Source organism: Chenopodium quinoa, unplaced genomic scaffold (genome assembly GCF_001683475.1).
Source record: "Chenopodium quinoa cultivar QQ74 unplaced genomic scaffold, ASM168347v1, whole genome shotgun sequence".
In the NCBI taxonomy this organism is placed as follows: domain Eukaryota; kingdom Viridiplantae; phylum Streptophyta; class Magnoliopsida; order Caryophyllales; family Amaranthaceae; genus Chenopodium; species Chenopodium quinoa.
The window spans coordinates 362,142-434,230 of NW_018744113.1; the positions used below are offsets into that span (position 1 = coordinate 362,142).

At 35.0% G+C, this 72,089-nt stretch overlaps 2 protein-coding genes across 2 annotated transcripts; one reads left to right on the forward strand and one right to left on the reverse strand.

The window, feature by feature from the left end:
• The first annotated feature begins 26,489 nt into the window (after nt 1-26,489).
• Nucleotides 26,490-32,695, forward strand: LOC110692461 (probable pectate lyase 8). Its single transcript, XM_021869461.1, has 7 exons — nt 26,490-26,707; nt 27,184-27,237; nt 28,465-28,536; nt 30,073-30,715; nt 30,803-30,906; nt 31,007-31,145; nt 31,283-32,695. The coding sequence occupies exons 1-7, from the start codon at nt 26,622-26,624 to the stop codon at nt 31,502-31,504; spliced, it is 1,320 nt and encodes a 439-aa protein (XP_021725153.1). The 5' UTR covers nt 26,490-26,621; the 3' UTR covers nt 31,505-32,695.
• A 1,803-nt stretch (nt 32,696-34,498) lies between these two features.
• On the reverse strand, nt 34,499-50,889 carry LOC110692462 (inosine triphosphate pyrophosphatase-like). The gene is made up of 8 exons (XM_021869462.1): nt 50,636-50,889; nt 50,480-50,544; nt 50,313-50,376; nt 50,188-50,197; nt 49,522-49,553; nt 49,319-49,431; nt 35,091-35,167; nt 34,499-35,001 (listed from the first exon to the last, which is right to left on the reverse strand). The coding sequence occupies exons 1-8, from the start codon at nt 50,766-50,768 to the stop codon at nt 34,884-34,886; spliced, it is 612 nt and encodes a 203-aa protein (XP_021725154.1). The 5' UTR covers nt 50,769-50,889; the 3' UTR covers nt 34,499-34,883.
• Nucleotides 50,890-72,089: the final 21,200 nt, after the last annotated feature.

A 72,089-nucleotide genomic window follows, 5' to 3' on the forward strand; every position in this document is an offset into this window, starting at 1 on the left:
ATTAATCCTAATTAGTTTAGGAATAGGATTAAACCTTTGGACCCTCCACATGATCATTGGGCCGTAGGTAAGATCCGGTTCGAGCACAGTTTAGTATTTTGGCTATAACTTCCTCATTATTCATCGGAATTGGGCTTATATCGTTGGAAAGGTCTTTTCAATCCCCATCCAACGACACCATTATTGGACCCATATCATGGACCAAACTAAACTGGAATGCACATTTTTCAAAAATAGGGTAAGAAAAGAAATATTTTCAAAAACAGAAAGAAGAAATATTTTAATAAAAACACCCTCATCACTAGACTTTTCACACTTTCGCTTTGTTCGATAATCAAATGACATGAAAGGTATTCATCACCGGGTTTGTTTTTGGGGAGACACATTTGGGTGTCTACAAACATGCATGGATGGAAGAAGGTAGTAAGAATGAAGGTTGTAATATGGAGAAAGCATGTAGAGAATGGAAAGATGATATAGATGGAGAGATATGAAAAAATTAGGAATAGAATGTACCCCCAACTCAAATGACGGAAAACAACTCATGCATGAACCTAAGACATGGTTATGGTGTGAAAAGAGTATGTACAAACTGTGTGCTAAGACTAGTGAGTGTAGGTGACATGTTAAGACTTGTGTCATGACCATGTGGCTAGACTATGTGACTAGACTCAAGCAAAGACTAAGTTAAGACTTCATGTATATGCATTAAACTGGACAGACTGTGGTATTTTAGTCATAACTTTTGATCTATGACTCTGATTGTGATGAAACAACGCCAAATTAAAGATAAAACTCGGGGCTACAGATCCATAGGTTGTAAGACTCGTAGTTCTTCCTATAACTCCGTCTATGACCAAAATAAGTTGACTCTTGTGCAGTATACGGGAATAAAATTTTGGGTTGACTTAAAGGAACTATAACTCGATTTAAGGAATATTTTTTAGCTCAAATTACTTAATTAATTAATTAAGCAAAGTCTTTTAGTCCTTGTTTAGTTTATTAAGACTTATTTACAAACACAAGTCAAACCAAACGGTTAGTTTAGTCACATAATAAGTATGCACAAGTAGTCAAGTAGTCACGATATGATGCAATGAGTTTGCAACCTAACCATGGCTCTAGTTCTCTAAAGTTCGGGATATGGGTTAGTCAAAGAGGGTCCATGGTTATTTTTCCAGATGCACCGCGCGGAAGCCTTACCTTTTGAAGGGTTGGCACGAGTGGATGGGACACCGCGAGTTAAAAACTCGCTTCCATGGTTTGGTGAATTCAACATTCTCGGATGTACCCTTTGTTGCACAGAGCGTTCAATTAGGTAGATGGAGCATGAATTCCCAAAGGGTTATATCCATATGTAGAACACATATGGGTTTTAGAAAAATGAGAAAAACTCAATAAGGAAGTAGAATCGAGCCAACAGTGCTAAAACTGGTCAAAATTAGAACTCATATTTCTGGCTCGATATTGGAAGAACTTGGCGCCAGCGAACAGAGGTCGTCACCGCAATATAGCTCTTTCGCCTGGCGACACGAGTGTCACCTGGCGACAGAGTCATATCATCGGCGACAAACTCTGTTTTCTAGATGCCAGTTGTATGTGTCGTTCGAAGTGCGCCTATGTTAAAAGCATGTGGTGAATATGCTTGGCACTCATAGGAAGTGGGAATTGACATTACGATTAGGGACAAGGAAAGTAGGGAGCCGCTAACAAGTTTTTAAGAAACTTGTAAACCGTTCACGAATCATAAAAGGCAACCACAAATAAGGGACAACGATAGGCAACAACGATTGACCCGTGAAGGTTATACCCCATTCATAATCCATGAGATTACTAACTCCATATGGTTCGGAACCACGAAAGGAGGATCAGGGATGATGGTACGAAGTGAGTCATGGAATCACATTCGCCCGTATTGGCCTCTACTCTATTCTTATAGTGAAAAGTGATCCTGCGATCTCAAAGGCATGCAAAAAAAAATATTCAATTTGCTCCAAACTATTATTAAGCTAAATTGGTTGAATATTAATGCAACATATAATTATAAAATATTAGTGATCACTTGATTAAACAACAAGATTAAAAAGGAACTTAAGCCAGTCATCCAAATTATCTTATTAGGCGTGATTTTTAATTACATATTCCCTTTAAACATGCAATATGCAATGGTGATCATAAAAATAATAGAATAAACATTAACATTGGAAGCAATTCAACAATAATAGCGTTAGTCAAATCAAATATAAATTACCTAATCATGATACTAGCAATATTAAAATAAAATAAGAGTAATTAAATTAATTAATTATTCACATTCCGCACGTTTCTTTAAATTGCTACATCATGAATACACTGTTAGTAACTTCAATAAAAATATAAAGCAAATAAAAATTAAATTAAATAAATATAGATTTGATTTGGTCCAAACCCTCAGTTATTTATACCTTTCACGCCTTGGTTTAAGGACGGAACCTCGGGTTTAGTATAGACTCTTTGGAGTGCTTAAGGGAAGAATGGTGTAATTAGGAATATAGGTTTAAGGCTTAGAATATGAGAGAAAGAGAAGAGAATGATTTTTGGTGTCAAAGAGAGAAAGAGAGAAGGATTTGATGCCAAGCTTGTTGATGATTGAAAAAACAAAAACTTTTGTATGCATTCGGTTTACACTAATATTAGTGTACATCGAGCAGTATAAGGGTAACTTTTAGCTAATTTTAGGGTAACTTTTTGTCTTTTTTGAGTAACTTTAAACATAATACAATTTTTTTTTTATATAAATCAACAACAAGAAAAGTTTTATAAAGGTAATTTAGTTACATTCAATCACTAATAATTGATTTTTAGTCATTTAAAATTTAATTCTTTACTAATAAAGCGTAGATAATTTTTATTTGAATTGGGTTACTTTAACTCATATTGGCAATAACTTTTATTCATTTCAGGGGTAACTTTTAATCACTTTAGGTTATCTTTATAATGGATGTACAATAATTATTGTACACCCGATTTTTTTAAAAGTTTGTGTTGAAAAAAAGGGGAGATATGACCTCTATTTATAGCGAAAAAACAAGATAAGATCCGAATTAAATCGGAATAAAACTCGACAAACTACAGTTTTTGCAGTTTTTGTTTTCATCATATCTTTTGATCCAGAAATCAGAATAAGATAAATAAGATATAGTTGGAAATATATTGAAGTTTAATTTCTAACCCAATTAGAATCAGATTAAAATATTTTGTAGAATAAAAGATATGGCCGAAATAGTGAGACGGTGTCAGTTTTGGATAGAGTTTGATATTTTATTCATATCTTTTCCGTTAAAGCTCGGAATTGATATTATAATATATCATTGGAAAGATAATTTCAAGGGATATACAACCATATAAAATTTGGATAAAAACTATGAGGCACTAAAATAATAACTGACTATCTTTCAACATCTTTCAATTCGGATAGAAATAGGATTTTCAAAAAGAAAAGTTTTATTCAATTTCAAACTCTTTAATCTTATCTTTTCAAAAAGAATAATTAAGATTTTTTTGAAACATATAGAAGCTTCTAATTAATCCTAATTGGTTTAGGAATGGGATTAAATAATTTGGACCCTCCACATGATCATTGGGTCGTAGGTAAGGTGGGCTTAGGTTCGGTTTGGGCTCGGCTTAATATTTTGGTCATAACTTATGAAAATTTTACACTACACCCCGGTGTAGCTTCTGCTACCTACACCCCCCTCCCCAAGTGACGTCATTTTGCACATATAATATTTCAAAAATGAATATATTTTATTAATAGTTGTAAATGAACATACAATTATTTATAATTGAACATTTAATTAAGGAGCATTATTATAGATGAAAAATGTATAAAATTTATAATTTTGTACTTGTTATTGAAAATTTTTGAAGGTAGCACACACTCCTTATTGTAATTGTAAGAATCATTTCCATGAAAACTACAACATAGCACACACTCTTATTGAAATTCCTTATTAAATTTGTTAAAATAACTAATTCATGATATAATTGGGTGATTTAATTAGTAGTATAAAAATGAACTTTTAAGTATATGCACATATTCATTTTAAAATTAATGCATTTACTTGTTGATCATGAATAAGAACGAAAATGAACATTTATCAATACGTAAATTAACATTTATATATAATGAAAATGAACATTTATCAATACGTAAATTAACATTTATCATCTATTAAAATGTGAATGACGTTACACTAACATATAAATGAACATTTAACAAAATGAAAATGAACATTCATAAAAATAAAATAAAAAATTAAAGAAATAATAATAATAATAATAAAAATAACTACGAACTATAATCTTTGTTTCTCTTCTCTGAAACGGTTTCCTTCGCTCTGCAAACAAAACTGAAGAATGTACAGATATAATTTATTAGTTCTTGAATAAAAATTGCTAAGATTATAGTATAATACTTAAATTGATTTACATTACTATATATGTAAATGAACATTATGAATTTCAAATATGATCAAAAGATTTCATAGTATGCATAAGTCAGTTTCTCAACTCACATGAATGAATATTTATGCATTTCATAAATGTGCATAACGTATCATAAAAATGAACATTTTTTATTTTGGCATAGAAAGTCAAATATAAACTCAAATAGATTCAAATATACAAATGAACATTTATAATTCAGCATATGTTCATATATTACCTCGGAATTGTAGAAATGTTAACATCTATACCATAAGTTTTAATATCTTTTAAAAGTTCTTGATCTACAATAGGAGATTTTTACAATGACTATGTAGTAATATATAAATAAATATTTGTATTAATCATTTATTAACATGTGAATGATTGTATACTAATATATAAATGAACATTTATCAAAATGAAAATGAACATTTATAAAAAAAAAATTTAAAAAAAAAAATCAGTACGAACTAATTTAATTAATGCTTACTTTTCTCCAGATTTTTTTTTATGTTCTTCTCTGAACCTATTTCCTTCATATTGCAATAAAAAAAATGAAATACTTCATACTCAAAATTCAAAATATACTTGTTCAAATTACTAGTTTTAAAACTAAAAGTAGTAAATGTTCCTGTAACACAATTGCAACAATAAATTATAAAAATTAGGGTTTATACTCTTTTTCGAATTAAATATGAACAAAATTACTTACTCCTTTGAATTTCAACCTTGATTTGTTGAATTATGTAGCAGTTGAACAACTTTTTGGATAATTTGTCACAAAGTTTGTTGAAAATTTTGGATTAGAAAATGCTGAAAATGGGTGTAGAGAGAGAAAATGCAGAAAATGGGTGAGGAGAGAGAAAGTGAAAAAAAAGATAAATGGTAGTTTGATTTTTACTGTACAATTGCAGAAAGTGGGTATATGAGGGAGATTTTTAAACTCATCATTTAGAGGGGGGGTGTAGGGTGTGGTACCTACACTAGGGTCTAGTGTATACCAATTACATAACTTATTCTTTATAACTCGAATTTGGGCTTATAATATATCGTTGGAAAGCTCTATTAAATCCCCATCCAACTATTCAATCATTGAACACATATAATGGACCAAAACAAACTAGATTAAACGTATTTATAAAAAGGACACGAAATGAATGAATTTAAAGGACACGAAATGAATTATTTTGGATTTAAAGGCACGAAAAGAGGAAAATAAGTTATGGTTTGGGGAAATGGGCTAGAAGTTGGTTTGGTTTATGAAATGAAAATATGGATTTAAGCACTCCAATATTAAATACTCAACCCGGCCAATAATGGCGGTGAAAGGTTGTTCATCGTCGGGTTTGGTTTTGGGGAGACTTTTTAGGTGTCTATAGAAGCCCCCACTTTAACTGAGTTTGTAGAAACGTCAGTTTAGAAAACGATAGTCAAAGTAGTCGATAGGGACGGATAATGATTTAAGACGTTCTGCGATCCTAATTCACTCTGTATACGCTGATACCTGCAAAAAATGTTAATTCCACAGATAAAAGAGTAAAGGGATAGAACACTTATATGACACCAGTGTATCGGTCACAAATGAGTTTGGTATTTTCCTATGCTTGAAGGAATCCACCGGATGACTTTTGTTGAAATGCTTTCCATGCTTGAGGAAAGCCGACAGATGAGTTTGGTAGCTTTCTAAGCCTGAAGAAACCTACCGGATGACACTTTCCATGCTTGAGGAAAGTTGACATATGATTTTGGCGTTTTTCTATGCTTGAAGAAATCCACCGATAATGCTTTCCATACTTGAGGAAAGCCGACAAAGGAATTTGGCGGTTTTCTATGCTTGAAGAAATCCACCGGATAATACTTTCCATGCTTGAGGAAAGTCCACAGATGATGAGATTGCAATTCTCTGTGTATCAAGAACCTTGCGTCATGAAATGATGGTGGTTCGATTGTCCCCGAACGTGGGCTGTAGAAGGTCCGCTTGTCCCCGAACGTGGGATGTAGTTGGTTCGCTTGTCCCCGAATGTGGGTTGTAAATGGTTCGCTTGTCCCCGAACGTGGGCTGTAGATAGTCCGCTTGTCCCCGGACATGGGCTGTAGATGGTCCGCTTGTCCCCGGACGTGGGTTGTAGATGGTCCGCTTGTCCCTGGACGTGAGTTGTAGTTGGTTCGCTTGTCCCCAAACGTGGGCTATAGATGAGACCTGCAAAAATAAATTTGCCAATGGACTCGTATATATTGTGATTGACTTGACCACTGACTTGACCAAATTTGACTTGATGTGACATGACATGTGTATGACTTGTGAGTGTGTGTGTGTGTGTGTGTATGTGTGTGTGCTGACACAAGCAAACAAAGATGCAAAAGCAAAAATTATCCGTCAATTTATGTCATGAGTGGAGGGTACCAACTTTCTTCCGAAAAAGAAAGATGTGAAAATTGAACTTTTATTTTCGAACTTCCCTCGATGAGAAAATTTTGAAAAAGTTAGTATCATGTTAGGGTCAAAGCTTTGTCTTTTATTGTTTAGTGACATGCTAGGGTTTGTTATTAATCTTGTTAGTATCATGCCTAGGATCTTGCTATTATTATGTTTTAACATGATTAATGATTATGATGATGATTATTGTTATGATTATTATGTTGCTTGACATTTTTATTGTTATTGCTAGATCACGCCTTTTATGAATGTTTAAAGGGAATTGGTACTTGTAAGCACGCTTAATAAGATAATTAATAATCTTTTTAGGGTTAATATGATTGCATTAATATTCAACCAACATAGATTAAACAGGTTAAGGGTAAACCTAATGATTGCATGTTAGTCAGAAAGCGCACATGAATACGATCAGAATAAAGTAGAGGCCTATTATTAGGGCAGGTTCAATCTCTTTTAGGTTGGATTTGTACCTTCATCCTCGAACTACCAGTCATGGTTCCAGATCTATTGGAGTTGACGATCTCCTGGATCGTTAAGGGGTGTAACCTTCACCTCGTGAACGGTTTACAAGTTCCTAAAACTTGTTGACGACTCTTTTGCTCTAGCTTCCTTCCCTTTAGACGCCACCATGCTTAAGTGTATGAACCCATGGGAGTTCAAGTTTGGGGTAATGCTTGAAATATTCCCTACAACGACTTTTCTTTGACGGATAATTGTTCCATCTTTTGTTGCAAAGCTAGAGTCGTGGCATTTTTCTTTTCAGCCTTTTCAAGTTTCTTAATTCTTCTTTCCTCGACCTCTTGAGCCTTTTCTTCTATCAAGCGAGCAATCTCTTCTTGGTGTTGCTCAATGGTTGATATTTTTATTGGACTAGGACTAGTTGTCGAGGGAAGGTGGTTTGAAAGGGGTGGATTGTTTGATGGTAAATGTATAATGCGAGCGCCCGGGAGTCTTTGTTCCCAAGCTTTAAAATCGGCCCTAAAAGAAGTACGAAAGGATAAGTAAATCGATGCGCTTGTTTAGGAGACAAAAAGAAGAAGAAATAACGCAAAATATATTCGAATAGATAACATCACCCTTTAACAATTCTTCAATGAAGATATTGTTTGAACGAGACAATTTGTTTTCGCAAAAATCAAAATGGCTCGTAACAGTAGGCGCGCGCAAGTGACTAAGCTGCGCACGGCTGGCGCGCGCATTCGAATCACTTGCAGTGGCTATGGTCGCGCAACTCATTGAGTTGCGCGCGTAACCTGCTCGTAAATTTTTTTTTTGAGCATTTTTTTTATATTTGCCATCATTTTTTTCGATTTTTTTTGTTACCCTTCGAATATGACTCAAAACTACGAAGAGACAACTTCGTAATTGGGAACCTAAACCAAACTAAAGGGAAAAAAAAGAAGCTATCCTAACATGTCGCATATAGTCACGTAATCACATACGCATACCATTAGCCAAGATACACATAATGTCATTCTAAGGTCAAAGGCTTGGGTGTCTAAGGGGATCATATCTTAAGAAACGATGCATAAATCAATCACTCAACGTGTTGACTCATGTCGTCGCTCTCTCAACATTTTGTTGACGATATGGGTGGGATGATTGTTATTGATTTCGGGATAGAAGCCTAGTGTTGGCAACCCCTAGTCAATGAGCCAATCCCCAAAGGTTAAGGTGTGCTATGATTATGCATGATGCAATGTTGCTTGTTTGGTTTTTACTTTTGAGCAAAAGGAAGATATAATGCGTTCAAGTATCGCTCTCTAACTAGAGATTATCCAAGTTAATTCCCGTTACAACCCATAGGCAACCTAGTGTTGGAAACCTTGAACCATAACTAAGAACTAATCATGTAACCTCTAAGTCCCCAGCGGAGTCTCCATTGTAAGGAGGGTGATCCCATCGTAGGGGGTCCTTCCTTAGATGCTCATGGCCATTTAAAATCCTAGGACTTTACACTTGTTAAGGTATATTAGGATTTGAATTCCTGACTGTTTTGGGGACCTTGAATTGGAATTGATTCTATCATCACACTTTTTTGTAAGAAACAAGTAGGAGTCGCCAATGAGTTTTGGGAAAACCTATAAATCTCGTTCATGCCTTTTTCCCATGTAGAGATCACGAGATAATTAGCACAAATCATAAGTTCACCCATGCCCAAATTGGTCTACATAAACCAGAAATGAGTTCGGGAGCGAGGGTAATAAAATAACGTTCTCTGTAAAGGAGAATCGCTATTCTAGCCCTAGTGCGGCCTCTACTAGCTCTTCATTTTTTACAATTTCATCACCAAACAATATATATGCAACGCGATACCTAAAACTAAGTTAGTTGATTTTATTTACAAGAATTAATCACGTAGGAATTACATTGCAAGGTCGTTATTCTTTATTTAATTCAAATTCGTGAAAGGAGCAAAAATAAACAAGATTTGCCTTGGCTTAGGTAATCAATTAATTATTTAATTCTAATCTTATTTAACACAAGATACTATGTGGAATTGATTAATTAAATATCCTTTTAAAGTGGTCAAACAACACGATTTTATTGATTAAAGTTCTTTTAAACGAGAAAATTAAATGTGATTTATCTAAGTGCTCGGGAATTTACCACTTCTCTTTGTTAGATCTCCGTTTAGAACACTTATGGATTCCTTCTTTTCGGGAACCTCCACCGTAGTAACAAAGGTTAAGAGGGGTGAGTGTTTAGGACAAGAGGGTTTGGTAGCACAAGTTCACAAGAGTTTCTGCCAGGATTTTAGGTTAATTTCTGTGTGTTTTAGCCTCATATTAAGCCCCTATTTATAGGGTATGGGTGCAATTAGGGTTTTAAGCAATCTGCCACAGCAGGTGTCGCGCGCATCTGGATGAGTTGCACACGGCATCCTAGCGCAAGTGACTTAGTTACGCTGCCTACTGAATATCTTGCGCGCAGTTTTATGGTAAGATTCAATTCTATATTTTTATAAAATTCTGAATCTTCCGCTAGCGCATCTTTAGAAGTTGCGCGCAACTGAATTAGTTGCGCACACCAGACCAGCGCGACTCATTGAGATGCGCGCGGATTTTTCTGCAGCATCATTAATTTTAACCTAGGCGCCTCTAAATCCATCATTATTGGGTCTTAAGCACGGGCTTAAGCCTAATTATGATCGATTTTATTTAATTGGACCTTGTTTTGTATGCTTTGGGTTAGGCTAGTCTTTTTGTGTCTTTGCGGTTTAGCCAGTTATCCATAAGCATTTTTCACTTCGATCCAACACAAAGATGGTTTAATTTATCGTCATTGCACTTCCTGTCGCAATAGGAGGCCAAAAGTAGATGTCTACATATATATATATGTAGTTATTGTTTTTAGTTAGATGTAAGCAGAAGAAGGAAAAAGAAAAGAAAGAATATTTAAGAGATATTAAGGAGATATAAGAGGAAATTTATATTTTGAAATTATATATATTCAGAAGAAGTTTATTTTATATTCTGGGTTGTAACCCATATTTGTATTTCCTTCATATATCCTTATTATTACTTGAGTTAGCAATTCGTAAATTGTTATAACTCCTACATTTCAAAGCATATAGCGGGGGATATATAAATTGTGTGGGGCGTGTGTTAGGTGTAGTTCAAACTGTCACTCTTCTGCTTTTTGATTGTGATATAGCAAAAGATGTCTAGCTAGAATAATAGCCACTTTTGGTCTATTTTGAATGATTTTCTAAACTCCTCTATTCGATCGCTTAAAGCTTGTAAGGCTTGCAGGTAAACTAGATCGTGAGGATTTTTGTGTGTTATGTGCCATTGCATGGTCCCCTTCCCTTGGTTTTGTAGGAGCAAAATGGTTCATGAAGGTTTGTCTCTAAACGCTTCTCATACAACTATTGTATGTATGCCAAGACAATGTTCTCTGGTCAACCTCAAAGTGCAAGTCTCTCTTTAACAACGTGTAAACGTCATTCAAAAGGCTTTATAAAAGTAAATGTGGGTGCTCACGTAACTAGTTCCTATATGGGGCCTGGGGGTAGTGGCCAGAAACCATTGAGGGAAGCCCTTCTAAGATACGGTTAGAAAAGTTGAGGATGTGTGGGAGGTAGACCTGGAAAATGGGCCGTTCAGGTCGAGTATGGGTCGGGTCAATCAATATTCGGGTCAGGTTCGGGTTGGGTCTGGTCAGTTTTGGGTCAATGGTAATTTAGATCGGGTCAACACTTCGGGTTAAGTTCGAGTTGGGTCAATTCAAGTCGATTAGTCTTTTGGTCCAATTATCGGGTCGGGTTGAGTTCGGATCGGGCCAATTCGAATCAGGTCAATTTTCATCTATGTTATTGTAGAAATTTAACCAATAATACATTATCATTGCCAATAAGTATAAAGTATAACAATTGAATATTAATAATATATTCATTAGACAATTCCAACAGTACTATACACACAAGATTGTATTATTTCATATATATGATCACTATCATTGATTAATTGGTCAAAAATTCAAATTAGATAAAGTGAATAGTGGAAAAAAAAATTCAATGTAACACTTAAAAGAAGAAGCTAAGAGTAATAGTAATAATAACAATCCAATAACAAAAACTAGTGTTCCTAATCAAATGGAACTCTTTATGAATTACGAGTAATAAACTACACGCACATTTCAACGGTAGTATACACACTATATTTTACTGTTTAATTTAGGTTATTTTCTATAAGTGTTTATTCGGGTAAAGTAAGTAAGCCCTAAATCAGCTAAGTCATTTTGAGTATTTGTTAATTTTGGATTAGGTCATTTCGGGTATAGTTCGTGTCGCTTCGGATTTCGGGTCTGTTCGGGTCAATCTATTCGGGTCAAAATCGGGTCTGGTCACTTCGGGTATCGGGTCAATTCGAGTATCAAATCAACTCCACTTCGGGTCGGGTATGGGTCGGTCAGGTTAGCTTTGTGTTTGGGTCAATTTCGGGTTTACGATTTCGGGTCGCGGGTCGGGTCAGTCAGTTCTAGTGGGAGGTAGAGTGTGCAGAGGCAACAACTGCGCGCTTAAGGCTCTTGGTGGCTAGGCGCCTGGGTGTGACGTGGGTATGGATGGAAGGTGATTCTTCTTCTGTGTGTGCTACAATCAATAACGATTCTAGAGGTTGCTTGCTAATTTGGTTAGTTTATAATGATATTAGCATGTTATTTAAGTGTTTTAATGCTTTTATTTCTTCTTATGTTAGAAGGGCAAGTAACACGGTAGCCCACCTTGTAGCAAGATGAGATACTCATGGTTGCCAAAATTTGTTTGCATGGGTCTGTTCCCGCAGAGTCTTATACTTTTAGCGGATTTTGATTTATAATATTCTTGCTTAACGTTTTATTTTAAAAAAAAAAAAGGTATACTAGAACTATATGGTTGGGAAAGATGGAATATATGAATTATACAGATACAATTTGAATAAATATTTGAAAATTCTTTCCTAGTTAGAAACATGTTAAGTTGTTTAGCTAATTATAACGTTTACTCTCCGTAATGTTATAATGTGTTTAAGAACTCTCTTTTATATGAAATCACGTATTCTTCTCTTTTTAATAAGTAATAATTATAATTATTCAAAAAGAGAGATTGATTGAACTACCAAAATTCTAAATCAGTACAAATTATGACCTTAATTCAAGATAAAAATTTGGCCTACGAAATCTTGCTTTCAAATTGTGTAAAAGATGAAATTGAGTGAAAAGTGCAACTAATTACAAAAGTAGTAGTTGTCCCTCTTGGGCCTCATGCCCTCATCTCTCTTTATCTGACCTTTTGGCGTGTATATTAAGGTAGCAAATCGGTTGGTTGATTTAGTTGATAGTTATGTGGGACCCACGTCCTAAAATTATGCTCATAATAATCTTTTAACATTGATTTAACTTTTGTTTAAAAATAAACTAAGTCCGGTTCTCATTGACTGAAGTGAGTTGAGCTGAATTGAATTGAATTGAACTGAACTTATTAGAGCTTAAATGAACTGAACTGAACTAAATATTTTATGAGAGAAGAAAATTAAGAGCTGAACGAGAGAAGGATATTAAGAGCTGAACTGAACTGAACTGTTCTGAATTGAAATAATCTGATGAGAACATGGCCTAAGATTATAATTTCGTTAATTTTTAGTTGTAATTTATGAGTATTATTTATGAAAAATAAAATATTTTGTTTTCGCAACTAAAAACTAAAAAAAAAAAAAAATAGTAAAAAGATAAACATACATTAAAATAGTTTTCTCCAAGGGGAGCCCTCGGTTTGTAAAATAGTACGGGGTTGGTTTTAAGAATGAAAAACCATAATGATATGGATTTGATACTATATATTTGGTTTGATTTTTGAATAAAAATTTATTTTTCCTTTTATTTGATACTGTATATATAAAAGTATTATTATGAGTCAAATTCACCTTTGCATTAGCTTTAAATATAATACTTTGCTGGTTTGAGGTATGGTTATAAAATTATGAAGTATTATTAATTACCATTTTAAACCCATACCTAGCTAATTATGTGATCCAAACACATAAACACTCCCTTAATGTAATCTAATTTATACTTAGGGCCTGTTCTCATTGACTGAACTCAGTTGAACTGAACTGAATTGAAATGAATATTTTATAAGAGAAGGAAATTAGGAGCTGAACTGAACTGAACTGAGCTGAACTGAACTGAATTTCAACGTAAGAGAACATGCCCTAAGTATTTAAAAACTATAATTAAGAAACTAAGAAAGACACATGTCCCCATCCATTCTATTACACTTCTCTAACCATATTGTCACATGTCATCTTACACTATTAATTTTTTATTACACCATTTTTTTTTAATTCTTTCATTAAACTTATACTTCATCTTTCATACACACTTCATCTCTCCCCTTTAATTCAACCTTTTCCTATTCTCTCTTTAATTTTAGCCCTTTCACCTTCTATTTAAGCCTCTTTTTCGATTAAAGTTCCAAAATTATAATTTTTTTCTTTAATCATGTTTCTGATTACATATTATATCCTATAATGACTTACTGATATTTCCTCACTTATCTCTCAATACAATTTTTCCGGTTACATATTATACCATATAATGACTTACTGATATTTCCTCACTTATCTCTCAATACAATTTTATATGAATAACCCGTGCATTGCACGGGTCAGAAGGCTAGTTTACCTTAAGAAATAAAATTAGAAAATTTAATGTGCCACGTGTTTCCTTTCTTACATCCGTATAGCGCCACATCATTATTCAACAGCCTTTATAGCATTATGCCACATCATCATCTTAATTAAAAATGCATACAAAGATATTTGAACCCCAAACCACATTGAATGGATACCAAATGCATTACCATCTTAGCTAGAGTCAATTCATGCTTTATTAATCCAAATTTACATATAAATACATACCAATATTAGAATGTAGAATACAAACCAAAAAAATCCAAAATAAATTATTATTGTCATTGTATTCTAATTTATCCATGTAAAATAAATTAATAAGTCTTTTAAAACTTCTAATATAAAAATGAAATTATTCAAAGTATCACCCGAACAAAGCCCGGGTCACACACTAGTTATACACTTATAAACGGATCAATATCATAATGAGTTTTTCATGCGATCAGAACATGTACTAACATCATGTTAACTTTTACTTATTCCATATGTATGTTTTTATAAAACCCTTTTTTTTTTTTTTTTTTTTTTTTTGTTGCTTAAATTCGCTAATATCTTAACTAGTGCAATGAAAATGTCAACAGAAGCATTTAGCAAAGTAGAACCAAGAAAGGGAAAAACGTTATGGTGTTGGATTTTACTGAAAGAAGAATCCCATCATCATCATTAATTGTTATAATCATGCTAATTACATCCAACCACATGAATATTAGTATTCTTTTTAATTTTTATCTTAACTAAAAGGAACTTCCATTAGACGCAATAATTTTTTTAAGCTATGATTAATGTGCGTAGTACTTAGCTAGCTTGTTGGTTAGTTTAACTATTTTTTAGCTTTAAGGAGTAAATTTTTGCTTCTAGGATGCAACTTTTCCATTTATTAGTTGTCTACTCAAACACTATTAACTCTTTTTCTTCAAAAAATTAGGTAAATATTCTAGTCTATTTGGATGCCTATTATGATTAAGTAGTTGTCAGTTTGTCACTAATTAATTTAAATCACTCAAATATAACAACATATCTTTGTGGGTATAGGCAATCACAAAATGAATGCATACTAGAATAAGTATGTGACAAGTATATTTTAACTAGATAGTGCAGTGATGGTATTTGATGAATGATGACTCTTTTTTAGGTTTTTTTTCATATGATATATAGAGTATCATTTTATCATAATACAAGGAACTTGTATTAAAACCAACTTATACTATCAATCACAAATCTACTTAAATTATATTTATAGAGTTAACTTATTATTGTTGTTTGAACCTCTAATTTCGAATTACGGATTGGAATCTCCTTTAACACCCCCAACTCACTTCAATGATTTTTTATTTAATTAGAGAATCATCTACAACAACATCAAAAAAAAAAAAAAAAAAAAAAAAAAAAAAAAAAAAAAGAAGCAATGCCCATATTTTATCATCATCTAAGAATTAATAAAATGCATACCAAATCTTAATAGTAATATGAGAATCATCGCATCACATGAATTAATTATTCCTACTTGATTTTTGTAGCAATCTTACTTGATTGCTTAGGATCATATTATACAACTGTGTTTCCACCCAAAGTACTTCAAGAAAGAAAAAAGGTTAATTAGATAGCAAAATTTTATATGACATTTTAAATATAATTTCTGGTACTAGTTTAAGTTATATATAAAATCACTCTTTCTAATCAATCCAAAATTGGAGGAACGAAATACATTTGTTTCCAAAAAAAAAAAAAAAAAAAAAAAATCATTTGTTTTAATTAAAAAGGAAAAATAGAAAACAATCTCTGTTATCCAATGATGAGAATTACTTATATGAACGTAACACAAAGTCAAGTTTGGTTTCCAGTTAGGGAAAAATTAAAAGGCTATAAAGAAATGCCAATTGATTGGTCATTTGGTCCACATGACAATCAATGGGTTCTTTGGTAGAAGATCATGATTTTGTTTTACGGTAAACTATTTATTAATTTGTACGACTATATTTTGTTGATTACTTTGTGTGATATGATAATTATATATTTATATAAGGTAGATCATTTTCAAAATGAAGAATTTCACCTATCTAGATCAGATCTACTAGTAAAATCGGAGTATAATATAAGTCATTATATATAAACCACGAATATATATGTATATAAGCCGGTACGTGAAAAAAGAAAAACGAGTTTTTTCCCTGAAGACTGACGGAATACATTTATTAATTAATTTGTGAAGTTATACATGATAATCAAGTATAAATAAGAAATTTAGATCAATTCAAATGAGGAAAAAGAAAAAAAAAAGTTCAAATTAAATTATATATATATATATATATATATATATGATGGAGAATTAAGCTAAGGTGAACTAAGTATAGATTGCACTCATTCTACCATTATTTCTATAATACAAGATTAATTAGCACATTAATATCTGTACATAGTAAATTTATACTTAAATAAATTAAAGTAGGGTAAAATAGTAAAAAGCAGAGAAAATAGAGGGAGAATTAGACGCATGAAATGGTGTTAATGATGGAAAGCACTTGTAATGTTGCATGCATGTGGGAACAAACATAATCTTGCCTCCGAAAAGTTGTTTATATTGGCTAACAATGTAGTGGTAAGTGGTGGGTGTGACTGAAAATCTCAGTAAGAAGGGGCTCAAAAAATGTCAAAATTATTACACTTTTTTTACACTTTAACACTTTTTATTATTTTTTGTTGCATACTTATATTACAGTTAGTTATTCACGTCTTAGTAATTGTCATAATGTTTATCCCAAAAGGAAGAAAGGTATCAACTAACACAATATACGTCCTATATTATAATTATTACAAAGTATATGCATGTGTATAACCTATGATATGATTTATAATCAAGTTTTTATTTTTTGGGAATTGGGTATTTTGATTACTGACTACATGTACATGTATTCATGTGTATATTCATATACCAAGAAAAAAAAAAGGGTAATTAAAGGTAAGATTTGTTTACACAAGTTTAGCACCACGCCACAGTCAAAGGTGACAAAGAGCTCTGTCCAAACAAATGGGGATTCTTATAAAAAGATAAAGAAACCATGCATAAAGAGGGGTTTCTCCTTGTTTGTCTTTATTTATTTATTTTTTTTAAAAAATATGATTATATTGCAATTTAAAATGTATGAATTTGCAAATTATTACTAATACATAGTATTAAATTAGGCTTTGGTTAAATCTGTTCATCTATGTACTTTTCATTCACAATGTATTAAGGCTATTATACGTTTGGCTTAGCTGCAAGTGTGATAAATTAACACATACATTTTAGTAAAATAATTTATATTAAACAAATATTGAAGTATATATTTAATACTCCCTTCGTCCTTTTATTAGAGTCTTATTTCTAACATTTATTCCTCACATAATAAAGAGAAACGAGATTCTAATAAAAGGACGGAGAAAGTAAAAAATAAGTTGTGTTTGACTTAAATAAGGTTAAAATTAAGCAAAATTTTAGATTTAGATAAGTAGTTAGGCCTTGTTCTCTTCACCTTACTAAAATAATATGAAGTATTTAGTAAAAATAATAATTTAAGTACAATAAAATTAAATAAGTGTTTTTTTTTTACTGATAAATTAAATAAGTTAAAAAGTTTAATATAGATAAGTTTACACTTTAAAAAAAAATCAATAATTTTAAAGTACAAACATAGTACAAGTGAATTCATTATAATAGGTTTCACTTTCGCTGAAATTTATAAAAAAAAAAATTCTTTTTGAAGAAAAATTTATAAAGTTTTTAATTGAATAAAATCATTAAAATTTCAAATAAGACTTCTTGTGTCAAAAAAAAAAGAAAAATAGGTATTACTCTAGGTTAATTAGACTTCTCTGATGTAGTGCTCGAGATATGGTTTCAAGGGAAATTAACTTCTTATTTGTGTAACGTCATGTACGGATCAGAGCAATCATGCCAATCAATGGCAATGCAACTATAAAAAGTTAAAAACTAAACACATGTTACGGGCTACGGCTAGTGCAATTAGGCAAATATTTATACTTTGTTGAATTCTCCATTATGTTTACATGAATCTTAAATATAATAATTGGTTTAAAAAAATCCTTTTATGTAATAGTAGCACTAACAATCCATAGATCAATTTAAAAAATAGGTACCGTTTACCCTCACCTATATAGCTTCTATTAGAAAATCGAGCAATTTTTAACGTTGGATGGGGATTTACTTTGTATTTCTGAGTTCAACTCAATATTTGATCTACATAGTTGGTTGGAGATTTACTTTGTATCATTGAGTTCAATTGTTCGGATTACAGATACTTAAAATGAGGTCTCTTACTATTTTCTCTTACTTTCAAAGTTTAAATTAAGTATCTTGTCCGCAATTATAATTGGAACAACACTAGAGTTGAAGTATGGTCTTTCTCTTACTTTTAAAAAAAATTTGAAATCTAATTAAAAAAAATCTATTGTAAGTAAACACTTCATCCGCTTCTTTTTACTTGAACTATTGTCCTATAGCACGCAATATAAGAACTAATTTAGGGAAGATAAATAATGGTTTTGATACAAAATATACTTCCTCCGCCACGCATTATGTGCAACAAACCTTGTTGCACGTTTCCCAAGATAAAATTTGTTAATGTTGATTAACTAAATGAAAGGTGTGTACTTAAGGTTAGGAGAGAGAGTTAATGGCCACCACTACACCACCTGCCAGCAGCAACATCCACCACCACCCCACTCGCCGTTACCACGTAACCACACCACCCCACTCGTCGTTACCACGTAACCACCACCACCTTACCTAGGCCTACCCCGTAACCACCACCACCACCACCATGATCCGAAACCCCACCAGCCAAATCGTGGAACCCCATCACCTGAGCGAAATTGCGACAACGTGAAACCTCAGTAGCCAATTAATCGCGAAAACCCACCACCTGAGCGATGCAACATCGCGAACCCCACCATCCAGATCTGAAACCCCACCGACGCAACCAAGATCTGAAAACCACCGCAACCAATCTCACCTAGTTCGCAACCACCACAAACCACCCTTTACACACTCTCTCACCACCGCAAACCCTAATCAATTTTCAGGATTTCAATTTCCAGAAGGATCGGCGACAATATCATGGAGGAGGAGGCCGGTGACTCGATCGGCGGTGGATCTCGGCGCAACAGGGGTAGATTTGGGCGACAGAGGCGACTTGGGGGGGGGGGGTTCACGGAGACATCAATGGAGGAGAGGTGCTCAGGGGGATTCGGGGTTGGGACTGGGTGGGTGGGTGGGTGGGCGATTTCGGCTGGTGTGGATCGAACCGTCGCTGTGAGAGAAGCGCGAGAAAAATGGTGGTGGCGGTGGCAGTGGCAGTGGCAGTGGCGGCTACGAGGCAGGTGAGAGAAAAGTTGGTGATAATGGTGGTGGAGGTGGTTGTGAAGGAGGAGAGAGATTGGGATGGGTTTAGATGATTGATTAATTAATTTTGGTTAATATGTTAATAACATATAATCTTAATCATTTAATATGTGTTAGTAAAGTTAACTAAGGGTACATTGGTCATTTTAAGTAAAAAAAATTACTAAAAGGGGAAAGTTTTAGTTTGTTGCAGATAATGTGTAACATCCATTTTTTAGAAAATGTTGCACATAATGCGTGGCGGAGGAAGTATAAATGGCAATAAAGGGGATAAATTGGCCTGGGGTTTAATGGTATGAGTTTATTTTTATTTAGTGTATGATTATTTTCTTTAATCTCTTTCTTAAGTTGCGTCTCAAAGGCTTATAAGTCAAATAAATAAAAACAGAAGAATTGCTTCATGTTTTTGAAAACAAAATGCTCCTGGGAGTCTTAAGGTAGTAAGGTATTAGAATGTCTGAGAGCTAATGTCCGGTTGTCCAAATTTCCTTCAGCACCGCCTAGCAAAGGTATGTCTGAGGGCTCCGCTTCCACGTCCGAGGGCTTGGCTTGCAAAACTGAGAAAGTTAGCTGCCCCGGGGGTGTGACCCGGGAAAGCTCATTTGATGCTTAAGTCAGCGAGTGCACTCTCTACAGAGAGAAAGTAGAGAGAAGGAGAGAGAATTAGGAAAAAGGTCATATTATTAATGATTGGAGTGCTATATATAGTTGTACTTTCAGGTGACAGAAACTGTACTTGATTGGACAGATTAGGGGTAAATTTGTACTTTGCTATGATTAATGATGGACTAGATCATGAAGGGGTATTTTCGTAATTTCAGGTCAATGGGCCTAGAACAATAGACTTGGCCCAAACACTTTGTGATAAAACGAGCTAGCTTACGAGAGTATGAACCTATATGAGGATTGAAGAAAGGTAGTCCTAAAATTAAACAATGGAAGTCAAGATAGACCAAACACCAAAAACAAATTGACATAATTTAATAATTGTTGATTTAACTTAATTACGGACTACTCGTACTTTTTATGTGGTGATTTGATGAGGCCCAGCTAATTTGTGCTTTAAGGAGGTCAAAATAGTGACAGCTACGACATTATGTACCTTTAAATTAGTCCGTCAATCCTACACTCATCCATCCGCCGAGAATTTCGCTTTGCCAATCGGAACTCTATTAAATAATCGTACTGTGCTACCAACACTCCTCAACCACCAGCCACACCTACTTGTCGAGCTAACCTATATAGAGAATCTGTATGTGTGCTCCGTATATTGTAATTTTGTCCTGCGCACTTGCCTAGTACGTACTCTCTGTCACTCAATTAACTCAAAGTATTTGCTTGGCGAGTTTTTAAGGGCTCTAGTGAGATCCTAGTGTGTTTTTGACCTTGAAAACTACTGTAGTAAATATAATTCTAATGATGAAAAACACATTACCGTCCTTTAAACTCGATGAAGCTAGTTTTAAAGTGTGATGCACAATTTTTTTATTGAGAAGGTATTGCGTTAGTCCGAACTGACGAAATATTTCATCAATCCAGCGGATTATATTATATATCATCCACTTATGATATCATATAACCAACCAAGGATATCATCTAGCCATGATATCATGTAGCCATTAGTAGAGGCCAGGATATAATCCAACCAATAGAGAATAAGGATGGAAATATCCAACGGATGATCCGACCACCCGGTCCATCCGCTTTATTAAACGAGCGAAAAACCCGATTTATATGGATGAGAGGCAGGTGACGGGTGAATCGGGTGATGGATTGGGTCGGATTCGGGTAGGTGGTGGTTAATCTCATCCGTCACCCATCCATCCATCCGTTTAGTTTATAAATATTCTTATATTTAAAAAATAAATATATATATCTTATACATATATAATACTAGATGAAGCCCGTGCGATGCACGGTTTGTTAGTATTTTTTTTAAAAAAAAATATTTTTCATATATTATGTGATTTTTGTTATTATATTAGCTTTAAAATATTAGATAAAATTCCTAATCTCAAAAGATAATATTTTATATTTAATTAATTTAAACTTTAGAATCTCATTCGTTAATTTTGCTTACGTGGCATTTGAATTATTTAATTATAAAAGATTTTAATAATCTCCTATTTAATTGGTTACTACTAAAATTTATAATCCTACATGTCACACTAAGAAAATTAGATACTATGTGGCTCTCTAAAAACTCGGGAAAAAACTCCCCTTTATATATATTAGATTTGCACATTAGAAGTTGTATGGTACGATTATATTTTATTTTTTTATGTTAATATTTGACATATCACAATTATTTTACAATAATTATTTTAATATTAAAGGGTCTAAAATAGTTTTCTCAAGCTTTTTTTTAATCTAAAATTAATTTTTATTCGCCCACCCGTTTACCACCCAGCCCATCTGTTTCACTCGCGGATGGTGGATGGATGGATTTCGAGTGATGTATTATACGAGTGACGGATGGATCGGGTGAATCGACGGATGAGGGTGACGGATGCGGGTGGAGCTCCATCCACCCGATCCGAACCCGATCCATTTCCGTCCCTAATAGAGAATATCGATCTTCAAGCCAATAGTGTGTGTCTTTTATTTGCTTTGCTTTGTTTTGTTTTGAAGTGATTTTAATACAAGTATATTGATAGAGTATATAACATATATAACTTCATGAAAAATAACCTACAATCCATGTTTCTTTTTTTTGCTTTCGATTTTTAAATACAATGTCAAATACAATGATGATATTTGAAGTTAATTAATAAAATTGTTCTATATTTCAATTTGTGCTTAGATATATAAAAGTGAAATATTTGTGATAAATGAATGGGTTTAAGGGGTTTAATACTATGATTACATAGCTAGTGACAATAGCGTAGAGTTCTACAGTGCGGAGGGGATCAATAGCTAACTATTCAACTAATTCAAGTTAAATGAGCAAGAATTGGAAGTTGATTGGATAGAGTTGGCATGAGCCGAGATGGCATGTAGACTATTTAAGCTAAATATGAAATTAACATGACTCAACACCAACGTGATCAACGAAAATGAAATATGACATGAGAGACATGTTAGTGGGTTATTCAATTATTTTAAAAAAATTAAAATAAAATAAATAAATAAATTGGCACGAGTATAATGGGCCAATTCGAGTAGAAAGCCAACTCAAATTTACCCAATCAACTAACTGTCTAAAGAATAGTACGAAGTCGGATTCCATTGTTTTTAAAAGTCGTCATACGGTTAGTACAAAGTTCAATGTACTTACAAAAAGTATACTTGTTACGATGCATGTTACAGTGTTACCTACACGGCTACACACGAGATTTACAGATAGAGGTGGTCAAATAGTGACATTTCTTACCTCGTATGTCATTGTTAGATTTCGGGAAAACTCCTCAAATTGGAGTGTGTATAATTGATCAATATATATAATGTTACAATACTAGTCCCAATCTTTTTAGAAAACCTAGAACGATAAGAATACAAACTATATAATAAAAATATACAAATATATTCTAACTCTGTGACAAATATTATCGTAATCCTATAATATCTATCAGTCATAAATATAGTGATCAAATGTCGTGAAATTTATTTAAAGAAAAACTTCCTTATCTCCCCCTTCAATATGAAGTCATAAATCCTCATGTAAAAACACAATTTTTACCCAAATTTCTATTTTTCATACCCAAATGGTTGAAATTGTGAAAACCTTCTCGATCGTCAAAATACTTTCAATTAAATCTTCTTTCCCTCTACAATAGAAAAAGCTAGAGTAAAAGAGTAATCATATAACTTTATCATATACTCCGTATCCCGTAAATTCAGCGTAATTAGTCTAATTACCCTTGTATAACAAACAAAATAACGATTATAAAAAAACGAACTTCTTTCCATCTCCTTGTTCTCTCCCATTTTCACCCAATCAATTTTTTCCAATCAGACAAACACTTCTTAACGTCCTACTTCTGTAACGGCTCGCTGACTTGGCATTCCCTACCAATTATCTGGACCATGTTACGCTAGGGGTAAAATCGTCAAATTCATATTATCATTTTTTTGTCTTATTTTTTATACCACTCTGTATCAAATACGGATAAGTAGGCCTTTCATTTAAAAAAATACTCCGTAAATAAAAAAATACGGATTAGTAGGCCCAAGAAATTAGGGGAAGCTTGAGTAATGAAACGTGTCGATACATTTCGTCGGTGAATACAGCACTTAGGTAGTCACATTTCTTGTCCTCCCCTGAGTTAATACGGAGTAATATTAACCCCACCTTTAGTTTGCAGGTAGGGTTTTTGGTTAGTTGATTTTTACCGCAATAAAAAAACAACGTTGTTCACTTTTTTCCAGCAATAATCATCTATTTTTTCCAATAATTATTTGGGGTGTGAAGATTGAATGATTGGTAATAGCATCATAATTATTCCAAATTTTCTTTAACTTAGGACATACATCTCCTAAATGCAAATTAAAAAATAATATTAAATAAAAAAACTTAAGATAAAAATCGATTTCAAATGTATAGTAGCTTTCAATATACAGTATAATTGTACAATTTATTTAAGAGTATAACTCATTTTTCTAATTTCCATGAAATTAGAAATTTTTTTTTTTTATTTTTTTTTAAGGACAATTGCATTGGATAAGGAATTCTTATTCCACCTCACCTTTTTTTTTTTTTTTTTTTTTTTTTTTTTTTTTGCATGCTTAGATTTGTTCCATTCAACTTGTATGTACTAATTTATTTAAATGATTTTTGTTAAGTTTAAATTATTTTAATGGATAAAAACTGTTATATGTTAAACTAAAAAAATATACTATAGAGGTTGATAAAGATAAGAACCGAAAATGAATAATTTTTTAACCTTAACAAAAGGAATTGAAGGAGGGAGGAAATTATTAAGTATATATTTAATTTGTAGGTTACCTAATTGTATACTACTTTATTAATAACTTACATGATAATCCCGCTTTCCCTTATTTACTTGCCTATTTCTTTTTATTTACATGCCTATTTCTTTTCATGTACATAAGGTACGGAGGGAGTAATTAATAATGAAAAAAAAAGTTAGTTAATTTATCATTATCTATCCTGTTTGATATGCATTAATTTTTGAAGGCAAGATATTAATTATACAAAACAAATCATGTTAGTTGAAATATTATTTTCTTTGATATTTAGTACTCTATTATTGACCTGGGTATGTAATTTTGAAATATACTCGTATCTTATTTAAGAAATTTATAATGATTATTCTTGCTTGTCAATTAGAGTTTGTTTGTTTCATCGTATTTAACTTAATTTACAAGTATTTTATTTTGGAAAATAAGTTTAGATATAAATTAGTTTCAGAAAAAATAATTTCAAAAGATTCAATGAAAATAAATTAAGATAAAATAAAATAAGATCAAATAATTTCAAATAAAATTAAATAATTCAAGATGAGTTTAGATGAAATAAAATAAATTAAAATAAAATAGACTAAGATATTGTTTTAAAAACTTAAATAAAATCGAATATCTTAGAAAAAATCAAACCAAACCATGAACTTTGTTATTATTATTACTAGATGAAGCCTGTGCGATGCACGGTTTGTTAGTATTTTTTAAAAAAAATATTTTCATATTTATGTGATTAAATTGTTATTATATTAGTTTTAAAATATTAGATTAAATTCCTAATCTCTAAAGATAATATTTTGTATTTAATTAATTTAAACGTGACATTTGAATTATTTAATTGTAAAAGAAATTAATAATTTCTTATTTAATTGGCTACAACTTAAATTTATAATTCTACATGGCGCACTAAGAAAATTAAATCCTACGTGTCTCTCGTAAAACTCGGGAAAATATATATTAGATTTTTTTTTTTACTTATAAGTCTATAGTTGCATATATTTTATTGTGAATTAATAAAATTACAAAAAAAAAGGAAAAATACGCACTAAGATGAATCTAACAAGAACTATTTCCCCCCCCCCCCCCTTATAAATTAGTATATAATATGGTCAATATGTGGTTACATCTAAATATTAAACTAGACCAACAAACAAAAAATAAATAAATAAAATAAAATAAAATTAGACTAGAGCTATAAAATTAAATTTAATACTTTATGAATATATTCCTTAATACAATAAGTTGAATAAGAGTGGAGAAAAGGACTAATAGTTTACATTATTTCTAGTGGACCAATCCCAATAAGAATATAAGATAAAAGGCCCTAAAATCTATAACTATAACTAAAATAAAAACCTCTTACATCACTAATGTACACATGTCAATTTCTCATGAAAAAATTTTCCTCCAAAATTGCTTATGACATCATTTATATCATATTTTTCGCCTTCCAAATTCAATATTAGGAAAATAACTTTTAATAAATAAATTAAAGTGTGAACATCAATTAACCAAAAACGTATTAGTGATATTTCTCTTTTCAAAAACCCACATTTTATGAATTAATTATTTAATATTGTATTGAACTTTTTTATTCTAACTCTTGCATCGCACGAGTGCTAATCTAGTGTGTTACTATGAGGTTAAACCTCTATTAAATCATTAACTTATAAAGTTAACAAACCTTTTCACTAAACCAAATTTTATACTATTACACACTAAACACTTAAAAAAAACCCGTACTTCATCCCTAACAATAGTTAAATTAAAGCTTTAAAAGTGTAAATTTCAATTAACAAGTTTAAAATTAAAAATCAAGATAACTCAATTGGTCCCTAAAGTAAAGATAGTAGTACTAGTACTTTGTAACTTTTTAGTGAATAAGGGTAAATAATTTCGAAAATGAAATGTAAAGAATGAAAATAGTACAACTCCCTACTTCGCTAAATAGCAGTAGCCAGCAGGTGTGTGAGTGAGCGCAGCAACAACAACAGCAGTAGTAGCAGCAGCAACCGCAAGTGGGACCAACATCCTTTTTATTTATTTACTTATTTATTTTAATTCTCTCTCATATTCATTCACTCTTTTTCACTCTATAAAAACACTCTTTTCATTACAACATTTCTTCGACTCTGTCTCCACCCTTCTCAACGGCTCACCCTTTTCTCTCTCCTAATTTTCAGCTGAGCAGCAGAGTTTGAGCTGAACTATTTCAAGCTTTCCAACAATGGCGGTTTCTCTTTCTTCTCTCTCTTCTCTCCTTCTTCTTCTCCTTTTCGTCACTCTCGTTGCCGCTTCTCGTACTGCTCCCAGGTAATAAAAATGTTGCTAATTTTTCAGTTTTTTCGTCACAATTTCTCCTTTTTTTTTCAACTCAAATGCAAGCTACATTTTACTTCAAACCTCTAAATTTCCCCTCAAAATCACTTTTATTTCACACGTTTTTTCTTCCCTTCAATTTCACCTCAAAGTTAGGTTTTATTCAGTTTATTTTGAATTTCACTTGAAAATATGTTTTTATTAGATTTTTTTGAAAAATTATGTGGTGAAATGCGAATTTGAGAAATCATTTATTTTACATGTTTTATTTGTTATTATAGTCTTCACATTTTTGTTTATCCTTTCAACTTCACTTCAAAATTATGATTAATATATATATATATATATATATATATATATATTTCTTGAATTTCATCTGAAAATATGTTTTTTTTTTCCATTTTTAGAAAATTTATACTTGGTGAATGCGAAAAATGAAGGTTTTATTTTGAGAAATAATTATTTTACAGGCTTGGAGAAACAGAGGAGTTGCATAGCTTAAAGAACAGAACAATGGCGGAAAAGTAAGTAACAACAATGGCGGATGTTCTGTGATTTTCAATTTTTTTTTATTTTTTCAGTTAAACGACGTCAAATCAATCTGAACCGTTGATTCTCTGAAATCCTATGAAACAATAATAACCGTTGAGATATTTTTGCAACTTCCTCTTTCTTTTGATCTCACTCGTTTATTCTGTTTACGGTTACGCCTCGTTCTTAGGATTCCCATTGGACATGCTACACTTTTTATTTTCTCTCTCCTATTTTCCATAATTACCCCTTAATTAATTTATTAATTATATTTTTACTCTGTAAAAAGATTATGTAGTCATGGGTAGTATTGTCATTTAATTTTAGATGAATACCTGAATTTGTACTTCCCTGTTTTTCTGATTATCGAGCACTGTGGCGATCCTGTTGCGTACTTTGTATTTACCCTAGACCGTTAGTGGATAATTGTTTGTCTTCCCCAAATGACCATTTTACCCTTTTTTTTTAATATTTTTGAAAAAAAAAGAATGTGGAACAGTGGAAGAGAAGTCCCAAAATGGGTTAAATTTGGGTTATGTATTTGGTGTTTACATTTGATTTTTTTTTTTTTTTAAATTGGTATGGTAAGAGTCACAAAAACAATGATGTACTTGGAGTTGATCCAAGGTCTCGGGTTTAGTTTGGCAATGTGGATGTTATTAACTTTTTTTTTTTTTTTTTTTTTTTTTTTTGAAGGAATGGATGTTATTAACTTATAATTAAAGTTTGGCCTTTGATAAAAACTAAATTGCTTAAGAAAAAAAAAAGGCCTCAAGTATTTGTTGTATTTAAGAAATTTTATTTTAGGGACGGGGAGTCGTAAAAGCAATAATGTATATGGGATTCATCCGTCTCGGTTGATTTTGGCTATATGGATGTTAATTTAATGAATGTCGAAGAATGATATCCTATAATATTGCATATTAACCCATATTGGTCCCCTCTATAAACAAGAAAAAACCCAAATGGGTGTCACCATCTACATTCAATGGGTGGGTATAGGGTAGCTTCAAGCTTAGGCTGTTAGCCTGTTATTACATTAATGGTGAGAAAAACATGGAGCATTTCAGATTTTCTCACCATGTGTATGGTACTATGGTTAATTGTATTCTAGTAGAACGAATAAAAAATGGTACGGTATCACTTTATTCGTTTGTCCATATTTGGTATTTTTTTTTTTTATGTGAATGAGGTTTTATTTTATCTTTGTTGTTTTTCAGGTTGGAGGAGATTGATACATTTAATGAACATGCAGTGGCTGACCCAGAAGAGGTTGTTTCTATGGTTCACATGTGAGTTTCTTTCTCTAATCTGGTTTCTTGTTAATGAGTCTTTGATAAGGCTAACTTACAATAATATCCATTTCTTGTTAATAACGAGTCTTAGGTAAGACGAGCTTACAATAACTAATGTGATTGGTTAAAATGTTATTCCAAAGGATGCGAGTTAGAAGTTTGTCTTGCACAAGATTTTGCCTCTTATAGAGTTTCATTCATTTTTGGTGATTGTTATGATGTATACATTAATCGTACAAGATTGCTTTTCTGAGAGGCTAAATAATTGATGTTTGATATCATCACACATTTTGCACCTACTCATTCGGCGGTGACATAAGTTTTGGTCACACTTAGTTATTTTTGTTTATGGCTTTCTCACTTTACTTGCCTTTTTTTTCAACTTTTGAAGAGTAATAAATATGATCCTTATTGTGCTCTGCTTGTAATCGGGTTATGGTAATGTCACTGTGTGATTTATGCACCAACAGACTGTACTGTTTTAAACTTTTGATGTCATCCCTTTATCACCCACATTGTATCTGTGGATTCTTTTATTCCACGTTTCATTCGATTGATTTTAGATGGATGATCTAGCTTTCTCGAAGATGCATCTTTCTTGTAATGACATTTAAGAAACTCTAAAATTTGGTTAGGATTAATTTTGAGTTTTTGACTGATGTAGATATTCTTTCACAGAGTTGAGTATTCGGGTTAAATTTTCTGTTGGCGTTGCAAATTGATTCTGTTTGTGCAATGATGGGGTACAATGGTACTAATTAGTAGCTGTAAAGATGTTGGTTGATTTAATGATGAGCATATGCTATTTGTCTTGTCAATGAAAACATAATCACTAGATTAATAGCTGTTATTCTGGACTTTTTCATGCAATCTTGACACCTTGGTCTTTCATTAGATCTCTAACTTATTATTATTTGTCTTGTATGATGATGGAGCCTTTTCTTATTTGGCTCTAAATTGAATATGTTCAACTTACATTCTACTGACAGTACCTCTGTTCTGGACTTTATTCTGCAATGCATCTAGTAACACAGCGAAGTAGGAATTGTGGAAATAAATGTAAAATTTGTCTACAACTGAATATTGAGTAATTGTGTATTGTCGGTGTCTTGATATGAAAACTGTCATATTGAAGCTTTAGGCCCAAGAACAGTAGATATTTACTGCATTTGCCGTTTATTTATATACTCTACATAAAACAAGCCTAGTAAATTAGATGAGTATGTAAATTTATAATTTTCAAGGAAGGTTTTTTCCACTGATGTAATGCGTAAAAGATAATATAATGCAAGATTCAAATATCATGAAAAATTGCATGTCCACAGGGGAAGAAGCCTGAACCTCTCTTGAATTCATCACTTGTATCATATGTCACCTGAATTTCCTAGTGACTTAAGGGTTACACTTGACAAAGATAATGATATTTATAAAGTACTTGAGGAGTTGAGGTTGAGGATATATTTTATTTGTAGTCCTGAGGTGCAGTTGCTTTTATTGCTACAAGCTGTACTTATATTATGTCGTATTCTGCAGGAGTATCCAGAACAGCACTCAGCGAAGGAATTTGGGTTATTTTTCATGTGGGACAGGAAACCCCGTTGATGATTGCTGGCGTTGTGACCGCAACTGGCACAAAAACCGTAAGCGCCTAGCTGACTGCGGTATTGGTTTTGGAAGAAATGCCATTGGTGGCAAGAATGGTCGCTTCTACGTTGTCACAGACCCTCGTGATGATGACCCTGTCAACCCCAGGCCTGGGACTCTGCGTCATGCAGTTATCCAGGAAGAGCCTCTTTGGATCATATTTAAGCGTGACATGGTGATTGAGTTGAAGGAGGAGCTTATCATGAACAGCTTTAAGACAATTGATGGTCGTGGAGCCAATGTCCACATTGCTAATAGAGCTTGTGTTACAATTCAGTATGTGACAAACATCATCATCCATGGCATTCACATACATGATTGCAAACCCACTGGTAATGCTATGGTGAGGAGTTCCACTACTCATTTTGGATGGAGAACAATGGCTGATGGAGATGGCATCTCAATCTTTGGCGCAAGTCATATTTGGATCGATCACAACTCCCTCTCACACTGTGCTGATGGACTTGTTGATGCCGTGATGGGTTCAACTGCTATCACCATTTCCAACAATCACTTTGCTCACCATAATGAGGTATTTTGTTTCTGCATATTTCTGTAATTTTTTGCTTTATACTGACTTGGCGGTGGGGAGGCTGACATTATACGCAATGCAATATAGGTGATGCTGTTGGGACATAGTGATTCTTATGTGAGAGACAAGGCGATGCAAGTTACAATTGCATTTAACCATTTTGGTGCAGGCCTTATGCAGAGAATGCCAAGGTATGCACAGCTATACGTTATGTGTTCAATTCATGCTCTGACCAAGCTAGCTTTATGCTTAGTTCATGTCGTAATATAAAATGCTTCCTTGAAAATGCAGGTGTCGCCATGGTTATTTCCATGTGGTGAACAATGACTACACCCACTGGGAAATGTATGCAATTGGTGGAAGTGCAGCCCCTACCATCAACAGTCAGGGCAACAGATATGCAGCCCCAACCAACCCTTTTGCGAAAGAGGTAAACACTTGCCCTGTAATAAATCCCCTTAAACATGTTCAATGAACACGATTTTACATTATTAATGAATGATTGAGCTTCAGACATTGCATTAAATTTTGATACTGAGTATGGTGTGAATTATACTAAATTTTTAGGTGACAAAGAGGGTGGAGACAGCTGCAAACAAATGGAAGGGTTGGAACTGGAGGTCTGAGGGAGATCTACTGCTGAACGGTGCATACTTCACCCCATCCGGAGCTGGAGCCTCAGCTAGTTACGCAAGAGCCTCAAGCTTGGGAGCTAAGTCCTCTTCCATGGTCGGAACCATCACAGCAAGTGCAGGCCCTCTCTCCTGCCGCAGGGGTCGCCAATGCTAGCCCTTAGTTACAACTCTGTTCATAAGAAAAGAGTCCAAGTTTCCCTTTTTTTTTATTTTATTTTTTTTTATTGTCCATTTTTGGTTTTCCTTCCATAGATTTACCACAATATAGCAGCATTGATCCATTAAGTCACCTTTACCTGATTGAACCACTTTTCTACAGCTCACCGGCAAGTGTACATTTTTTACACATTGTCTCTATATATGATTTGATTAAACCCTCACATATCCATTGTCGAATCAATCATATAATTGGATTGAAGAAGCCTTTTATATCCATTGTTGAATCAAATTTGTGTGGCTTTTTTTATTTTCTCAACCTCGGCCTGCTTCATTTCAGAAGAAAGATTTCGCGATGACAGCAAGGTCAGAAGCGTTGTTCCTTTCTTCTTTTGGCTTTTGATTTACCCTTTCCTTTTTTGAATTCCCTCCAAAACAAATCAACCCTCTTCCTAAATTTATAACCACCTTTGCCTTTTTTTTCTGAAGTGTCAGGTTTCTACAGTTCTTTGTTTTTGATTTATAGGAATTGGGAAATGGTTTGTAATCTTCTTTTTCTTTTCTCTTGTGAGTCCTAGTTACACAAGTACTAGTTTGATTTGAACAAAAGTTACAATTGTCAAGAAACATTCAGAAATTGAATTGTGTGTTGCAGAATGCAGATCTTAGTCTATCAGAAACAACCTCCCCCCCTCCCCTACCCCTGTGATTCTCCTGCATTGCATCTTCAGACGGAAATTTATTATTGCAAATCTAACTCTGCCAAAGTATGAATACTTGGAAGCTCTCATCTTTCGAATTATTGGTCTTATCTCTCAAAGGCTGGTAGGAACCACACCATTAAAGAGAAAAAAATTATTGAAGTCTTTTAACAGAACAACAGTCTAATCAGAAGAGAAGAAATACATTAATGGGTTCAATTCCCCTGGCATGTTAGTCTACCATATTATTTCTGCCAAGTTAAGGAAAAATGGAATAAATACCATAGCATGTGAGGTAGGTCCAATATGCTGCATATTTGCATGTGATTAGTCAATGTGAGATGATTTTTAAGCCATCAAATTACAAGCTGAGGTTTCCCACTATAAGTTTGTGATTGTTGTAGTAAGATCTAGTATGAAATTTATGCCCCAACTTTGTGTCAGATTAGACAATTGGCCAAATGTTCGATTGAGTAACTTTGGACAAACTATTTTGGGTTGAATATAAGTATCAAGTTTCTTTATTCTTTCTCCATGTCTAAACAATCCTGGATATATACTGTGTATGCACCACTGGTATTTGTCCGTTCATTACAAAACCTTACATATACGGTTGTAATAGCTTATGTTGAATTATCGTGTCGGGTCAACTTTTGTCCTCTCTACACTATCATTACACTAGTGTAAGAAGAAATGTCTATAGTAGCAATGAACACGAGTTTAGGACTCTATTATATAGCTAAGCCAGGTTGATTTGTGTATTTGATTAATAATGATTAACATATTTTCGAATCTAACTCATTCAAGGCATATAGCGCTAAAATGCCAGATATTATGCATAATTCATATTATTCGTGACATATTTTTAGAGACATCCGATCAAATTAGAACTATATGTAAAAAAAAAATTTATATCTCCACCAATTTTTGTTTAGATCTATAATTTACTTGTGTAAAACTATAGTATGTGTTATTTTAGGGCTCCATAACAAACTCAAATTTGTTTGAGCTTAGCTCAGCAACTTCATTGAATACAGATGGCGGCAAATGAGAAAAGCGGCGAAAATAATGGGAAGGATCATTCATTTAAGTGGGCCCTACAATTTGCAATTACACATGGTATGGGGGCCCAATTTGTTCTAATCAGTCCTATTAATTGATGAAGTAAAGCTCACTCATTGGTTCATTGCCAAGAACTAATGACTAAAACATTAATGAGTATTGAGTAGAAATTTTTAATTTTTAATCTCCTTTCTTGGTGCAAAAGTGATATAAGATACTCCGCTTCACTTTTAATTTAGTTTAATAAGCTAGATAAAATTAAGGATTATTATTATAAAACACTAAGGACAAATATTTAACTTTCCCAAATAAGAGTAAAAAAAGGTGAGTTGTTTGCCCTAATTCGTAAGGTTAAGTAAGGACATTCCAATTTCAATTGATTTATATATTTGTAGCTTTTTGTAGATGGATAAAAGATTTAAATTACTCATGATTTCTAATAATTATTTATTTTTAGACAGTTATTGTCTCACAAAAAAGTTAAAATAGAAAAATTGTTTATCAACAAAGACAGGAGATTTTTGTCAATTTTAAAGTCTATGGTCAAAATGGATTGGATTAATATTGAAAAGTAAAAGTCAATTTTATCCTTAATGAAAAGGAAGGAAGAGGAGAGTCGGAGAGAAGAGAAATGTTAGTAAGGATAATTAAGTAATTTTACTACTTATCCCAATTTAATTCCAAATCATATCAAATAGGCAAACAATGGATAACATAATTTTTATCCCTATCCCATCTCTTAATTCCATATCTTTATCCTACCTTCTTATCCTTATAATCTCTATCCTATTCCTAAACGCCCCGTGAAGGATCTATAAGTTTCAATAAAATTTGTAATCATTCAAAATAAAATTAGCAATATCCTCTTAGTCAACCAATATCTCAAGTTATCAAAGTGAAAATTATTGGTCTATTATTTTAAAAATATTTCCTATTAATTTTCACAAAATTAGATTGTAGGTATAACGGGTGATTCAAAAAATAAGTCGTTTAACTTGAACTATATATATGCAAATTAAATTGAAAATATAAATTGACCTAAATCTTTTCTTATGATTTGATGATTTTAGGAATTTATTTTGGTTAGTCATTATGCTTTATATACCTAATTCACTCATTGTAGATGTTTGGAAGTTGGTAAGATAGCAATATAGAAAAGTTAAAGGCACAAGAGTGGTAATTGACTAATTGACAAGGTAGAATTAAAGATAAAAGTCAAGAGAAAAAGAGAGACAAAAAAGAACACTAATCTTTTTTTATACCTTTCAACTGTATGCCTGTATTGGAGAGTCTAAGTTATACAAGTACTTTAAAGGGGTAGAGACTAGAAAGGTTTAATGGAGAAAGTAACACCAAAATCTACCAAGTATTTGCCCAAAATCTAAAGGATTTTGTGTCGGTGCATACTTTACCAGCCATGTGAATATGATTTTACAAAACAATTAATGAATTGCAAGAGATATTAAGAAAAAGACTAAAATGCCCCCACAATCGAGGATTGATGCTTAAAAATTAAACAAATAATCAAAGTTTAAGTCAAATATCCATAATCTTTACTTTCTTTAGCTTAAAAATTTTGTGACCAATTACATGACTCAGAATTGATGCTTGTTATTAAGCATTGTGTGGGTGAAAAGTGTATCCAGCCTCAGCAAAATGGGATTTAACCAATGCAAGAGCTCGATACCGGTGCGATATCTTGTTCTTCTCTTCCTTTGGCATTTCAGCATAACTGTCAATAACCACAGTACACTTCATGGATGTTAATAATTAAAAAATAAATAAGTACACGCTCATGTAAAAACAGAGAAGAAAGCTTACGTCTGCTCGTATCCATCAGGCTGAAAAACTGGATCCCAGCCAAAATCGTTCGGCCCTCTTGCTTGAACAATCTTACCCTGCAATAACAAAGGGAAAGATGATCAATATCTTTTTGAAAAGCTGCATTCTTTCATTCTGCAGGTCAAGTTCAATAACATCATGACCAAAATTTGCCCATTGAAATTAGAACAAATGCAAAATACTTCAGCTGAATCCAAGGCCTCTTCTCACAAAGTTTTGTAATTGTACAGAATTGAAAACCAAAGCATCTAGTACATCAATGAAGTATTGAGGACATAACCCTTCTTGAAAGACTGATAAACAAGTCACCAAGAAGACTAGAAGAGCGAGGCAAATCTAAAAGCATCTATTTTGTAATCAACGATGATTTTTCATTTAGTGCCACCAAATAGTAGTAAAAAGGAGAAGAAAAAATGTCTTCCACCCAACCAACACAGCACAATTGCTCAGAGTACAACAGTTACTGCAACTGAGCTAAGTTTCTACTATTTATGGCCCTGGACCATAGATTGATCACCAAACAATACTTTTATAGTTTCATATATTTCAGCATGGATCAAAGTTCTCAAACATTTTTGGAGTTATCTAATCAGTGATTTTATATTATCCTAGAAGCCTATAACCGTACAGATAAATCAGAAGATCTAGATACCGAAAAACTCAAATGAGGCATAATGAAGGCCATATACAAGGTTTTAATTAGCATTTTAGTGATTTAACTGTACTAGGGTTAATTGAAGGACTGCTTTGTATTTTTTTTTTATCTTAATTAAAATGGCACTGTGAGCCTCCCACAAGGCCACAAGAAGAAAGCTTTCGTATATCCTCATTAAAAGGAGCAAGTTTATCCATGTGGAACTTGTGGCCTATAACTGAAAGATCTGCTTCCATAAATTACTATGACTATTTTGCTGAAGGACAGCAGCAACTTTCAAAATCCAAACCTTAGCAAACACTTCTAACCTTTATACATCAGCAACAATGCGCTTGAAAATAATTTCGATAAGAAAATTTCTTTAATAATTTTACCAAATGAGTGAAATAATTCAGCTACTTAACAAGGTTAGGGGTTGAGTTGGGCCTTCCTCATAATAATCTCAATGGATCTTGCATGAAGTCATAAGGATACATTTGGAAGAGTAAAAAACAATTCTTATAATTAAAAGACAACTTCCTTCTGATTTCCTAGAGGTACGGATGATTTCCATCTGACAAATACAGAGATAGGGACAACCGGCCAAGTGCACTTTAGATTGTAATTTAAACACTCAGTAGACATACTCTGCATAGATTGGATGATTGGCACTGTTATGAATTCCTAATAGACAAGGGCTAATTCGTGAAAAGATGCATCAATGCACATGATTAGGAAGTACTAGTAGTCCATGTAAAATGATAGTAAAATGTTTTAAGGCTGCAATAGTTTGGAATTAAAGTACAGACTCTAAGCCTTTGGGGTGAATTAACCAACAGTTGGAGTCCAGTTTAATCCTACCCCTCCTAGTACTCTTTTTCATTTCTTCCCAATTGTGGTTCAATAGTCAAGACTCAAGAGAAAGGAAAAACATTAGCAGGCACAAGTAACTATTAAAGTACAATAGCCTCCAGACTTGATGCCACTGAAAAATAAAGGTAGTTGGAGTTAAGTACTTTTGGCCTATTTTACATGGACAAGTATCGGGTTCGAATGTGGATGCGAGAGGCTGATATAACATTTTAGAAATTATAGAGACGGAGACGCCATCTTAATTTTGGACATGGGTACAGGGATGCGAAATAATAAAATTTAATACGATTCACATTTTTCAATTTTTTTAAAAATAAGAATTTGACAATTGGTGGTTTTTACACCCGGGTGTACATACACCCAAATTAAAGCGGAAAGAAAATAGCAAATAATTATAAAGTATAGGAAATTTTAGAATTTAACACCTCACAAAAACGCGAAAATTGATTTTAACACACCCCATAAAAAAAATTGGATTTTAACACAGACAAACTTACTAAAAATTGGTACTACCACCACTTAACAGTTTCCATCCAAAAATTCCGTTAAAGTATGGCCCAAAGTAACACGTGTCAGCATTTTATTTGTTTAAAAAAAGAGATTAAAAAAAAAAACAAAAAAACCTAAAACTACCCCAGCCACCACCACAGCGCCACCCCCGCCTTCCCCCCAACTCACCACAGCCCTCCCCGAAACCACCACCTCCCTTCCTCCACACCATCGCAACCCCCTCCCTTCCCCCACCATCGCACCATTGCAGCCCAAAAATTGATTTCCCCCAAAATCGACCCAAAAATTGAAGACAATCGACTCACCCCGAGACCGTTACCTTTGCCGACGAAGCCGCACCCCTGTTTTCCGGCAAAGTTGAAGTCCTTTTTCCCGTAGAAGCCGCAATATGTTATTAGGGTCGGGGCAGCAAGAACGAGGGGGAAAAGGGAATGGTTGGGCTGCGTTAGTGGGGGAAAGGGAGAGGGATGGGGTCGATGGTACATGGGAGGGGGTTTGGGCGCCGGCTGCCGGCAGAGGGGAGGGTGGTTAACGGGAGGGGTTTTTTTTTTTTTTTTTAATTTTTTAATTTTAAATTCATTATTATTTTTTTAAAAAAGAAAAAAAATAATAAAAAACTTAACGGAAACCTAACAGATTCCGTTAACTAGTAGCAAAATTTTTAAAAAAGGATTTGATAGGTAGTAAAATAAAATAAAATTTTTCCCAGGTAGAAAAAGTGAAATACACATGTTTAACAAGTAGCAAAAGTCAAAATTTCCTATATATTAATCATGTTCTTTGGTTATAATAATACAATTATGTTCTTTGGGTATAATAATACAAATTATGTTCTATTTACTCATATATATGTTCTTATATTTTGAATTTCGAATTTTTGAAATTTAAGAAAGAAATTTTGAATTATATTTGTGTAAAATTTATTTTAGATAGAGAAATTTTTGAAATCTAAATATTTTCTGATTCAAATGTAATATTTTGAAATTTAATTATTGGTAAAACTCAATTCATAATTATCTTTTACCTTTTTGATAATAAGTATCTCATTATATACTGTGTTCATTATATTTCAGTGATATGTTCTTTTATAAATTCATGATATACTTTAGGTTATTTTAGATTTTAACACCACTCAAACACGCGAAAGTTGTTTTTAACACCCAAAAAAAAATGGATTTTAACACCAGATAAATTTCCAAAAATTTGGTATTATTACCACTTAATTGATTCCGTTTAGGAATCCGTTAAGTGGGCCCATATAGCCACGTGTCGTGTTATTATTGGCCAAAAAAAGAAAAAAAAAAAGAAAAACCTAAAACTACCCAACCACCACCACAACGCCACCACCGCCCTCTTCCCAACCCAACACTGCCCTCCCCGAACCCACCACTGGCGTCGCACCACCGGCCCCAACCCTCCCCCTCCCTTTCCCGTAACCCTGTCGCCCCCGAAAACAACATAACCCAAAACCCTTGTTCCCTAAAACGACAACGAATTTGGCCACAAATGGCCGAAATCGGCCGATTTTGGGGCTTAGTGGCCTTAACCGACCGATTTCGGCCTTTTAAGGCCGGATTCGCCGCCGTTTAGGAGGGACGAGGGTTTGGTGGTTTTTGGGGGCGATACGGTTGCGGGAAAGGGAGGGGGAGGGTTCAAGTGGGTGGTGCGACGCGGGGGCTGCGTCGGTGGGGGAAGGGAGGGGGCTGGGTTCGCTGGCGCTGGCCGCAGCTTTAGGCGCTGGTCGCCGGTAGGGGGGAGAGGGATGGGTGGCTAACAAGACTACGGGAGGGCTAGGCTTGGTGGCTGTTTTTTTAAAAAAAAAATTATTTATTTTTTTAAAATTTTGGTCGCTGACGGGGGAGGTATTTAGGGTGGCTAAGAAGGTAGTGGTGGTAGGAAGGTGGTAATGAGGGTGGCTGGATCTCACTAACGGAATTATTAACTGAAACGTAACTGGTAGCAAAAGTTAAAAAAAGGGAATATGTTAGGTAGTAAAATAAAATAAAAGTTTTCATAGGTAGCAAAAATGAAATTGATGTGTTTGATAGGTAGCAAAAGTCAAAATTTCCTAATATATATTAACTTAAAGAACATTGTTTGTATTGTAAAGAACATATAGTTTAGACTCAAAGAATATATATTGATCAGACTTAAAAAAACATATTTCATTGCAATTAAAAAAATGATAAAAGAACATTCATCAAAATAGGAAGAACATCATCTTCAACCTTGAAAATAACACCAAAACATAAAAATTGATAACAAAAAATATTTGAAAATGCCTTTTCTCTCAATAACGAATTTGTCAATTACATCGATCTTTCAATTAAATGATCAATCAAAATGATAAAATCAACTCCGAAATAACATTAAATCACTTTGAAATTCAAAATTTTACCATAATTTCTCTCTATAAACCCAATTTCTTCCTCTTAACAAAAAAAATGATTTTTTGTTTATCAAAAGTAATATGTAATGTTCAGTAAAAAAAAAAAAAACATAAAAAATAAAAAAATGGAATGTTAATAATGAATTAAGGAATGAAAATAACAAATCAATCTTTTAAATCAAGAGGAGAATCGTTTTGATTTTTTTTTTTCTCGTGTACTTTGTATTTGTATACAATGTTCTTTCCGCTTTTTTATAACAAATGTATTTTGAACGGGTGTACCACCTTGGTGTATGATGAAATTTTCAAGAATTTGAGTGTTTCTGTGTGTGAGTTTGTTAAATTTAGGCTCCTAAGTTGTAGGCATCTTCCCGCCTGAAGTTTCCGGCCCACATACAAGAGTTATTATTATTATTGACCCAACATAAAGCCCAAACCAAGAACACTTATAATTGGCTGAGTGCCTCATACTATTAGTTACACTCCAGCAATCAAGTGCAAATATAGTAAATAGGTCATTAGTTGTAACAACATATGAGCTTACTCCACCAGCTGCACAAAGGTATGAAAAGGTACAAGCACATGCACTAGGGAAGTCAATAGGAATGAAAATAAAATGAAGTGTCCGACTCGGCTATTTTGGGAAAAAAATTCTATGATTTTGAACTAAAATGAAGTGTCCAAGTGCCGTACCCATGTCAGAGTATCAAGGGTCGGACAGGGTACTTAAGGTAAAATGAAGAGTGTGAATAACATGGACCGTGCCACGGTATTTGTGCCATGCCACGACACTCTGTACCATGCCACGGTGGTTAATATTGTGCCGCGGTAGATATTTCTTCGGCGGCGCTTTATTTCTAGGGTTCCGGACCTCATTTCTCATTTCCCCTCTATAAATACGAGGCTGATTTATAGTCTTAAAGCACCCATTCATACTCTCTTTCTCTCTTATACTCCAGCCTCAATACTTGCCTTCCCTATTTAACAATTCATCCTTTAAGCACTCCCCATAGTCCATACTTAACCCAAATTTATGTACTTAAGCCAAGGCGTGAAAGATAGAACTGTTTGAAGGTTTGGCCCCAAATCAACCTTACATTAATTTGATATAATTTTTATTTTATTATTTATTTTCCTTGAAGTTACCAACGTGTTTATTGTTTTATAGATACTAACGTGTTTATTGGCCCTAAACGGTTTTTATTATGTTTGTCATATATTAATCGTTGTTATTATGGTTAAATTGTTTTCAATGTTAATATTTTATTCTATTGTTATTGTTAATCACCATATTGCATGTTTAGAGGGAATATGTAATTGAAAATCATAACTAGTAAGATAAACGATCGGTTTAGGTTCCTTTTTAATCTTGTTGCTTAATCAAGTGATCACAAATATTTTAGAATTACGTGTGCATTAATTTACCTGATTTTGTTTGGAACAAATTTAATTTTTGTTTGCATGCCTTTGAGATCGCAAAAATACTTTTCACAATAAGAATCGAATAGAGGTCGGTACGGGCAAAAGTGACTCCATGAATCACTTCGTACCGTACCATCATCCCTGATCATCCCTTCTTGGTTATGAACCATATGGAGTTAGTAATCTCATGGATTATGAATAGGGTGTAACCTTCACGAGTCAATCATTGTTGCCTTTCGTTGTCCCTTAATCGTGGTTGCATTAATTGATCTGTGAACGGTTTGCAAGTTTATTAAAAACTTGTTGGCAGCTCCATACTTTATTTGTCCTTAATCGTTGTCTCTAATAGTATATGTCAAATCTCGCTTCCTATGAGTGCCAAACATATTCACACATGCTTAAGTAAGCGCGCTTCAAATAACGCCTACAATTTGGCGACTCTATTGGGGAGGATTTTTAGTTATTTATTGATTTGAGTGATTGAGATGAGTGGATGAGACTTCAAAGATTCTCGAATCGTATTCCTGTGATTAATTTGGCATTGTTGCATATGCATTGACGTTTTAATGTTGTATTTAGGTTTGCCTTGTAGGAAAATTGGAATAGCCTAATTGCGATCGAAAAAGTAAAAGCATTGTACACATAAAAACAATCTAATGGTTCTGCCTTTTTCTGCAGCTTCCTTCGTTTTTTTGAAACCGTATGTGTTCTACATACGTTTTATCCCCAAGGGATTTACGCTCTACCAACCCGAAAACGTTCATGACAATAAGGGTTCGTCTGAGTTTATAAATCCACCCAAACCATGGAGTCGAGTTCGATTTCATCACGAACTCGCGAAGCCAGCCGTTGGCATACACCCTTAAGGGAGGTTGTCTTGCTAACACGTCTAAACTTTTAACCATGATACACTTTTGACACCCAAATAAGCTTGACCATAGAGGAACATAGAACTTGACCTTAGGTTACGAACTTCATTGCATCGTCGTGACTATATGTTAATTGGCATTATTAATGTGTTTTTCTAACCCCGAAAATGTTTGTTCATCTTATTGTTTTGACTAACGTATGACCGAGGGACTTTATTCCACATAGTAATAATAATTTCGGACTTTTAGAATTGAATAAAAATGGAAAATACACAAACAGACCCCTGAAGTTAAGTACCGTGCCACATCAAAATTGCCGCATCACGACATTCAATGCCATGCCACGGAAAATTGAATCGCACCAAGGTACTGTTTGCAGTGCCACATTAGTTATACCATGACACAGTATTCGGGGAATGTTGCTTTTAGTCCGTTTTTAGTCATGTGTGTCTCTTCTAGTGTCACGTCTAGCCGTACGGTCGTAACACGCGTCTTATCACCTCATCTAATCACTCACGAGTCAAGTATAATCCTCACACTTTCTTATTTTTACTCGAGTTGTGCAACATGTAGTTCATGACCGTACCTTAGGTTTGTCTTGTGTCGTTTTTTAAGGAGTAAGTCGGATGGTAACCTCCCATACCTGCTTTTTCTAAAAACAAATTTCAAAAACTTTCTTTTATTATTTTCCCCTTTTCTTTTTCTTTTTCTCTCTTGCGGTTAGGAAGCCAAGAATAGCTTCATTTTCCTGAGAAGAAGTTTCATCATAGTCGAACTTGAAACAATATGTTTCTGGATTCCAATAGTCTAAGGCCACTCTTAGAAAATCATGTTCGATTGCTACGCGCCTTAATGCTAACAAACCTCTAACAAATATTGTTTCTAGTTCTTTTTTCTCCAATTTGGTCAAATAATACAACCAATCGCGTATTGTGTTGTCAAAATCTCTTTGAGACATTATTATTGAAATATAAAATTCTAATTATTTTTTGTTTCGTAATTATGCATAGCATGAAATACCAGTTATAATTTATAGGCAAGAAGAGTCTCAAATTAATTAAACTACGCCAACAACATGCGCATTGTGACACGATACAAAGTGTCACGGTAATTAAATAAGATCAAAATCAATCTTTTACCCTTCATTCCAGATTTTCTTTGAATTTTCTATCCTCCGTTTGTCTTATCTTTTTTTAGGGAGTTTTATTTTAATAAGAACTCCACTCCTTTTTCCGTGAGTTATATAATAAAAAAATTTTAAAAAAAAATCTACTTTATTCTTATCTTTTTATTTTTTCCTTGTTTTTTTATATTTTGAGTTAGTTTAAAAACTTAGTCCAATTTTTTTTATTTCTTGTATTTTAGGAAAAATGTAAAAACTTTTCCCATTTTATTTCTTTTAAATTTTGGGGAAGTTGCAAAACTTGTCCCATTTTTATTTCATCATATTTTTGGGAAGTTGTAAAACATGTCCCATTTTTATTTCATTTTAACTTGGGAAGTTGTACAACTTTTTGCATTTTACGTCGTTTCGGTTTTTCTTTTTTGGGAGGTCACACGCACACATTAATATACACAGCGAATGATCATGTTGTTGATTATTTGATCATGTTTTAGGTGACTGCCCGTCGCATAAGGAGACTTAGAGATCCCATCCATGTCGATTCGTTATCCGAGGTCAATCGGTATGGTTAAGGAGCATATCGATGACGCTGCGAAGGGCAATGTACAGGAGAGGAGTAGGATATGGAGCCGGTGAGTTCTTCAAATGGTGTTCTGATTTTACTTGATATTGCCTGTTACTGACTCATTTTTGTTTGCAGGTCCAGCGTGATGACAAGATGAGGATGTTGGGTGTTATTAACGCCTTGAGGTATTGCATCATCAAGTTACCGTGGGGGGAGCTGTCGTAGGAGTCCAGACGACGCCTACAAGGTACATTTGAATGCTTTTTATTTTTGTATTTTGCATCACTGATCATTATCTCATCTTACTTCTGTCCGAGGCATGGAGGCTCGCGGTGGGAGAGTCTAGCCATCACCGGCGATCTCCAACCTCAGTAGCAGCAGTCGCAACCGTCTCATCCATTCCAGTTTTCGAGCTTATGTAGTGACTTCTCCTTTGGGGACCATTCGGTTCAAATGTATTCGACAATGCCTCCACCGAAAGTGCCCATGGGAGCAGTTCCCATGGGAGCAGTTCCCATGGGAGCAGTTGACACTTGACTTCTACGGGAGCTCTAGAGTCGAGTAAGGACACGACTCCACGTACTCGGATGATGGAGGGACTTTTTGGCAGGCCACTTCTTTATCAGAGAAAGCTTGACCCGAGCTTTGTACCTAGTTCATCTAGATCAAGAGATTTTTTACCGAGAGACTTTATTGTATAATTGTTATTGACACTTAGACACTATCATCGTAGTATGACTACTTCGTACATTTTATTCACATTTTATTTTCTTATTTGCTGTGTAGGTTAGTTGATGAGTGACATTTATGCCACTCTTTTATCCTTTTTCTCTAAGGATTTACCCCTCATTTGCACTTGTTTGAGTTTTTTCAAAGCGTTTTATCTTCGTTTTTGTGTTGTTTTGTCTTTTCTCGTGTTTTCCTCTTTATTCTCTCTTTCCTTGTGTTTTCTTAGTTTTCTTTGATATTTTGTAGATGCTCAAGGGGAGGGCGCACAGCAAAGCATAGGCTGCGGTGAAGGTTTTTCAAGGTTGCGGTAGATGCCTTGCCGCGCCCTAGGAGATGCCTCTCCTCAGCCACCCGCGGGTGCTGCATCTAGGGCCGCAAGCGCGGCGTTTTGAGGTTCATTTTCCCCTGTTTAGGCCGCGACCTCTCCTTAGGTGGAGGCCTCTCCAGTCTCCACCCGCGGGCGCGACTTGCTGGGATAGGCAGTTCCGTACCCGGCCAAGAGAGCGCGTGTCATGCGTAGTGAAGGCTCTCCTTGGGTCTTTATTTCCGGATTGGTGAATGCATATAAATAGCCTTCTTATTGAATTTTGTAAGGATTCCTATTTTCCAATCAACCTTAGAATCTAGTATTTTTAGAGAGAGAAAATTGCTTATTCTTCAAGTTTCATCATTGTAATCAAGACTTGGTCAAGGTTATTTCAATCCAATGGTAAAACTTTAAGTTTCCTTCGTCAATCAAGTTTCTCATTAGTATTCTCTTACCCTTTCCTTTAGTTTGATTTATTTGCTTTGATATTGTTTGTTTTCATCTATTTCTTTAGTTGAGCTTGTTGGATTTGTTTTTCCTTTGTTTTTAATCATGTTTAGTTTTGTGTTTATTAAACCCTTGTTTAGTTTTGTTATGATGGTTAGTTTCTCTTCCCTAGGCTAAGTTTTTAGCTAGGGGTAGGGGGTGAAAAGCATGTCTTAATATTGATGATTAATGATGATTTGATTGAGCTCATGCTATAAATTGATGAATGTATGATTTTTTATGGCTTGAGATTATTAGTAGCACATTGTTTAATGTTCCCTAATTTAGATACACGAGAGTGATTTGAATCAGGTTAAGATCACTTTTACTTTAATTATTGCATGAAAGTGAATTGTTTAAATAGAGCTTTATGTGTAGTGCACTCTTTATCTTTCGATTTGATTAGTGTCTAATTGGATGCATGAAAGTGATCTCAATCACGCCAAGACCTAATTCATTGATTTGCTTAGACAATTGCATGAGAGTGAGTTGTTTAAGTAGAATTTAGTATTCTATAGCATGATGTTCATGATAATCATCGTGGTCCATCTTTATTTAATCGTGTTTGACACCCCCGTACCCCCTAGCGTTGTTTCCCTTATTCTAATTCTTCTAGCTTTTGATTTCTTATTTTGCTTGTTTTCATTTCTTCGTAGTAGTAGTTTGACTATTGAAAAACACAAAAAACATTCAAAATACCCCTTTGCAATAGATTCATAATTCACCTTGATTGAGCAAAACCCCTTTTCCTCGTGGATCGATCCTTTGCTTGACCCTATACTTGTATTAGGGTAGTGAAGAGTTTTAAATTCTGTTTGATTAGGAGGAGGTAGTAAACGGCCCACTTCACCCCGATTATTAGTGTGTGTGCCTATTTGTGTGTGATTAATGACGCGAAAAATTTCTGTAAGTTTTCATAAAAGGAGGGTACCAACCTTCTCCCAAAAAAGAAAAAACCGAAAAGATGTAAAATGCAAAGAGTTTTACAACTTCCCAAAATAAGAAGTGGGCTAGTAATTTGTACTAATAAATCTTTCCAATATTGGAAGGGTTTATTTATTAAAGAGGAAAAGAAGTTGGATCCCTCTATTTTCCTCCCTTTCTATTTGCCAAACCATATAAGAAAACAATCGCTTTCATTTTACCTCCTGTACATGGTGCCTCTAAAGGCAATATAGGCGATAATGGTGAAGTGATGCCTTAGTTTTAAAAAGCGCGAGGCGCACCGAGGAGCAGAGGGTCCCTAGAGCCTAGGCGCAAAGCGAAAGCGCACGCCTCTTGAATATGAGGCGCAAATTTTTTAATGTGAATTTATTTTTATTTAACTTCTTTTTTGACATTAAAAATTTATTTAAATATCAAATTAAAGTGATAATTATTTCATTTTATTTTACGTAGTGCTGTTTTGAAGAAATTTTACAGCTTTTTGTTATTATTTTTCTTAAAATACTTAAATTTAAGCATAATAAATAATTTAACCTATTTTTTTTGGTAAAAAAAAGGGAAGGTGGTCAGGTCACGTGGTTAACAGTAAAAAAAAATGAGGAGCAGGCTTTTTGGTAATAATAATATAATAAAATAAAAAGTAATAAAGAAAAAAAAATTACTTTATCGTAGGTAAAAGAAAGAATAAGAAGAGTCTGAGACCGCAGAGGAGAGAGAATAAAAAGCAGCTGAAAAAGAAAGAATGGAGAAGAGTCTGGATCGAAGAGAGAGAATAGAAGCAAAAAAAAAAAAAATACCTGAGTTGCTTCACCGGTGCCGGCCGCCGGTATATTTGCAGCCGGAAACCACCAGAGATTGATCTCTTGCTGTCTGCCGTAGCAAAACCCACCAATTTTTCAATTGCAAAGCAACCCGTAAATTAGGGTTTTTCTAAAATTAGGGCTTTTAAATTGGGGGTCAAATTGAGGTGATTTCATTCAATTAACAAGGGGTTTTTGCTCGAATTACCTCTCTAAAGACTAGGTAAGCTTTAATTTGGAAAAAAAATGTGTTTTTTTTTTACAAAACTAATCCAAATCCCCTTCTCTCACGCCTCTAAACATAAGGCGGCTCTGCGCCTTACGCCTTGGAGGCGGTTTGAGGCGCGCGCCTTCTGGAATGCGCGACGCCTAGGAAGGCCGAGGCGTTTTGGCCGGCGTCTCGCGTCGCCTTGCGCCTCAACTGCGCCTAGGCGCGCTTTTTAAAACTAAGAGTGCTGCAGCCTTTTGCTCTGAATTGTGGCTCCTGTACGTGTACTAGAGCAGAGCTATTAGCAGTGTTGAGTGGACTTGCAATAGCTTGGAACGGTGGGTATCGTAAGGTGCAACTTAGAGCGGATTCTGAGGTCATAGTTCGTTTGTTAGTGGATGCTATTCCAACTAACTCCCCTTTTATACATATTATTTGAAAGTGCAAGGCTTTGCTTGGCAGAGATGGTTGGATGGTGAAGATTGGCCATTGTTCCAGATAGGCGAATAGAGTGGCGGATTGGCTCGCTAATCATGGAGTCTCTTTGGTGCAAAAGATGGTCATTTTTGAGGCAATCCCGAAGGATCTTGGAGCCGTTTTATTAGAGGACTTGGGGGTATGGCGCTCCCTAGGCAAGTGCCGATGAATAAGGCCTAGTTTTCTTTATTTTTGGTTTAGTAGGTAGTTCGTGTGTTTTGTTTTGTTCTCTTTTCTAGTTCCTAGCTTTGTTCTCTCTTTGGGGCTAGCCCCTCGTATTCACCAAAAAAAACAAAAAAAATTGTAAACCTATTTCTTTCACTTACAGTTTGAGTTCCTTACCTTAAAGGACCCACAAACTATCCTCCAAGACAAAGCTATAATTGTGCAACCCCCCTCCCCCCCACTGCGCTTCTCAAAAAGATGATGTAAATAGGTTCTATTGTCACTCAATTCATGCAATTAGCAACAGTTGGTGCATTCCTTATTCTTATCTTACTTCATTTCTATCACTCATATCATGCAATTACCCCTTCACTTCTGCATGCTTTGGATGCAGCTCGGAGTTTATACGTGGCCACCCCCTTGAAGTCTTACGAGTCACCTATCCCTCTACAAGCCATCCTCAATCTATCCACCCACCTCGAAACCCTATGGTTAACAAGATGGTTGAACCATAATCCTCTCCAAAAGTCATCCCTTCCAATCTTCCCCTAACAAAGGCATATTGTATACACATTTTTTTCTTCTTATTCAAATGAAAATACTTATGTTTTTTGTTCTAATTGCCAAGCTATTTTCAAATAGAAAGATGATTAAAAAATAGAGGGGGTCAATGGTAATGTCCTCAAAGTCATATAATATCAGGTGACAAACTTAGTTGTTGAGAAAGTGGATGGATGAACAAAGGAAAGTATGCCATTTTAAGGGATAAAGAAAAAGGAAATGTACTCTCTAGGCTTGGCTCTAAGCTGCGTAAACTAGTTCTACATCACAAGGCCAAAGTTAAATGGGGCCTCCTGTTTACTTTAAGCTATATATATTATGTATAATTGAAGTGTATAATTGAACGTGGTGGAATGGTTGGGGGCTTCATGAGTAATTTAGTTGGTTCGAATCTTGGCTAGACTTGTTCATTTTTTTTTTTAATTTTTTTTTCTACATTTATAGTTTATACATAAGGCCCCATTTTGTTGAACTAGATTAGTAGCACAAGGCCTCCATTGTGATTGATACGACCTGGTACTCTGTAGATCTTAAGCTTTATTTAAAACCACTGCATCTCCGGACTGTGTGTGTAAATAAGGTATTCTTAAAGCATTATTTGCACCATTCTACCTAACCTCTCTATCCACCCTCTTCTCCGCTTTTCATCTTCCGTACCATCATCCCAACTAGCAAAACAGGCCCCAAAGTGACCATCTAAGTTGCTACATTGATATGTATGAACTTGACTGTGCTAATCAGTTAGCAAATCCACATTTGACTCATTATCTTTCACTATTTCATGATGCTGCTACAACTTTACACCTGTGTCTGATTCAGTAGTTGATGAGAGCACATAATTATAACTACAAATTGAGTTACCTTGATTCTCAATGACAAGTGCTTAGAATATTTCTTAACATGTTTTCAGAAAGTACAACACTTGAATAAGAAAAAACACACAGTTAACCTGTATTGAACAAATTTTGATTAACATAATGATAAGTGTCAGTGGATTAGTAGACACTCATTTCTTAGTCAATTATATACTAACATTGGTTAGAAGAAAAAAACACTGGCATCAAATTGTTTCTGAATCCTAGATGGTACAACAAACCTTAAAAGTATTTCAAGACTTCAGAAATCAGAAAACAAAAGTACATACCATAGTTTTCCCCACAAAGGTGATAGGATCTGCACTTGGTCCAAGGGCAAGAGAAAACACACACATAGCATATGCTGATTTATCTTCATAAGCCTTCAGCAAATTATTAAGACCTACAATAACCATAATAAAGCGGAATAATCAATTAGGTAAACACCGACACAGGTTATGAAAATACAAAAAAAGGATGATAAAGCAACAACCTTCATGACCAATTTTTTCAAGAAACCATTTGCTTCAGATGTACAATTTGAGGAGCACCACACCACAGCCATGTGAAAACATATCAAAAGGAAACATGTCAGGAAAGTAATGTAAGATATTATTTCCTATTTATGAAATCAACCAATTGCATATGTAGTGCTATATGATAATAAACAGAGCAAGATCACCACAAACATAGTAGATACTCCAGATAGTAAGGCCAAATGAAGCAGTTTATACCCAAAACAGATGTCAGTAGCAATTTCTGACCAATCTCTCTGTAAAGTGTAAAGACTGTAAACAAAGTCTCTCGATGTTTTCTTGAAACACACAACCCCAAATTATATTACTCAAGATTTTCATTCTATGAACAAGGAATCACCACTAACTTTTTACATTAGTAATTCCAAGTTTTTATCTAATTTAAAAACCAATTTACATGTATTTAGAGAAACAAGCAAATGTAGGATGAATCTCATTATTTTAGTAATAGGCTTAAGAAGTAAGCTTAATATAACTTTATTCTTATCATACAAACAATATTTACCCATATACCATAATATTGCTGCTAATTCATAATTTTATAAACACATTAGCACATCATCTAACATACAAAAGAATAAGAAAGAAATTGGCACCTCAACTCAGCAAATGAAGAAACTTACATGTAAGGCCCTGCATTAAAATCAGAAAATATTAGGGTTCGAAACAAAATCCAAAATAGCAAAAAATTAGAAAATGGAATTTTTTTTAAAAATTGTGTTTGACAAATTAAATTTTGTTAACATACCAGGAAGCCCTTTAAGAGCGTTGAAGCATAAACAAGTATCTTCAACGAGAACAGGTCCATTAACCTAATCCAATTAATAATAATTAATAACCCTAATAAACAAATAATCCTCAAAAACAAGAAATCAAATAATCCATTAACCTAATCCCTCAAAATTTGTTGATTACCTGAATTGCAGCCAAACGAGCTTTTTCCTTAGAAATATCTTCAGGCTCTCCTTGCAATTCTGGCACTGCATTCAATAACAAATTAAACCAAATTAAACTAAATTATAAACTTATGAACAAATTAAGAACTGGGTATTTCTGGGAAATGGCAATTACAGTCGAGTTTGAGAGATTGAAAAGGGATGGATTGACCAAGAATGGCTTTAACTTCCTCTAATTTTTTTGGGTTTCCAGTCACAAATGTTACTGGTTTTGGTAGCATCAACCCTCTTACAGTTGCTCCCGACATTTTTGAAAATTCCTACTTTTTCTACAGCAAGCTATTGCTAAAACCCAAGAGAAAGAGACTGATTAATTGGTTTGTAGCGAAAAATAAAAAAAGAAAAAAATGAACCGCTAAATGTGGCTCCCATTTCAGGACGTTTTACCAAATTGAGCTTTAAACGGAAACTATTTACGAAAATGGTTGCGTGGCAAAACTATTTACCAAACTAAGCTTCCAGCATAAAACGCTGTCCGAGACAGCGTTTTATGCTCTGGTATAACGCTGTCTCTGACAGCGTTTTTACCTTTTGTATTTTTTTAAAAAAAATTATTAACAATTGTATGTTGAACATAAAACGCTGTCCCAGACAACGTTTTACCTTCTGTATTTTTTTAAATTCAGTAGGGCATAAAACGCTGTCTCGGACAGCGTTTTATCCTTGGGTTTTTTTTAAAAAAAATTCAATGGGTAAAACGCTGTCCGGGACAGCGTTTCATGGCCATATATCAGTATGTTCACTTCAGCAGAATGCGCAAGAACTCAACCTCAACCTCAACGCTTTCCCTCCTCCCTCTCACACTAAACCACGACCGTACTCAAACACCCGCATTGCCGCCGCCGCCCACCCTTGCGCCACCGCTGCTGCCGCCACCTTGCTGCTGCCCTCCTCCCTCTCACACTCACTCACTCAATTTCGTGGTTAGCCCTAAACTGAATTTAGTGTAATTGCATAGTTATTGTGGTTAATTATTGTGAATTGTATGTAATTGCTCTTACTTGTTGTTAATTCATGTCAATTGCATGTAATTGTTGCTAATTATTAATGAAAATGTGGTACATTGTTGATAATTATTGATGGTGATGTGGTACATTGTTATTGAAATTGTTCATGACATTGGTGAAGTTGATGATGGTGAAAATGTTGAAATTATTGAAATAGTTTAGGTTGAAATTGTTGAAATAATTCAAATTGTTCATGAAATTGTTGAAATTGGTGAAGTTGTTGAAAGTGAAGTTGTTATAGGTGAGAAGAGTCTTATTTCAGTGTTGATAATTTACCTCGCTCTAGATTTCGATAATCCTAAAATGTGTTTTGGTTATGTAGAATATGGCGTCACAAAATGTAGTTTTGTTATGCCGGTGGGGAGGAGAAATGTTGTTTGATGGACCCCGGGTCGAGTATAGTGGGGGAAATATGGAACCACTAACACTAGAACCGAACATGACTATGAATGATTTGATGAATGAGGTTCATAGTAGTATTGGTTCAGACCCGATGACCGTTGACGTACACATTAAAATGAGGTTTGAGACCGGCAATGGGGTTCAAGTGTTACCGGTTTCTACGAATAAGCATGTGACAGCTCTAAGGAACGTTGTTGCAATGAAGGGTGTTCCCACTGTAATATATGTGGAAACGGTGCCTATATGTACCCAACAAAGTACTCGGCCAGAACAACAATCTACACGTATTTCTGGGTACAACACAGAGCCCTTTCAAGTGCCGTCACACGACATTCCATCAACTGAATATGGGATGGGATCTTTCAGTCGAATGCTGCACGACGATCAATTTGACATGCCATTTAGTTCTCATATTGCTTCACCTGTACATGGGGGGGCATATTTGGCATTGACTGGCGAAGCTTCACCGTCTCAGCATGCGCCGAATCATCTTGAAGATATTGTGAATAACGAACTTTCTGTGTATGATGTGTACACAAATGATGAGGCCGATAGCGGAGAGGAGGAAGATGGACTTCAGAACATGGATGTAGAACCTGCTCGGATGGAAGTGGGCGAGCCCCTGGTTAGAACTCCCATTCCTTGGTTCAGTCAGGTGAACGAGAACTACGAAGTTGATCAGGATTGGGCCGAATCGGGTAGTCATACGTCGTTTGTTCCGGGGGGGGGGGGGGGAATTTGAGAAGGGGATGTGGTTCGAAAGTAAGAAAGTGCTCCAAGAAATGGTGAAGATGTATTCCATACAGAGGAATCAGTTCTACACCACAATTACATCGAATGAGAGTGTGCTTCATTTGCGGTGCAAGAAAAAATGTGGTTGGATGCTACGGGGTACCAAATCTAGTAAGCACTCGCGTGGCTTCGCCCTAGTCACATACAAAGGCCCGCACCGGGAGAACTGTGTCACGGAAGTATTGTCCACTGATCACCCGCATTTGGATTCGTCGTTAATATCAGATTTTGTGAAGTCCTTTGTTCGGAAAGATCCGTCTTTGAAAGTTGAATTCATACAAGAACTCATCTCCAAGCAATTTCATTTCGATGTCCCGTACCGGAGGGCATGGTATGCAAAGGGGAAAGCAATAGCTGATATTTACGGTGATTGGGAGAGTTCTTACGGCAGACTTCCGCACTTCATGCAAGCCCTCCAACAGTCAAACCCGGGAACGTGTGTTGTGTGGAAGTACAAAGCGTTGGTTGACGGTGTTTACTACAGCAACATGGAAGTGTTTGAAAGAGTGTTTTGGGCGTTTGGCCCTTGTATCGACGGTTTTAAACATTGTATGTCAGTTATCTGTATCGATGGGACGCACTTGTACGGGAAGTACAAAGGAACACTGTTGGTTGCTACAAGTGTTGATGCAAACTTCCAAGTATTTCCTCTAGCATTTGCGTTGGTTGAGGGGGAAAACACCTCCAGCTGGTCTTGGTTCCTGGGTTGCATTCGGGTTCATGTCACTCAACGAGATGGCCTTTGTGTTATATCTGACCGACATCCTGGGATCATTGCAGCAATGACTGATCCGAACGTTGGATTTACCGAGCCGCGAGCCTATCACAGATTTTGTGTTCGCCACATAGCTTCTAACTTGAAGACTCACGTGCGACGAAACGACATGAGAGATATGTTCAAGGCTACGGCGTACCAAAGGCAGGAAAGAAAACTACACGGCGATCTGTGTTTCATTAGTGAGGCGTGTAACAAGGCAATGGAGTACATTGTTCAAATTCCGTTCACCATGTGGTCCCTCTTTCACGACGCTGGACGTAGATACGGGATTTGCACTACTAACTTCTCTGAGACATTCAACAACGTGTTGAAGGGAGCACGGTTTCTACCGATCATGTCCCTAGTCGAGTTAACTTTTCATAGAGTTAACAAATATTTCACTTTGAGAAGGGAGTCTTCTGAGGCAAGATTTGAACAGGGACTTGCATACCCCCCCAAGGTCACTGCCATTCTAGAGAAGAACACCGCAAAAGCCAGATATCACAGAGCGGATGCGTATAACCGTCGATTGCATATTTACCAAGTTACAACAGAAAGGGGAGACCGACTTGGTAGTAAAGGAGGCCATAAACATACTGTTAACTTTCAGTTAAGAACGTGTACCTGCAACAAACCTACGATATTTCACCTCCCATGTTCTCACGTTCTAGCCGTATGTGCAACGTACTCACTATCAGAGCGGCCGTGGGTTGACCCGGTGCTGCAATCGGAGGCATACACGAGCACATACGCGCCGCAATTCTGGCCAATCCCTTGCGAGACAACCTGGACGCCCTATAACGGTCCCAGAATCATTCCCGACGGGAGCATGTTGCGTGGAATAGGGCGACCAAGGTCAAAGCGCATACGTAATGAAATGGATGAGACTAACCGGCCCGCGAGCAAATGTAGTCGTTGTCACGTTCAGGGCCATAACCGGGCAACGTGTCCATCGAGACCCTCAGAGGACCCATGACTGTTAACTGAAATTCGTTGTAATCGTAGATGGAGGAATTATTTTGTAATAGAAAATTTTGATTTAATAACATTTGGAACATTTTGATTTAATAACATTTGGAACATTTGATCGTTAACATTTTGGTTAATTGCTAATGCGTTAACTCTGTTGGGATTTGTTAAATTGCATGTGAACAGATACGATGGACGGTAGGGCTGTGGAGCTGGCTGTTGTGGTGGCTGTTGGAGGACTGCAGCATGCAAGCTGTTTGCTGAAGCTTGTTTTCTGCCTGGATGCTGGTTGCTGTTTCCAGCAGAAAAGCGCTGTCTGAGACAGCGCTTTATGTTCAAGCATAACGCGCTGTCTGAGACAGCGTTTTATGTTCAAGCATAAAGCGCTGTCTGAGACAGCGTTTTATGTTGAACATATAAAATAGTTGTAGTTGAATTTTTTTTTAAAAAAACCCAAGGATAAAACGCTGTCCGAGACAGCGTTTTATGCCCTACTGAATTTAAAAAAATACAGAAGGTAAAACGCTGTCCGAGACAGCGATTTACCCTGGAAGCTTAGTTTGGTAAATAGTTTTGCCACGCTACCATTTTTGTCAATAGTTTCCGTTTAAAGCTCAATTTGGTAAAACGTCCCCCATTTCATGTACTAACGTTCCCTTTATGAGTTTACGACAGAGTTAAGCCTCTTACAAGAGACTGAACTTTCAAGAAATTTAAAAGGAGGGGACTGGAGTTACGAAATGTAAATGTAGGGGACTGAAACCGGTTGTTCAAGTAAACACCGGTGTGGTAACCTATTATAGGGAGTTTGCACTTATTTTAAAAAAATAAATAAATAAAAAAATTATAAGCCTCTGATAATTGCAGACCTCGAGCTGTGTGATTAATTACAGCCGTAGGAGGAACGAAGGGAGTCTTGAAGCTTCTACTGGAAGCTACCTCCTTTTCCTATAAAAGTAGTATTTTCATCTTCTTTAATGCCCACACTACCATTTTCAGAAAGCTCCAACTAAAAAAAAAATTCCTTTATTCTCTATTCATCTCATGTATTGGCCTACTAGTCCCAGCTTTGAGGAAACTGTTGGGAAAAAAGTCGCACGTTTGAGTTCTATTGGCACTAGTAGCCCACAATTACACCTCCTTGGATTTGCACTACTACTTGACATTATTCTGGAATCAATTAGGAAAGATAAATCACATAATTAATCTTCTCATAAATCACTACATGTATGGATAAAATAATTTACTTACTGCAACTCAACCTTTTCTGCAGGATCAAATTCAGAGGCACACAAAGGCTCCCTTGGTTGTTTGACAAACCTAGATTTTAGATGCTTGTTTGAAGAAAAAAAAAAACAAATTTTTTGAGAACTCAGTGCTTATTGTTCTTCAAATTAAGTTTCTGTCCTAGAAAATCCTCTGTGTTAAATACTTGTATAACGGCTACTTTTGTTTGCAAAACTTTTTCTGTTTCCAATGCACTTAAAAGCTTGTCAGTAATTCAAAAAAAAATTAATCTTAAAATACATGGAAACCGGTTGTAGGAGGTTACCTTGGCCGGAGTTATAAGCATCGTCCCCTGCTTTTAACTTCCAAAACTGCAGTCCCCTCCTTTTAAATTTCTTGAAAGTTCAGCCCCTTGTAAGAGGCTTAACTTCTTTATGACATGGAAGGACGATATTGTTCTTTGTATAAGTTGTAGTGTATAATATCATTCCCGACCTTTCAACCTACTACCACGTGGTAAAAAAAAAAAAAAAAAAAAAAAAAAAAAAAAAAAACCGACACTACCACATCCGACACCGGAAGGTTCGTCGGAGAATTTTGTAAGTCGTCGTACATATTTTTTTAAAAAAATTGAATTAAAACATCCGCCGAAAAAAATTAGGTTTCGCCTAGGTGGATCCACTTAAAATTTCTGGATCCACCAAGGAAGATCCGGAAATTTTAGGTGGATCTCCCATATCCGCCGGATCTTCCTTGGTGGATCTGGAAATTTTAAGTGGATCCAAAATTTTTGGGCGGATGTATGTAGTTTTTTTTAATTGATTAATTAATCAAAGTTATTATTGTAATCTTTGTATTCTTATTATTATTTTATTATGATTATTATTCATTTTGTGATTAATTTTGTAATTAGTATTAGTACTTTTATTGTTGTTGTAATCAATGTCGTGGCTTTTTTTTCCTGATTTACTTATTTTTTTTTTTTTAGAGAGATAAAATGAGAGTGAATGAGAGTATGAGAGTTGTGAGTGTCGTAGAGTGAGTCGTGGGTATTTATTTGATAGGGGTAAAAATGGAAAATCCTAAAAAAAATACGAGCGATACATAGTAAAAGGGGAACGACGTTTAACAACCCAAAAAAAAAGAGTCAAAGAGAGTATGAGGAGATGAAAAATAAAAATTTACTACAGGCATGTTCACATCTATTGAACTGATTGGAGCTAGAATGAATATTTTATGAGAGAAGAAAATTAGGAGTTGAATTAAACTAAACTGAACTGAATTGAACTGAACTGATTAAAGCTAAACTCCAATTAGTATTTTGTGCACCACATCTATACTTTTGAACATTTAGTAAAAAAAAATTGAACATTTTACAAAAAATGAACAACCTAAGAGGGATCCCTGGAAGCGCTGATGCTAATACGGGAGGATTTGCGAGATAGGGTTTGATCTTTTCAAAGGCTTTTTGACACTCATTGTCCCATATTACTGGCATATTCTTTTTGAGTTTCTTAAATATTGGTTCACATATTGTTGCTAGCTTTAATATGAACATACTTATGTATTGCAACCGGCCAATAAATCCTCGAATTTGTTTCTCGGTTTTGGGCGGCGGTATTGACATAATTGCTTTGATATTTGTTGGGTCTATCTCTAATCCTCTAGAGCTTATGACATATCCCAAGAGTTTGCCTGAGGTGACTCCAAAAGCGCACTTGGATGGATTCAACCTTATGTTGTATTTTCTTAGCCTTTCGAAGAACTTTCTTAAGGCTACTTGATGTCCTGGGCGATCTTTTGATTTTACAATCATATCATCCACGTAGACTTCAACCTCTTTGTTTATCATGTCATGGAGTAGGGCAATTGCTGCTCGTTGGCAAGTGGCACCCGAGTTTTTCAACCCGAATGGCATTACCGTGTAACAGAAAGTACCCCAAGGTGTTATAAACGTTGTTTTCTCCATGTCTTATTCCGCCATGAGAATCTGGTCGTACCCTGTGTACCCATCCATAAATGAGAGAAGCGCGTGATTTGTTGTATTATCTACTAAGATGTCGATGTGTGGTGAAGGGAAGTGATCCTTTGGACTTGCCTTATTTAGATCTCGATAGTCGACACACATTCTTACCCTTCCATCCTTCTTTGGAAATGGGACCACATTTGCAGCCCATTCGGGATATTATGATACCCTGATAAAAGTTGCAGTTATTTGCTTTTGAACTTTTTCTTTTATCTTAAGAGCTACGTCGGGTTTCATTCGACATAACTTTTGTTTTACAGGTTTCATTCCTGGAATTAGTGGTATAGTGTGTTGAGCTATTTCTCTGTTAATACCTGGCATATCTTCATATGACTAAGAAAATACATCGATAAATTCTTTGAGTAGATTGATTAAATCGGTTATTTCATCTTCATTAAGTATTAGTCCGATTTTAACTTCTCTTTTAATGGTTGGATCGTTTGAGATATCAACCGTTTCAGTATCCTCAATGTAGACACCCATTTGTGTCTCCCCAAAACCAAACCCGGTGATGAGTAACTTTCCCGTCGAATCATAATCGAATGAAGTGAAAGTGTGGAAAGTCTAGTGTTGCGGTTAGTTTTTATTTCTTTTCTTTCTCTCTGTTTTTGAAAACCTATTTTAAGAAAATAGTCAATCCAGTTTGGTTTGGTCCATGGAAAGGGTCCAATAATGGTGTAGTTGAGTCGGGTTCAAAAAGAGCTTTCCAACGATATATTATAAGCCCAATTCCGATGAATAATGAGGAAGTTATGGCCAAATTACTAAACTAGGTCCGGTTTGATATTTATGTGCGGCCCAATGATCTAGAGGAGGGCCTTATATTGCTTTATCATTCATAATGCAATAAGAATTGATTATAGTTTTCTAGATTCTTCTAGATGGTTCTTTCCATTCCTAATTTAATTAGCATTGATAAAATGACTTTAGTTGACTTTTTAGAGTTTTAATCATAATAAAAGAAGTGTTTTTAAGGAAAATACGATTTTGCCCTCCTGTACGACTAAATTTTATCAAATTAAGAAAACGTGTAGAAACTGTTTTCCAGCATCTGATGACAGGACCAGCACCGGGCGCCAAGTTTGGCGTCTGGCGCTAGTGTCTAGAGTTTGGCGCCAAGTTGTTTTATTCTTTTCGAAACTCTGATTCGTTTTTTTTTATCCATCCGGCTGATTTTCTCTATAAATAGCCTCCTAAAACCTCCGCTTTCCATCATCAAAAATCATCAACTCTCTAGTTTTCTAATACTCTCTTCAAGAATCTCTTGATTATTCTCTCTCTCTCTTTTCTAAACTAGCCTTTGGCATATAAAATTCCGCATTCACAAGATCTATACACCTAGCCAAATTCGAAGTTGCCTTCATCCTAGACATGAAAGGTTTTAATTTCTGAGGGTTTGGTCCCAAATCTCTCTTTTAATTAGTTAATTTAATTAATTGTTTATTATTTCCCTTGAAGTTACTAACGTGTGTATTTTGTTATTAGAAAGAGATACAAGGCATCCAAGTAAGTGCTTTAATTGATTTTATGATTTAGAAATCATGTCTAGATTGTTATTTTGGTTCCTAGTATCATGTTAGGGCGTTTTGATCTTCCTAGTATCATGTTTAGGGTAACAAATAAAATTTCTAATATCAAATATATCAATTATGATTCCTGTGACGCTTCCTATTTTCTTTCCTAATATTCATGTTAGTATCATGTTAGGGTAAAATCTTTGATTTTTAATGTTTAGTGACATGCTAGTGTTGGTTATTAATCTTGTTAGTATCATGCCTAGGATCTTGCTATTATTATGCTTTAACATGATTATGATATATATGATTATTTTAATTATTATGATTTTAATTATTATTATTATCATGTTGCTTGATTATATTTATTGTTATTGCTTGATCACACCTTTTATGCATGTTTAAACGGAATTGGTACTTGTAATCATGCTTAATAAGATAATTAATAATCTTGTTTAGGGTTAATATGATTATAATTCATGTGATCGCCAATAATAGTTTTATTTGTGCATTAAATTCAATCGACATAGATAAACAGGTTTAGGGTAAACCTATTGATTGCATGTTAGTCAGAAAGCGCACATGAATACGATCAGAACAAAGTAGAGGCCTATTATTAGGGCAGGTTCAATCTCTTTTAGGTTGGATTTGTACCTTCATCCCCGAACTACCAGTCATGATTCCAGACCTATTGGAGTTGACGATCTCCTGGATCGTTAAGGGGTGTAACCTTCACCTCGTGAACGGTTTACAAGTTCCTAAAACTTGTTGGCGACTCTTTTTCTCTATCTTCTTTCCCTTTGGACGCCACCGTACTCTAGTGTATGATCATAGTGGGGTTCAAGCTAGGGGTAATGCTTAAAATATTTCCTACAATTTTTTGGCGACTCCACTGGGGTGGATTTCTCTTTTAATTTCTAAAATTTATTTTGGCAATGATTTAGAATTAGTGGATGAGACTCGAAAAGTTCTAAGTATTTCATGTGCGTAATTTTGATTAACATTATTGTCATATGCATAAAAAAGATCTCATTGGAAAGACCATCCGTAATGAGTTAAAAACATAGGATTTTTACGTGTAGGAAATTTGAGGAATATCTTTCACAACTAGGATCGAAATAATGCTGTGTGAAACTGGAAAATTTTATCGAGCACAGAAAGCTGCTGAGGCATGTTGGAACTAGCGTTAGAAAATAAAGTCTAGCGCCGAGTATTTGACTCTGGCGTCAGGCGACACTCCTATCGCCAGCTGCCAGAGCCAAATCGTGGCGCCGACCTCTGTTTTATGGCGCCAAGTTCTTCCGATACCGAGCCAGAAATATGCGTTTTAATTTTGACCAGTTTTAGCACTGTTTGCTCGATTCTACTTCCTAATTGAGTTTTTCTCACTTTTCTGAAACCCATATGTGTTCTACATATGGACATAACCCTTTGGGAATTCATGCTCCATCTACCTGATTGAACGCTCTGTGCAACAAATGGTACATTCGATAATGTTAAATTCACCAAACCATGGAAGCGAGTTTTTTTACTTGCGGTGTCCCATTCACTCGCGTCAACCCTTCAAAAGGTAAGGCTTTCGCGTGGTGCATCCGGACAATTAACCGTGGACCCTCTTTGACGAACCCATATCCCGAACTTTAGAGAACTAGAGCCATGGTTAGGTTGCAAACTCATTGCATCATATTGTGCCTACTTGACTAATTGGGCATTATTTGTTGTGCATTCTCTATGTGTTTTTCCTAACCTTTTGTTTGACTTGTGTTAAGACTAAATAAACTGATTAATGACTAAAAGAACTTTGCCTAATTAATTAATTAATTAGAGTAATTAAAGTCTAATAATTTAATCAGAATTGACTTAGTACGACTTTAGGCATACCCTGTAGAGTAATAATACTAAAAGCAGTCCTAGATCAACGTTCCAACAATGGCGCCGCGATTTGGACTGCAGCGCCTGGCGACAACTCTGTCGTCTGACACTACACTGCAAAGTGCGGCGCTTGTCCTTTTGTTTGCGATAGTTCGGTATATTGCTCGAGTCATCACTTTGTGTCTAATTAAACAGTTTGATAATCAATTCGATTACTTTTGTTAATAATAATACCTCGTCAAGTCCTTAATCGAGACTAGGCGCTAAGTCCCATGGTCTTACACAAGTGTCAAAGCATGTCACTTGCACTCACCATATAAAGCACACACTAATATGAATGTACAATTTGACCATGTCTAAGAGAGTCTTGTATGCGCATGTTTTCTGTCATTTTTAGGGGGGTAAGTCGGATATTAACACTCCAATTAAACCACTTGTTTGAACCCTATATTTGATTCCCAAAAATATTCACCCTATTTTTGCTTTTTTTCTTTTTCTTTATAAACACGTAAAGTCAAAGTCAATTTGAGTCAAGTCATTAAAATAAAAATGGTTTAATTTACAGCGCGTGGTCAAGAAAGGAAAGACGTTTGATCAAACACAACCTTTTCATTCAAGTTCAACTTTTCGACAAACCAATCGCTCGAAAAAGAAAAGCTAAGAAGTTAATGGCAACTCAGGAGGAAGTTAATGAACTTAGGAATCAATTGACTGATGTGACTGAGGCATTGAAGGCTTTAACCCTCAAAATCAATGACCCTATGAAGCAACAACAGATGGACCTCATGCGAGAAAGCTTGAGCAAGCTGTCTAGTGACTACAAATTTCAAGGCATTAGTTCACAAGTGGTCTCAGTGGACAAGGAGCTTCTTCCGCAGAAATTCAATGCCAACGACATCCCGAAATTCAAGGCAACTAACAACCCTTATTTTCATCTGAGAGCTTTTGAAAAAAATAGTGAGTATTAAGGGTATTGATAAGAAAGTATTTCCCTCTTTATTTTCTCTATCTCTTGAAACCGTTTGCCAACAATGGTTCTTCTCCCTTGACAAAGAGAGAACCTCTACTTGGGAGTCAATAATAAACGCTTTCATTGATAGGTACAAATGCAACATTCAAGTTGAAACTGATTATAGGGAACTTGAAATACTCAAACAAAAAGAGAATGAAGGTTTCACTTCTTTCTTCAACAAATGGAGAGAAACCTCTGCTAGGATGATTGAAGTACCAAGCGAGAAAGAATATGTGAGGTTGTTTATCAAGAACCTTCAAGGGAAGTACTCCAAGCATCTGAAGTATCAAAATAATCTACATACCTTCAAGGCCGTCTAAGACATTGGAATTAATATTGAAGACGACCTGGCTAAGCTAAAAGCTGCTAACAGTAACTCCAATAGTGGCTGGATAGGCAAGAAGAACGACAATCCTTCTTCTTCCAAAACCACCCACTCAAATAATGTTAGCACTTCAATTTGAGTGAAGTCCTTGCTAAGAACAACCAAGGACAAAAGAAACCATTTAGGAGGAACTTTACTCCTATAGGTTTGAGTTATGACACCGCATTTGCCCGACTAAATGCAAAAGGTCTTATAACTCTTATTGGACCATTTGGGGACACACCAATTGAAATTAGGACAGCTAATTGAAACCCCAATGCACACTGCAAATATCACCAAGGTAGGGGCCATCTTACTGAAAATTTTTGGAAGCTTAAGGAAGCTATCCAAGATTTAATTGATAATAAACTACCATTGCCCCCTGCCAGTAAGAAGCCAAGCATTGACAATGCACCCCTTGCTCATTCCTTGGCCATCTCTGATGAGGAAAACGAAGTTGATCTCTCATCTCTCATCAAGCCTATTAAAGAAACTCATGCTATCGAAGAAGAGGAGGAGATCTATTTCGATGCCATGGATGACTTTCCTGAACCAGCAAGCAAGAAAGATGTATGAATGCTTTTATGGTCCATGTGGGAAGGAACAAATTTGCTACGTGAGGCTCTCGAATTCACAAAGAACAAGCAGAGGAGCTTCAGAAAAAGATTGATAAAATTCCACCCGCAAAGAAGAAAGCTTTCTCTCTACAAGTAACTAACGAACCCAAGAAGAGTAATAAACTCTACACTCTAATTGGGACTTCATACGCTAAAATGTTCAAAATGCTCTCCGAGAGTGGTAAGGTCAAACCTCTCGAACCGAGACCATTTGAATCGCTTAAAAGGACAGATAAATTATACTGTCAATACCATCAATCAAGGGGACACACTATTGAAAACAGTTTTAAATTTAAAGATTTAATTCAGAAAATGATTGATGATAAGAAGCTAGTCCAAATCCCACGAGAAGAAGACATAAGCATTAATGGGGTTTGGGACAGCGATGAAGAAGATGTCTTCCTAAAAGACATGGAAGGACCTCCACCTTCGGTGTCATATTCAATAAATGATTTCTGGGTTGAAGAGGATTCATCTATAGACGTCCTCACAAGGTCAGGGAGAACACAACCTCCCATCTCAACACAACCTATGCCGACTACACAGCAAGTTCCCATACCTATCATAGAAGACAATGATATTGTCAAGCAATTCAAGAAGACCAAGGTCGAGATGAATGTATGGAAGCTTCTAGCTACATCACGAGAACATAGGTTGGTAGTGATGAATGCCTTGGATAAGATAGGGATAGATTCTGACACCACTCCTGAGGGGTTGGCTAACTTCCTTACGAGTGATCTCCCTAGTCCTATCAACTTGATCACCTTTTCTGACAAAGATTTACCTCTAGAAGGTGACAAACATTGAACTAAACCTCACAGTGGTTTGCAAGAGAATGAACGCCCCAATGACTCTTGTAGACAATGGATCGATAATTAATGTTTGTCCACTCAGAACTGCGAAGATGTTAGGCATAAGGAATGAAGTCTTAACCCCATCAACACAAGGAATAAGAGCTTATGACAACACTCGTCGTCAAGCTCTTGGTAAGATTACCATGAATATAACGGCGGGAGCAATAGAACATGCTACTACATTTCAAGTGGTAGATATCAAAGCTTCATTAAATTTATTGTTGGGACACCCTTGGCTTCATGACCTAAAGGTCGTCCCTTCATCTCTCCACCAATAGGTAAAAGCCATATTTGGAGAAATTCCTATCACGATCGATACTTCACCCATGAGAATTTAAGCTATAGAAAATCCAATCATTAATGTGGAGCACGATGAAGATGATGAAGACTTGTGGGGCTTTAATGAAGAGGTCTCCTTAATTAAGGAGGATGAAAGGACCCCTCTCTGCCTCGACCCCCACTCCAATATGACAATAATTGCTATTCTTATGAAACAAGGGCATTTTCCTGGGATGAACCTAGGAAAAAAGAAGGGAATAGAAAAACAGCTGGAATTACCTGGCCTCCTTAAGCTAGATACTTTTGGATTTGGATTCAAATCGACTCGGGTTGATCTTAAGCGAGCCCATGAAAGGTCTAAGGCACGTAGGAACGCTCGCATCCAAAAAAAGCAAACCCAATGGATCAATATCCTCTTACTCTCAATGGACAATTCATAAAAGAAGGAGAGAACTATCCATGCTACGAATTTCCCGAACCTTTTGTTGTAAATGGCATAAGGCAATTGGGATTCGAAATATTCTTAGATTGCTACTTTCTAGAAGAAATCCCAACTCCTACCCACAAGGAGAAAGCACCCCCATGCTTTGACTTTAATGTCACGGGATTATTATTTGGGCAAGAAAAAGATGAGCCGAGATACATAGAGGATAACTCCTCGCTCATCCAAACGGTCCTACAAAGCGAGAGTTTTGACCCCTCAAATCTCATCACTCCAGCAGATGGATCTGTACAAGGGTGGCGCAAGACAGTTAAGGTGACTACTTCAAGTGGAAGGAAAATCTCCATAACGATAGGGCAAGGACCAATGTTTGAAGAGTTGTATGAGTCAGAGTCAGAGTCATAGTTAGAGTCTTTTCTTATATAGTCATCCAAGTCCTTAGTTATAACACCCCCTCTTTCTTCTATTTCTTCTCCTAGGGTAGTTAGTAATCAAGTCCCTGAGGACATCTCCCTTTTTGATGTAATGATTTTCGAATTCAATAATATGTCTTCTTTTGCTTACTCCTCGTGTTTTTCTTTAACCCAAGATGACGAGCATTGCTTAACTAACAATGAAAATGACAAAGAAATTATTAAAGCAATGGAAACACTTGAAAATAAAACACCGATAATTGAGGAAACTGAGACAATTGATATCTCAAACGATTCAACCATTAAAAGAGAGATTAAAATCGGATTAACACTTAATGAACAAGAAAGAACCGATTTAATTAATCTACTTAAAGAATTTATCGATGTATTTGCTTGGTCATATGAAGATAGGTGTAGGGAATAAATTTCAAGTTTTAAATCCCCCTAGCTTGAACCCCACTGTGATCATACACTAAAGTACGGTGGCGTCCAAAAGGGAAGAAGATAGAGCAAAAGAGTCGCCAACAAGTTTTTTTTAGGAACTTGTAAACCGTTCATAGGATGAAGGTTACACCCCTTAACGATCCAAGAGATCGTCAACTCCATAAGGTCTAGAACCAAATAAGGGTTCGGGGATGAAGGTACAAATCCAACCTAAAAGAGATTGAACCTGCCCTAATAATAGGCCTCTACTTTATTCTAATCGTATTCATGTGCGCTTTCTGATTAACATGCAATCATTAGGATTAACCCTAAACCTGTTTATCTATGTTGGTTGAATATTAAATGCACAAATAAATCTATTATTGGCGATCACTTGAATTATAATCAAATTAACCCTAACAAGATTATTAATTATCTTATTAAGCGTGATTACAAGTACAAATTCCCTTTAAACATGCATAAAAGGCGTGATCAAGCAATATAATAAATAATAATATGTATCAAGCAACATAATAATAATCAATATCATGAATAATAATTATAATAATATAAAATAATCATCATCAAAATAATAATAAATAATTATATTCACAATCATCATAAATTATAATAATTATAATCATAATCATGTTCATGTTAATATTAAAGCATAATAATAGCAAGATCCTAGGCATGATACTAACAAAATTAATAACAAACCCTAGCATGTCACTAAGTAATAAAAATCAAATCTTTAATCCTAACATGATACTAACAATCATAAATATTAGGAAGAAAATAGGAAGCATCGTAACAATCATATTTAATATTAAAATGACCCTAGACGTGATACTAGGAATATCATAATAACAATATAAACATGATTTCTACATCATAATATCAATAAAAACAATAAAGTACTTACTTTGATGCCTCCTACTTCTTTCTAATAACAAAATACACACGTTAGTAACTTCAACGAAAATAATAAACAAACAATTAAATTAAATAATTGAAAGAGAGATTTGGGACCAAACCCTCAGAAATTAAACCTTTCACGTCTAGGGCGAAGGCAACTTCGAATATGACTAGGTGTTTCTAGATCTAATGAATGCGGAATTTTGTATTTGAAAAGCAAGTTTAGAAAAGAAAGAGAGAGAGAGATGAAATAATCAAGAAAACTTGATGAGAATTGGTGAATGATTAAGAGAGAATTAGAGAATAAATGATTGCGAATGAAAACTGATTGTAGGTGAGAACTCGTGAATGATGAGAATTGGTGAATGAAAACGGAGTTTTCAATACGTTATTTATAGAGAAATCAACCAAAAAGATAAAATATCAAAACAGAGCACTTGGCGCACGCAAAACAGAGCTGGCGCCAGCACCAGCTTATTGGCGCCAAGCGCCAATGGCTAGCACCAGGCGCCAATGGCTGGCGCCAGGCCTGGTTCCAGGCGCCAATGCCTAGAGTCAGGCGCCAGACCTGTTTTTGACGCGTTTTCGAAAACCAGATAAGTTTGCCGTACTGGAGGATAAAATCGTATCTTTTCCTCAAAAATGCTATTTGATTTTAATTAAAACTCTGAAAAGTCAACAAAAGTCAATTTATCAATGCTAATTGAATTAGGAATGAAAAGAACCTTCTAGAAGAATCTAGAAGACTAAAACCATTCCTAATTGCATTAGGAATGATAAATCATATTAGGCCCTCCCCTAGATCATTGGGCCGCATATAAAGCTCAAACCGGGCCCAATTTAGTAAATTGGCCATAACTTCCTCAATATTCATCAGAATTGGGCTTATAATATATCGTTGGAAAGCTCTTGTCAAGCCCCATCCAACTACACTATTATTGGACCCATATCATGGACCAACCAAACTGGATTGACTGTTTTCTTAAAATAAGTTTTCAAAAACAAGGAGAAGAGAAAAGAAATTAAAACTTTCCGCAACACTAGACTTTCCACACTTTCGCTTCATTCAATTATGATTCGACGTGAAAGGTACTCATCACTGTGTTTGGTTTTTGGGGAGACACAAATGGGTGTCTACAATATTCCAGGTATTAATAGAGAAATAGCTCAACACACTATACCACTAATTCCAGGAATGAAACCTGTAAAACAAAAGTTGCGTCGAATGAAACCCGACGTAGCTCTTAAAATAAAAGAAGAAGTTCAAAAACAAATAACTGCAGGTTTTATCTGGGTATCCAAATACCCCGAATGGTTCGCCAACGTCGTCCCAGTTCCGAAGAAGGATGTAAGGGTAAGAACGTGTGTCGACTATCGAGACTTAAATAAGGCAAGTCCAAAGGACGACTTCCCTTTACCACACATCAATATTTTGGTAGATAATACAGCGAATCATGCACTTCTCTCGTTCACGGATGGATACGCGGGATACAATCAGATTCTCATGGCAGAAGAAGACATGGAGAAAACAACTTTCATAACACCGTGGGGTACTTACTGTTACACGGTAATGCCATTCGGATTGAAAAACGCGGGTGCTACTTACCAACGAGCAGCGACTGCCTTACTCCATGACATAATGCACAAAGAAGTTGAATTATATGTGGACAATATGATTGCGAAGTCAAAAGATCGTCCAGGACATCAAGTAGCCTTGAGAAAATTATTTGAAAGGCTAAGAAATACAACATGATGTTGAATCCATCCAAGTGTGCTTTTGGAGTCACCTCAGGCAAGCTTTTAGGATATGTCATAAGCTCTAGAAGAATATAGATAGACCCAACCAAGATCAAGGCAATCATGTCAATGCCACCGCCCAAGACCGAGAAATAAATTCGAGGATTCATTGGCCGGTTGCAATATATAAGTAGGTTCATATTAAAATTAACAACAATATGTGAACCAATATTCAAAAAGCTCAAAAAGAATGTACCAGTAATATGGGACAATGCATGTCAAAAAGCCTTTGAAAAGATTAAAGCCTATCTCGTAAATCCTCCCGTATTAGCACCAGCACTTCCAGGAATACCTCTTAGGTTGTACCTAACATTCACCAAGGAGACAATGGGAGCCATGCTTGCACAAGAAGTGGAAGGTAAAGAAAATGCAATCTACTATCTAAGTAAAAAGATGCTCTAGTATGAAGTACGCTATACATCGCTTGAGAAATTGTGCCTCGCATTGGTATGGGCCACAACCAAGTTAAGACATTACATGCTCGTGCATACAGTCTTTGTAGTCTCCCGAATGGATCCACTTAAGTATTTATTCGAGAAGTCTACACTCAATGGGCGCATATCAAGATGGATAGTTAAATTAGCCCAGTTCAACGTAAGACTCATGCCTCAAAAGGTTGTCAAAGGATCTGTGGTCTTAGATTTCCTAGCAGATTTTCCAATAGAGGATTCAACGCCAATACACGACAATGAATTTCCAGACGAAGACTTGATGATCACAGAAGATGATACTTGAACTTTATACTTCGATGGAGCCTCAAACCAAAAGGATGTGGCGTTAGAGTATTATTAGTATCACCTAAGGAAGAGCATGTTCCAATCTCCATAAAGCTAGATTTCGACGTTACTAACAACGCTGCTGAATACGAAGCATGCGTGGTAGGCCTTGAAATAGCTTTGGCATTGGGAGTGAAGAAATTACGAATATTCGGAGAATTTTCATTGATCATCAACCAGATTTCCAAAATATGGAAAGTAAGGAGCGAAAGTCTAGCCCCTTACCAAACTTATCTGGAAACTCTCACCAATCAGTTAGAAAAGGTAGAATACACATATCTACCTAGAGAGGAAAATCAATTTGCTAATGCCTTGGCAAGACTAGCCTCAATGGTTAGGATTCCTACGAAAATCGAGCAAATGCCTCTAACTATAGAGAAAAGGCACAAACTGGCTTATATTCAAGCTTTAGAAGATGATGAAGTGATCCAAGATGAAGAAGAAGAAAAAGAAGAAGAAGAAGAAGAACCGTGGTACACATATATACTTAACTATGTCACCAAAGGAGAATACCCTCCTCATGCTGCCAAAAGAGAAAAACGAGCATTAAGACTCTTAGCTTCCCAATACGTACTCATAGACAACAAGTTGCATAAAAGGGTACCTAAAGTTCGAGCTCTCTTATGTGTAGGCAAAAAGGATGATCAAAGATCTATGAGGATAGTCCATGAAGGCATTTGTGGAACCCATGTTAATGGAAAAATGCTAGTCTAAAAGATAATGTGAGAAGGATACTATTGGACTACCATGAATAGGGATTGCCATCAATATTTAAAAAGATGCCCTAAATGCCAAATCTACACCAATTTACAACATGTTCCTCCATCTCTACTTTACACCTTCACTTCACCATGGCCATTCTCTACATGGGGAATTGATATTATTAGTAGAATTACTCCTCCAGGAACAGGCAGTCATGAATACATCCTAGTAGCAATTGATTACTTCACAAAGTGGGTTGAAGCACAATCATATGCTAAACTCACTACAAAACATGTATCACTCTTTATCGAAAGGAATATCATTTGTCGATATGGAGTCCCACATGAAATGATAAGTGACAATGGAACTCACTTTCAAGCTGAGTGTGAAGAATTTTACAAAAATATGGAATTCAACACCATCATTCTTCTCCTTATAGACCTCAAGTAAATGGAGCAGTTGAAGCAGCTAATGAAAATCTAAAGACTATTGTAGGGAATTTCAAGCATTAATCCCCTAGCTTGAACCCCACTGTGATCATACACTAAAGTACGGTGGCGTCCAAAAGGGAAGAAGATAGAGCAAAAGAGTCGCCAACAAGTTTTAGGAACTTGTAAACCGTTCATGAGGTGAAGGTTACACCCCTTAACGATCCAGGAGATCGTTAATTCCAATATATCTTGAACCAAATAGGGTTTGGGGATGAAGGTACAAATCTAACCTAAAAGAGATTGAACCTGCCCTAATAATAGGCCTCTACTTTATTCTAATCGTATTCATGTGCGCTTTCTGACTAACATGCAATCAATAGGATTAACCCTAAACATGTTTATCTATGTTGGTTGAATATTAATGCACAAATAAATCTATTATTGGCGATCACTTGAATTATAATCATATTAACCCTAAACAAGATTATTAATATCTTATTAAGCGTGATTACAAGTACAAATTCCCTTTAAACATGCATAAAAGGTGTGATTTAGCAATAACAATAAATATCAAGCAATATAATAATAATCAAAACAATAATTATAATAATCAAAATCATATCATGATAATTAAAATAATCATATTAAAGCTAAAGAATAGCAAGATCCTAGGCATGATACTAACAAGATTAATAACAAACCCTAGCATGTCACTAAACAATAAAAATCAAAGCTTTAACCCTAACATGATACTAACAATCATAAATATTAGGAAGAAAATAAAAGGCATCATACTTTTAATCATACTTGGTATTAAAGTTACCCTAGACATGATACTAGGAATCATAATAACAACCTAAGCATGATCTCTACATCATAATATCAATAAAAACCATTAAAGTAATTACTTGGATGCCTCGTACCTCTTTCTAATAACAAAATACACGCATTAGTAACTTCAAGAAAAATAATAATAACAACAACAATTAAATTAATAATTGAAAGAGAGATTTGGGACCAAACCCTCAGAAATTAAAACCTTTCACGTCTAGGGCGAAGGCAACTTCGAATAATGCTAGGTATGTCTAGTGCTAATGTATGAGGATTTGTGTTTGTAAAATGGTTGGTTTAGAAAGAGAGAGTGAATCAAGAAATTCTTGATGAGAGTTGATGAGAATTGGTGATTGAAAAAGGGAAGATATGACCTTTATTTATAGAGAAAAAAGAGGGTCGAAGAATAAGAAAAGAATCCGAATTCGAATCGAAATAGAACTCGATGGACGGCAGTTTTTACGGATTTTGTTTTTAATCATATCTTTTGATCAAAAATTCCAAATAAGGCATATGATATGTCGTTGGAAAGATCTTGAAGTCTACTTTCCAATACAATTGAAATCAGATTAAAATATTTTGTATATAAAAATATATGACCAAAATAGTGGAACAGTGTTAGTTTTGGATAGAGTTTCATATCTCATTCATATCTTTTTCGTTATAGCTCGGATTTAATATTATAATATATCATTGGAAAGATAATTTCAAGATCTATCCAACCATATAAGATTTGGATAAAGATTACGAGGCAAGAAAATAAAATCTTACTGTCTTTGAACATCTTTAAATTCGAATAGAATTAGGATTTAAAAAAAAGGAAAGTTTTTATTTAACTCAAATTCTTTAATCTTATGTTTTCATAAGGATAATTAAGATCTTTTAGAAACTTATGGAAGGTTCTAATTAATCTTAATTAGTTTAGGAAAAGGATTAGACCGTTGGACCCTCCACATGATCATTGGGTCCTAGGTAAAATCCGGTTTGAGCCTAGTTTAGTATTTTGGCCATAACTTCCTCATTATTCATCGGAATTGGGCTTATAATATATCGTTGGAAAGTTCTTATCAAGCCCCATCCAACTACACTATTATTGGACCCATATAATGGACCAAAATAAACTGGAATGTACGTTTTTCAAAAA

Coding starts and splice junctions, on each gene's coding strand:
- LOC110692461 (XM_021869461.1), top strand. CDS start 26,622: ATGGCGGTTTCTCTTTCTTCTCTCTCTTCTCTCCTTCTTCTTCTCCTT. Junction 26,708..27,183: donor GCTTCTCGTACTGCTCCCAG/GTAATAAAAATG, acceptor ATTATTTTACAG/GCTTGGAGAAACAGAGGAGT. Junction 30,907..31,006: donor CTTATGCAGAGAATGCCAAG/GTATGCACAGCT, acceptor TTGAAAATGCAG/GTGTCGCCATGGTTATTTCC.
- LOC110692462 (XM_021869462.1), bottom strand. CDS start 50,768: ATGTCGGGAGCAACTGTAAGAGGGTTGATGCTACCAAAACCAGTAACA. Junction 50,545..50,635: donor TCAATCTCTCAAACTCGACT/GTAATTGCCATT, acceptor TATTGAATGCAG/TGCCAGAATTGCAAGGAGAG. Junction 35,002..35,090: donor CCTGATGGATACGAGCAGAC/GTAAGCTTTCTT, acceptor GGTTATTGACAG/TTATGCTGAAATGCCAAAGG.